The 72,089-nt window shown below is 37.0% G+C and overlaps 1 protein-coding gene and 2 non-coding genes across 3 annotated transcripts; all 3 read left to right on the top strand.

Annotated features, from left to right (window-relative positions):
- Positions 1 to 18,989: 18,989 nt before the first annotated feature.
- On the top strand, positions 18,990 to 19,096 carry LOC112760583 (small nucleolar RNA R71). The gene has a single exon (XR_003181016.1). It is a non-coding gene; the product is annotated as a small nucleolar RNA R71 (small nucleolar RNA).
- An 11,104-nt stretch (positions 19,097 to 30,200) lies between these two features.
- On the top strand, positions 30,201 to 33,610 carry LOC112757075 (uncharacterized). The gene is made up of 4 exons (XM_025805675.1): positions 30,201 to 30,824; positions 30,907 to 32,456; positions 32,545 to 32,689; positions 33,134 to 33,610. The coding sequence occupies exons 1-4, from the start codon at positions 30,201 to 30,203 to the stop codon at positions 33,608 to 33,610; spliced, it is 2,796 nt and encodes a 931-aa protein (XP_025661460.1).
- Positions 33,611 to 67,617: 34,007 nt separating this feature from the next.
- Positions 67,618 to 67,725, top strand: LOC112761433 (small nucleolar RNA R71). The gene has a single exon (XR_003181826.1). It is a non-coding gene; the product is annotated as a small nucleolar RNA R71 (small nucleolar RNA).
- The last annotated feature ends 4,364 nt before the right edge of the window (positions 67,726 to 72,089 follow it).

Raw genomic sequence — 72,089 nt, 5'->3', positions numbered from 1 at the left:
TCCTGAATTCTCTATTGTTTTGTGCTTTATCCGAGGCAAGAAAGCTCTTTTTCCACAGTGATGACCGGTTAAAATTTCTACATCCAACATATTTTGAAAAGTTCCAGGATGATGATCGAAATTCACTATATCACTATAATGAACCCGTCTTTGGCAAGTATACCAACTGTCATCAAGTAATAACTCACTATGAGTGAGGTCGAATCCCACAGAGATTGATTGAACAGTTTTAGTTACTGGGTAATTTAGTCAAGCAAATCAAGAATAATTGTGAGTGCAGAATTCTAAAATGCAAAATAGTAAATGACTTAAAATAAAAGAAAGCAATAACGTGCAGAAATGTAAATGACAAGAATGTAAAGTGCTGAAAATATAAATGACTGAATTGTAAATGGGGAGGGGGTTGATAGCAGAAATTAAAAGAAGCTATAAAAGAACAGGGAAGATAAGAATAGGGAAGATTCATTGGAGTTGGGAGATATTGCTCTCTTTGGATTAAATTCAGATCATCTCATCTTCAATCATACAACTCATTGACCTCTTGGCAGTCATGATTGATTGAACCCCAATTCCTTGGTGATTCAATCTCTCAAATCTTGATAATCAGCCAATTCCTTGGTCTAATTGCTCATGCAGAGAGATAAGCTTGGTCCCTGATTTTACCACACATCTTCATAGATCCAAATATTTGGGTAGATTTCATGTCACCATATCCAATCCCAAAATCTAGATCTACTCGATGTGAGAAGGGATTTCAAGCATGGTTTTATGATTCCTCTTCCAAGGTTCACATAAAACCCAATTTGTATTCAACCTCTTTGCCAAGATGATTGAACACTAAGCATGAAGAATGAAATTTCATCTAGCAAATCAAAGAGAGATGAATAGAAGAAGAAATTCACTATCAATTAATCCATCAAGTACAATAGAGCTCCCTCCCCCAATGAGAGGGAAGTTAGCTGCTCATAGCTTCAAGTGCAAAAATAGAAATTCAAAACTGGAAAATAAAACTAAGTAAAAAAGTAAAAGAAAGGTAAAAGATCCAAAAGTTCCCAAAAAGGACCTCCTTTCTAAATTCAAAGTACCACTTATTTATCCTAATTCACTGGCTTTTCAAGTGTACTTGCTAGTTTCTTAAAGTGGGCCTTTCACACCTTCAGTTGGTATAACTCTTTTGCCTGGAATATTCTGCTCCCAGGCTAGCGTAGCATTTTTCAGAAAGGCGTAGAGTTCGTGCACTCACGCGTACGGATCATCCACGCGTGCGCGTCATTCAGCTTTATGCACTTGTCACGCGTACGCGTCACCCACGCGTGCGCGTCATCTTCAGCGCTTTTGGAAAAAGCGTAGCGTTCGTGCCAAAGGCGCTCTTCCACGCGTACGCCTCGTCCATACGCACGCGTGGTCTTCCAAAGATATCATTATCCCTCGTACGCTTTGTCCATGCGTATGTGGGACCTTGCAAAAATAGCACTTCACGCGTACGCGTCGCCCATGCTTGCGCATGACCCTTCGAAAATGTAACTTTCACGCACACAAGTCAACCACGCGCACGCGTCAACCACGCATATGAGTCTCCAGCCAAATTTTCCCACTCTGCTATCGCAGACGTCTTTTGGTAAACACAGAGCGCCAAAGGCGCTCTTCCTGGGCTTTGGAGCGCTCTTGGACGAGCGTAGCACCAAAGGCGCTCCCCTGTATCCAAGGCTTTCTCTGTTTTTTTTTTCTTTTTCTTTCCTTCTTCATCCTTTGTTACTCTTTTCACCTGAAATTCAAGCAAGACTCATTTCAAAGTAATATCCCATAAATTCATCTTATAGTTCATATTATTGCGTCACTTGAATGAGAGTTTACCAATTCTATGATCCTTTTTGATAAGAGAAAGAGGTAGATGATGTGAGTCATCACAACACCAAACTTAAATTTTGCTTGTCCCCAAGCAAATCAATGTGAATTGTTCTAATTGATTAAGACTTGAACCTTTGTGGGTAGGGTGCCTTTGGTATATAGGGCTTTAAAACTTGTTTTGGTGGGGCTGGAGCATGTACCTCTTCTTCCTCCTTGATTTCTGAGTCATTTGCAGCCTCTTCTTCTTGTAAGTTGTGACTTGAGGATTCCTCTTTTACCACTTTTTCACTTCTTAATGTGATGGCCTTGCATTCCCCTCTTGGGTTAGTCATGGTATCACTTGGGAATGCATTTGTGGACATTGGTATCTTCTTGGATAAGTATCCAAATTATGTTTCTAGATTTGTGATTGCTGCCCATTGGTTCTTTATGTTGGATCTGGCCTCCTCTTGGATTGCATCTATCTTTTTTTCAGCTTGTACTTGTCTTTCTGCAGTTTGTACTTGTCTCTCTGCAATAGTAGTAATATCCACTGCTAACCGTGTCATCATGGCTTCCAATCTTGCAAAATTGCCACTGTCATCATATGGTTGTGGGATTGAGGTTGATACATTTTGAGAATGGTTGCTGTGTGATTGTTAGTTGGATTGGTAGGGGGTATTATGTGAGTTGTAGTAGGGTCTATGATTGTTAGATTGATGGTTGGGGTTGTTGTACTGGTTGGAGTGGTATAGTTTGTGGTCTTGGGTGTGGTTTTGTTGGTTTTTCCACCCAAAATTTGGGTGATTCTTCTAACTTGGGTTGTATATTTTAGCATTGGGGTCATATGGTTGTCTGGATGAATTGTTCATATAGTTGGCCTGCTCCCATTCACATTCAACTTCTGGATTATCTCCTTCTTGCATAGGTGCTTGAGCATTGATGGCTGAAACTTGAATCTTCTCCATTTGCTTGGTTAGGGCTGTCAATTGAGCTGTTATCACCTTGTTTTGAGCTAGCAGAGCATCCATCTGGTTGAGCTCCATTACTCCCCTTCTTGGGTTTCTATCAGAGGCATAGAAGTAGTCATTATTGGCCACAGTTTCTATAATGTCTATGGCCTCTTCAATTATCTTCTTCTTATTGAGAGAGCCTCCAGAAGAGTGATCTAATGCCTTCTTTGATTCTTGTGACAATCCTTCATAGAAAATGTGTAGCTGTACCCACTCATTGAACATGTCCGGAGGGCACCTTCTTGTCAACTCTTTGTACCTCTCCCATGCTTCATAGAGAGTCTCCCCATCTTGTTGTCTGAATGTTTGTACCTTAGCCCTCAATTTGTTAACTCTTTGAGGAGGGTAAAATCTCGCCAAGAACTTATTCACCACCTCTTCCTAAGTCGTCAAACTCTCCTTTAGGAAGGATTTTAGCCACTTTGATGCTTTATCCCTGAGAGAAAAGGGGAACAAAAGTAGTTTATAGGTGTCAGGGTGAACACCATTAGCCTTCACTGTGTCACAAATTCTCAAGAATGTGGTTAGATGTTGGTTTAGATCTTCTTGAGTATTTCCTCTAAATGAACAGTTGTTCTGAACAAGAGTGATTTGCTGTGGTTTGAGCTCAAAATTGTTGGCATGTATGATGGGTCTCAAGATGCTGCTCCCACAATTCCCAGGATTGGGATTGATATAAAACCATAACACTCTCCTTTTTTGTGGGGGAGCATGGTTGCCCACTACTTCATCCGGGTGATTGTGTGCTTCACCTTCCATATTTTAAGTTGGATTCTCTTCTTCTTCTTCTTCACCAACCACCCTTTTGCCTCTTGCTACTGCCTCTCTTTTCAATCTCAAAAATGTCCTCTTAGGTTCAGAATCGTAGGAGGTTACAACTCCTCTCCTCCCTGTCATACACAACACAGAACACAATCTAAAACAAGGATGAACACCCTCTTGGGAGAAGGGTGGGTGAGTCAAGTTAGTTGATGCAGAGCATCAAACAGTTAACGTGCTTCTTGATAGAATGGATATATAAACAATGAACAATTGGAATTTCAGTTGCAAAGAAACTAAAGAAAATAAGGACTAAAATTAAAGTAATTAACAAGTAAAAAATAAAATGCTTAATCTAAGTACCCATCAACTTAATTATTGTCAATTCAAAATCAATCCCCAGCAACGGCGCCATAAACTTGATGACCAAAATTCACTATATCACATAATGAACCCGTCTTTGGCAAGTATACTAACTGTCGTCAAGTAATAACTCAATATGAGTGAGGTCGAATCCCACAGAGATTGATTGATTGAACAATTTTAGTTACTGGATAATTTAGTCAAGCTAATCAAGAATAATTGTGAGTGGAAAATTCTAAACAGCAAAATAGTAAATGACTTAAAATAAAAGAAAGCAATAACGTGCAGGAATGTAAATGACAAGAATGTAAAGTGCTAAAAATATAAATGATTGAATTGTAAATGGGGAGGGGGTTGATAGCAGAAATTAAAGGAAGCTATAAAAGAACAGGGAAGATAAGAATAGGGAAGATTCATTGGAGTTAGGAGATATTGCTCTCTTTGGATTAAATTCAGATCATCTCATCTTCAATCATGCAACTCATTGACCTCTTGGAAATCATGATTGATTAATTCCTTGGTGATTCAATCTCTCAAATCTTGATAATCAGCTAATTCCATAGTCTAATTGCTCATGAAGAGAGATAAGCTTGGTCCCTGATTTTACCACACATCTTCATAGATCCAAATATTTGGGTAGATTTCATGTCACCGTATCCAATCCCAAAATCCAGATCTACTCGATGTGAGAAGGGATTTCAAGCATGGTTTTATGATTCCTCTTCCAAGGTTCACATAAAACCCAATTTGTATTCAACCTCTTTTCTAAGATGATTGAACACTAAGCATGAAGAACAAAATTTCTTCTAGCAAATCAAAGAGAGATGAAGAGAAGAAGAAATTCACTATCAATTAATCAATCAAGTACAATAGAGCTCCCTCCTCCAATGAGAGGGAAGTTAGCTGCTCATAGCTTCAAGTGCAAAAATAGAAATTCAAAACTGGAAAATAAAACTAAGTACAAAAGTAAAAGAAAGGTAAAAGCTCCAAAAGTTCCCAAAAAGGACCTCCTTTCTAGATTCAAAGTACCACCTATTTATACTAATTCACTAGCTTCTCAGGTGTACTTGCTAGTTTCTCAAAGTGGGCCTTTCACACCTTCAGTTGGTACAGCTCTTTTGCTTGGAATATTCTGCGCCCAAGCTGGCATACCGTTTTTTAGAAAGGCGTAGGTTCGTGCACTCACACGTACGCGTCATCAATTCGCGCACGTCATTCAACTTTTTGCCCTTGTCACGCGTACGTGATGAGTTCATATTTTTCGATATATTTTAGCTTGATTTGAATAAATTTCATCACATAAACTCACACTTAAGTACCAAAATAGCATACATTTGTGTTATCTCCCTAAATTTGGACTTAAATGTGAAAACGTACATTTTTGTGTTTAAATTAGTGATTTTAATTCCACTTTCATGCCATTCGATGCCGTGATATGTTTTGTGAAGTGATTTCAGGTCATTTAGGCAAGAATGGATAGCCAAAAGTGGAAGCAAGCATGTACAAGGGAGAACACATGAAGAAAACAAGGAAAAGGACACATAGACAAGTGTGTGTGCATGCGCACAAGTACACGCACAAGAAGGATTTAGCATGTGTGCGTGCGCAGAACCCTCTGTGCGTATGCACAGGTCCTTGCACGTGGTTTCATTAATGAAACACATGATGCGCGATTTCTGAGGGCTTTTGGCCCAATTTTGGAAGGCTCGATGCTGAATTGGAGTGCTATATGAAGGGGATATCAACACATATGCATGATCATTACTTAGTATGAGGTTTTATTAGGTTTTAGTTTTAGTTAGAATTCATCCTTAGGAGTAGGAGTAGTGTAGATAGCAATTGCTCTCCTAGGATTTTTTATTGTAGCATTTTATAGCAAATTTGATCTTGGATTTTGCTTCTTTAATTGTAAGTACTATTTAATTCCTCTTTAATTACATTATCTTTACTTTCAATTTTCTTTGGTTTAAGCACTTTGTTAATATTTGCAATTTTGAGTTCTTGAAGTTTTAATTGATGAATTTAGTGTTTTATGCTTTCTTTATGTTTGTTTGGATGTTTATTGTTAATTTTGTGAATAGTTGGTTATAGTTTTCCATTTTCCTTTACAATTTCTTATGTTTTGATTTTATGCACACAAGGTGTTTGTGAAAATGCCAACCTTAGAATTTGAGTAGATTTTCACACCTTGGCTTGGGATTTGAGTTCCTAGGATACTAGAGTTATGATGTCCGACATTTAGTGGTAATTCTTGGGTAGTTAGTTGACTCTTGTGTCCATTGAAGCTAGCTCTTTATCAATTAGTTTGGTAAGTTAGCTAGGACTTATGGATTAAGGTCAATTATGCTTGGTTGACTTACTCCTCGATGTTAGGGGTTAACTAAGCGAGATTGACAAATCATAATTATCATAGTTGTGGTTATGGCGATAATAGGATTCCTTGGATCTTCTCATTCTCACGTCAAGTCACTCTTTATTGCATTTATAGCATTTTCACTAAGTTTTGATCTTGTTCTCTTCACTTGCATTAATTCCCAATTTTGATAATCTCTTAGTTCTTTTAATCTTTCGTTCTTTGATTTGGAAACCACTCTGTTAGCCTTAACAACCGAAAGTGTAGCACTTCCAATTGCATTCCAAGGGAGAATGACTCGAGGTTTCATTACTCTCGGTTATTTATGATTTGAAAATCTAAACTTTGATTGATGGTCGATTATTGGGTTAGGACTATACTTACAACGCCAATTCTATTTTGAGATAAAAATTCCTAACCCGCTCTAGGCACTCACCAAGTTTTTGGCGCCGTTGCCGGGGATGCAATCGGTGTTATATTTTTTGTTGTTGTGAATATGTTAATAGTGTAAATAGCACTTTTGGTTCATTGTTTGCTTTTGTTAGTAGGTTTTTTTTTATATTTTCTTTATGACTTTTTCACACCATTACCCCAATGCACCCCAATGGAACCCAAACACTTTCCTTTCTAGTCACCAATTCTATACACCATCGCATCACTACATACAAAACCAAGACCCTCACCCCCATGAGTTTGATTGTCAACCTTCATCACCTCAATTTTCATCTTCATATATGGATCAAGCCACACAAGAAGCGCTTTTCATGCTCATTTGAGAACAACAAGAGTTTCGGAAGAAGCAAGAGCAAATTGTGTCTACTTTGGCGGAAACTCTTGACCGGTTAGCTTCATTGTGTTCATGCCACAACCAAGAAATTTTAGTGGATGAATGTGTAGAATCAAGTGTAAAGTGTGGAATGGATGAAGAATTGCAAAATCAAGTAGAAGAAGATGAAGTTTCCTTAATTGAATTTGAAGGATCGATGTTGATGTGGACTTCACTCAACCTCCAATTTTTGACTTGAGTGATGATGAGGAAGATTTAGAGGAGGTTGAGGAAGATTTTAGCTACCACGAAGTAAAGGTACATACACAAGAGCAAAATGAGTGGGTAAAGATTTCTTCAACAAGCTTCTTAGGGCCACATCAATATGCCATCTTGGAGATGGATTATCAACTTCAAACCCTTCTTGGAGTAGTGAATGGTGGAAAGAAGAATGTTAATTGGCAAGGAAATAGAAAGTTTATCAAGGAAGCCAATTCAACATTTGGAGCTCAATTATAGTGCAAGAGTCAATTTAGTGGATTCCAGAGAGTGTACAAGTGTGTTAATGGTAATCCAAGACAAAGTTCATCTAAGTGCAATAATGAAAATCAACAAGAAGATGAACAAGAGGCTAGAGTATGGGATCCAGGCATTGGTTTCAAGAGTCAACACTTATGGATCCTAGTTGTTAAATCAAGAGCAAACTTGGTTGGAGATTCAAGGAGGAGTGGAAACACAAGCCACCCTAATAAGGATCTCCTCAACAAGTCCAACTTAAGGACTTTAAACTAAAGTGCTAGGTGGGAGACACCCCACCATGGTAATATCCTTCCAACCCTCTCTCTCTTAGCTTTTAATTCTTGAATAAATGGTTACGTTGCTTAATGTATCTTAGTTGCATTTTGATGTTTGTTTGGTAATTTTGATGGAATAATGTGTTTTTGGAGTTTTGGCATGTTTTAGGGCCTGAAAACCTGTTTTGGAAATCAAGTTGGTGCCCTTAAGGCACTAAAAATTTTACAGAAACAGAGTTCTGTGTGTACGCACATACTTGTGCATTCGCACACTTCCCCTGTTTTTCACCATCTGTGCGTACGTACAGCACTGTGTGCGCGCACACTCCTAAACACCCAGTCTGTTCGTAGCACTCGCACTACCTGTGCGTGTGCACCCAACCTTCTTTTCTTTCTGTGCGTACGCACAACTTTATATGCGCACGCACACTCACCGCTATACTACCCTTTCACTTCAAAAAAAAAAAAAGAAAAACCTTACTGTGCGTGCGCACGCACAACCTTTGGCAAACCCTTTGTTCGCAGCACACGCACCCCTTGTGCGTGGGAACAAACCCCCTTCTTTCCCCTTTTGTGCGCCCGCACACGAACTGGTGCATGCGCACAGACCTTAATGTCCCTCTATTCGAAGTGCCCGCACGCTGCTGTGCGCGCGCATAACCCCATTTTCTCTAGTGTGCGTCCGCACACTACATTGTGCGCACGCAGAAACCCCTTTTCGAACGTTAATTCGAAAGGAACCATCGCGCCCTATCAGTTTCCCCAACCCTTTTCTTCCCTTCTTCTCTGAAACTTAGCATACCCTTCTCCAACCCTTCAACCCTAACCACCCAAACCGCCACCCAACTTCCCCCGTCCGATGACAACACCACCGGCGATCACCATCGCGCACACTCTCTCTATTCCTTCTTCTCTTTCTTATCCATTTTCCCATTTTCCCTTTCTTTTACCGCGCTGTCACCCTGTCTCCGCGATAGTAGCCCTAGCCCATGCCATTCCTTAATCGGCGTCCTTCAAGCGCCGGCGAATACCACCAATAGAGGCGAACTTCTGTGCCGCTGCAATCCTTCCGTTCCCCCTCCTTCCTGTTTTTTCTCCCCTTCTCCTTCAAAGTGCAGGTTCCACTCCATTTCCCCTCCCTATTTTCTATTTTCACTTTTATTTTTTGCTGTTTTCCTTTAATTCTGCTTTTTAGTGATTAGGAGGCCTTAGGGTAGATGATTTCTGTGTTTTGGATTGAATGTTGACTGCTGATTGAATTTTCTGGGTTGTTTCATGGTTGAAGTTGAATTGATAATGCTGCTTTAATTTCTGCACACAACCTGCTTGATATATTGCCTGAATGAGTATTTTTGATTTGATTCCCTTATCTGATCAACATGGGCTTAAAATTTTGTTTCCATTTGTCACTTTTATTCATACTTGTGCAGTTTAGGAAGTTTTGGATGATGATTGATCATGAATTCTGATTATGTACTAAATGTTGCCCTAGTTTAAACACTAAACTGACCTTGAACTTACATATTTTGTAATCTGTTTGGTGTATTATGAGTGCATATCATGTTGTGTTAGTGGATTGACTGAATTGCTTACTCATATGTTTTTGAACATAAACGATCATATACCACAACTTGTGATGCACAAAAACTTGTCTCTCAACAATTTTCCCTCGGCAAGTATACCAAATTGTCGTCAAGTAAAAACTCACAATAGAGTGAGGTCGAATCCCACAGGAATTGATTGGTCAAGCAACTTTAATTGGAGGAATGTTTTAGTTGAGCTAAGCAGAATTTGATTGGAGAATTGCAGAAAATTAAAAGGCGGAAAGTAAATGGCAGGAAATGTAATTACTGGAAATAAAGGACTGAATGTAAATGACGGAAAGTAAATTGCAGAATCTTAAATGGGGAATGGGGAGGATGAACATAAAAGTAAATGGCAGAAAGTAAAGAGAATGGGTAAAATCAGAAATGGGGAGTTCATTGGGCTCAGGAGATGTTGTATTCTCCAGATCAAGTTTATTTTCATCTCTTCCTCAATCAATGCATTCATTGATCTCCTTGGCAATCTTAAGTGATTGAATTCCAATTCCTTGGTAATTCAATCTCTCAAATCTTGATCAATAGCCAATTCCTTGGTCTGATTGCTCAGGAGAAGAGATGAAGTGTGGTCACTGATTATACCACATGTATTCCCAAATCAAAATGTTGGTAGGATTATATGTCACTATATCCATCCAAACCCCAATTTGGTCCAACATGAGAAAGCATTTCTAGCATGATCTCTTCATTCCTCTTCCAAGGTTCCGAAGAGATCCAAGTATGAATAGTTTCTTTTCCAAGACAACTACCCAATTGGATGAAGATTGAAAGCTTTCTAGTAAGATCAAGAGAAAAGAAAGAAGAAGAATAATGAAAACTATTATTGATCCATCAAATTACAACAGAGCTCCCTAACCCAATGAAAAGGGTTTAGTTGTTCATAGCTCTGGGAATGAAAAACAAAGATGGAAAATACATTCTTAAAGTAAAATTAAAAGTGCAGAAAAAGTAAAATTATACAGAGAGTAGTTCTCCCAATGGCCAAAAGCTCCTCTCCTCTAGTTCAAAACTACTCCTATATATACTACTCTTCTGATCTTCTAGTTGGCTCTTCAAGTCTTTGGATATGGGCCTTTGGATCTTGAGTTGAAGCAGTTTGGAATCTTCAGTGGGCTCAGCTTTACTTGCAGAGAAAGTGTGAAGTAGGCATGGACTTTAGCTAGGACGTTAGTGGCGTTAACGTTAAGTGAAAATGTGGGTTCGAGAACGTTAGTGACAATCACCTTTTTCACTAACGTCCCTAGCCCAAGATGGTTTACGTTAACTTCAACGTTAGTGGCACTAACGTGACCACTAATGTTGCCTCTTGATGCATCGCAAGCGTTATTGGCGTTCACCTTTGCCAATAACATTGCTCTTAGCCCCCATTTTCTCACGTTAGAGTCCACGTTAGTATAACTAACGTGGCTCTTAACGTGGGCATGCCTTAGCCTCGAGAGCGTGAGTCACACTTACCTTTGTCACTAACGCCCCAAACGCCCCTTCTCACGTTAGTGCCTCATGTTAATTGTCTTAACGTGGCCACTAACGTGGTGGTGATTGCCATCTCCAACGTTAGTAACAAAGGTGAGTGTCACTAACGTTGGCTCATCATTTCTTTCCTCCACGTTAGCTTCCACGTTAATGCAATTAACGTGGCAACTAACGTGGCTCATGGTGGCTTGGTCCAACGTTAGTGACAAAGGTGAGTGTCACTAACGTTGGCGATTCCTTGCTCTTCCCACGTTAGAGTTCACGTTAATGTAGTTAACGTGACTCTCAACGTGGCCAATTGGGCTTAGTCCAACATTAGTGACAAAGGTGAGTGTCACTAACGTTGGCATTGTCTTCCCTTTTCCATGTTAGAGTTTACGTTAACTGAGTTAACGTGACTCTTAATGTGGCCAATCGCCAATTTGGAGCGTTAGTGGTATTCACTTTTACCACTAACGCTTGAGCTCCCTTTCTCTCCACGTTAACTACAACGTTAATGTAGTTAACGTGGCAATCAACGTGGGCCATGATGGTTTCGAAGGCGTTATTGGCAATCACTTTTCTCATTAACATTGCAAGTTTATTCCCATTCCACGTTAGTGGTCACGTTAATTAGATTGACGTGGCTGCTAATATGGCTCTTCCTTGCTTCCTTTGTCCTGAAATCACGCAAATAAAGTGCATCAAAGCTCTAATCCAAGTTATGAGACATGCATTATCCAATTTGTCATTCAATTCATGCATAATTCTCAATAAATCACATGAAATTCACAATGTTTGCTTGAATCAAGATGTAAGTAATTATCTACCCAAAACTTGCTTATTAACTAAGAAAATGCATGAAACTACCCTAAAACAGTAAAGAAAAGGTCAGTGAAACTGGCCAAAATGCCCTGGCATCACAACACCAAACTTAAAGCTTGCTTTTCCCTAAGCAAGTATTGAAACATGAGAATGATGAATGAAATGATAAGGAAATGAGTCATTATTGTGGAAGTCATGTCCTTGGTTTTATGGGGTTTCATGCATAGCAACTTAGGTTCATTCCTTCATTGGCTTTCAGACCTTTACCATGCCCTGGAATACTCACTTGATTGCACCCTATGAGACTTTTATTCATTGATCCCTTTGTCTTTTCAGGGTGTGATTGTGTTCTTTAGACTAGGTGCTCTGTAAGGGGGCGACTCTTTAATATAAGCTTTCAGCCAGCACTCCCGAACCAGTTGGTTCAAGGTGCTAGGTGTTAAGACACCCCTAAGGACTTACTCCCTCAAGTCTCTTTCCCCCATACATTCACACCACAGGCACATGGTTTGTTATTTTTCTTCTTGAGACCTTGGTGTCCAGCACCTCTTTGGGTTACTAAGTGCTCTGTAGCAAGGGTTACTCTTGATAGTGGACTTTCAGCTGATAATCCCAGGTTAGTTAACCCAAGTTACCAAGTGATAAGGCACCCCTGAGAGCTTATTCATCCAAGTATATCCTTTGCACAGGAGCACCACAGACACATGCCTTAAGATTCAACCCTTGGTGCCTAGCCTTATTTCTTACTCTTTTTCTTTATTTCTCAACTTTCATTTTTCTTTCCCATTTTCTTATTAGGATCTTGTTATTTAGCTAGTCTCATGGGGTGTGTTTCAAGCATATGATTCAGGACAGATAGTTGCCTTCCTACCTTGTTGGTGAACCAACTTAGCTAAGTAATTACTACACCACAAGCTTAAGAACTTACTCCACAAATTGAACATCACTCTGGTCTTTCATAACATCTTTTTTATTTGACTTAAAGGACAAGCATACAAGTAGGCAAGGTGAAAATGCAATAGTGACATTAGACTAGCAATCATAGACCCAAGCAATGAAAACTTAAAGGCAGAATTTAAAATCCTTAACTACCATGGAAACATGTTCTATTTCATACATGATTTTCCTTATTTAAGACTTGAAAAAGATGGGACAAAGAGGGAACTCCACAACCTTTTACTCATGGGGGTGCTCATGCTCTCCCTCTTGTTTGTCCTCTTCGTGTCTTTCTTGAGTGCTTGAACCCCCACTTCCCTTGCTTTTTCCAATCAATTTTTTCCAGAAGCCAGCATCTTCTATCTTCTTTTTTAATGTTTCCTTCTGCTGTTTCACCTTCCTTTCCTCTTGTTCTGTTAGATCTTTTTGGACTGTATCATACCTAGGGATTGCAGAGTGCAAATTATGCATATGCCCAGACATATAGTTCAACTTGGCTTGAGTGTTTATGTTGAACTCTTCCCTATGTAGTTATTGTCCTTTATTGAGAACGCTGAACTCATTGAATGCTTTTGTTTGAGCTAGCTGGCGTTGGTTGAGTTCTTGAAGGCGTTTATCTTGACGCTCTTGCCTTTCAGTCACTTGATTGATGGCTTGAGTGAGCTGGGAGTATTGCTCCTATTGCTGCTCCATTTGTTGCTTCTGCCACTCCCTCTGCTGACCCATCCAATTAGAGAGCAGTTCTTCTTAATGATCCATCCTTTGGGCTTGAATGTGCAGTTGTTGTTCTTGTCCCTCCATATAACTCCTTGCTAGCTCCTCAATGGCTCCGTGAATGTGATTCAAGTTTATGTTGGTTGGATCATAGTACTCTTCTTGCTGGTATTCTTCTTGATGAGATTCTTCTCGGTGAGGTCCTTCTTGTGATGTTCTTTTCCCTATTTGAGGCCTTCTTTGTTGTTGGGCGGGTGCCACATAAGTTATATGCTGTAGCATAACTAACCTCCCAGGGTTTACCCAATTTGGATTGATGTCCTCGAAGACTACCTTGGCTTTCGTACACAGTCTATGGATGGTGCTGGGGTACCAAAGTCTAGCACCCGGATTATTCTTCTCGGCTGACTCTTGAATCTCCTCAGCTATAATTTCGTGCACATTGATGCCTCCACCCTTTATTAAGCAATGTACCATAGTAGCTCGAGTAGTGTTAACCTCAGAATTGTTCGCGGCTGGGAGGATAGATCTCCTCACGAGCTCAAACCATCCCTTGGCTTCCGGGATGAGGTCTCCTCTCCGGATGAACCGGGGTCTCCTATCCGAATACCTTTCCCAGTCAGATCCTATAACACACATATCATTCACAATTTCTTCAAGTTCATCATTGTTGGGGCCATTACATATTCTTACATGATAACTGGGCTCATCAAAATGTGGCGATTTTAGCTGAAGAGTCCTTGTTATGGCATTGGGGCTGAAGTCCACCTCTGTTCCTCTCACATAACTTTTGAAGGTGGGAGCCTTGGTTTTGTCTTCTCTGACCACATTTGCATAGAACTCTTTGATGAGGTTTGCATTTATCTTTGCTTCTGGGTTCGTGAGCCTTTGCCAACCCCTTTGTTCAATCTTCTCTCAAATCTATGGGCACTCATCCTCGTTGAACTGGAATGTTAACTCAGGCAATATCTTTTTGAGCTTTATCCGTTCAAATTCGAGTTCATGGAATGCAGTTTTGAATCTCCCTTCATTGAAAGGGATGCTCTCCATCGGTTCCTTCCTCTTTTGCCTCTTGGAGCTCGATGATGCCATGAGTAGGAGTTGATATGTGAAGGTGGGGAGTGTGTCTTTGATGGGGTAAAAGGAGTTGGGTGCCAAAAGTGGGAAGTGTAAAGGATGGAAATTGGAATGTGAAAGGGAGTGTGGAATAAGAACCACTTATATAGAGAGGTGGTGAGTGAATGAAAGGTGTGGATTGATGGAGTACGTGTATGATGAACGGATGGGGTTTAGCGTGGGATAAACACAAGGATCATCAACTTTATGATGAGGTTGGTTCGATTTCCAAGCGTGTCATTCTTTCAATGTTGCATGGCAACATTTCCCAATGCATTCCCCTTGAAGACACGTGTATAGTCCTCTTCTTTTGAAGTGGCCGAACCTTTCCTCCTTCAATTGTCCCATTAATTTTTCTACAAAACAAAAGAAATGTGATTAATGAATTTGTGGATAGTAGTGGCAAAATTTAAAAATGGGATAACTACTTTTTAAAGTTTTTGTTTCTAACTAACTAAGTGCTATTCATGAATGCAAACCAACTGACTATTTAATTGTCCATGTTTGCAACATTGGTGACACCAAACTTAGTTTGTGTCCATGTGGTGTACAAAGTTTTGTTCAAGGTTCTAAGAGTGACATGATATGAATTGCGTTCATGTCCTCTTAGTGTGCCTTGAACACCAAACTTGTTCTTCACTATATGTTGCATAAAAGGATTCATTCAAGTATATGTCAGAGTTTAATTGAAATTCATGAACCTTGCATTATTAACTACTTAAAAGCATATAAAACATGGGTTGCCTCTCATGAAGCACTTCTTTAGCATCACTAGCTTGATGTTCTGACTTTGTCAGGGTGGTTGGTAATGCTTCAAATCTTCCCCCCTCGCAGTAAATCTATCTCCATTGGCTTCATCAAGGATCTCCACATGTTCTAAGGAGAGAAGCCTGTTGATGGTGAAAACTTTAGGTAGCTGAGATGGGATGGTGGGGAGATGAGGTGGGATAACTGGAAAATAAGCTGAGATCACTTTATCCCCTGGAGAGAAGTCTTCTGTAGGGATCTTCTTGTTCCTCTACCTCCTTGGTGCCTTCTTCTTTGTTCCTTTTGATGTTGCCCTGCTCTTTGTGACCTCTTTTTCTAAGGAAATTTTGTTGCTGGTCTCATATGACTCTGGTGGTTTAGGTTCCTCCTGGTTTTCCTTTTGTTGTGACAACTGCTGACTGTCTTGTTCATCAACCAAGGGATTCCCAGGTGTACAGCTTGTGCTTCAATGCTTGTTTCTTCCACCAGTGCTTTGTCGTGCTCTCCCCTTGGTTCCTTGCTTTCCTGATCTGCTTCTTATGAGGGTTTGAAGACATTGAATGCAAGTTGTTCGTCATGTATCCTCATTATTAGCTCTCCTCGCTCCACATCTATGAGTGCTCTGGCTGTAGCTAGGAATGGTCTTCCCAATATGATTGGGTGAAGGTGACTCTCTTCCATTTCCAATATGACAAAGTCTGTGGGAAGGAAGTAGTTCCCAACCTTTACCAACACGTTTTCAACCACTCCTACTGCTTGTTTTTGAGTTTTGTCAGCCAGCCTGATGACTACGTCTGTGGGCATTAGCTCATTAATCTGCAGCTTCTTCATAAGAGATAAAGGCATTAAGTTGATGTTTGCTCCCAGGTCACAGAGTCCTTTGTCAAACATTGTTTCTCCTATGGCACAGGGGATGTGAAAACTCCCTGGGTCCTTCCTTTTTGTAGGCAACTCTGGTTGAATGAGAGCACTGCACTCCTTATTCATCACTATTGTTTGCCCTCCTTTGAGTGAGCTTTTCCTGGTCAGCAGCTCTTTCATATACTTAATGTATGAGGGCATTTGTTGGAGAGCCTTGATGAATGGTATGTTTACATGAAGAGATGCAAACATATCAAGGAAAATTGAGTATATTCTCTTTTCCACACCACCCTTGAGTCTTTGGGGAAAAGGTGCATAGAGTTTCAGCATCTCCTTCTGTGTAATTTTGGTTTCTTGGTGACCCTCTTCCTGCTTCTCTGTTGAAGTATCTCCAGAGTGTTCGAAGGGTTTGTTCAGCTCTTCCTCAGTCCCTGAAAGAACTAGAAGATTGATGGTTTAGAGGTTATAGTAAACTCTCGTCGTAAGTATAGTTACTAAACCAAACAATCAACCTTTCTTACAAACATTTTGGTTGTCACAAGTAACAAACCCCTAAATAAATTGATAACCGAAGTATTCAAACCTCGGGTCGTCTTCTCAAGGAACTACAGGGAAGTATGTTCTTATTATTAGTTATGGAGATTGTAAATTGGGGTTTTGAGAATGAGGAGGGAATGATTTAACTAACAAATAAAGTAAATGAAGAACAAGCAATTTAAATGGCAAGTAAAATAAATAAATGACTGTAAATACTTTTGGCAAGGTATGAGAAATTAGAGGTCCTATCCTAGTTACCCTTATCAATGATGATGAGAATTTAATCTTAATTCCACTTTGTTAACCTTTACTAAGATAAAGGAAGGTCAAGGGATTAATTGGTTGATCTTCGAATCCTATTTATTTCCTAAGGAAAGATTGGGATTATTGAAGTTCAATTCAATTAACAAAGATAACAATTACCATTCATGTTTGAGTTTGATAACTCCTGAATTACTGATTTCTTAACCAAGATCAAAAGAGAGGAAAGTAAATCTACTGGAATAAAAATGTCTTCAGATGGGAATAACAATAATGTAAATAAGAGAAAGCAATATTAAACTGAAATACCTCAAATAACTTTAATTCAAAAGAGTAATCTGTAACATGAATGTAGTATAAGCCAAATAGGCAACATAACTAATATAAGCATTAAAGTATCTAAAAGTAAGAGATAAATATAAAGTAAAAGAACATTAAACCTGGGATCGAAAGTCACTCCTAAAACTAAGAGAAATCCTAAATCCTAATCCTAAGAGAGAAGAGAGAGGAGAGAACCTCTCTCTAAACTAAATCTAAATCATGAAAACTAAGCTAAAGCCGTCTCTCTCCTTGAACGGATGCATTCCCTCACTTCATAACCTCTGGTCTATGCCTTCTGGACTTGGATTTGGGCCAAAAAGGGCTTCAGAATTTGCTGGGAGTGTTTTCTGCAATTTCTGGTGCGTAGCCTATGTCACGCGTCCACGTGGGTCACGCGGTCGCGTCATTCGGAGTTTTCCTTGTCACGCAGTCGCGTTAGTCATGCGACCGCGTCATATGTGTTCTGCTTAAGGCGCGCGGTCGCGTCAGTCATGCGGTCGCGTCGCTGCTTCTTTGCTTTTGGCATGCGTCCACGTCGTCCATGCGATCGCGTGGATGCCAGTTTCTTCATAAACTCCGTTTTATGCTTTCCTTCCATTTTTGTATGTTTTCTTTCCATCGTTTGAGTCATTCATGCCTTAGAAGATCTGAAACTACTCAACACACTAATCACGGCATCGAATGGAAATAAAGTTAATTAAAATAATTAATTTTAAAGCATAGGAAACATGTTTTTCACCTACATCACATAATAAGGAAGGGAAAGTAAAACCATGCAATTAATATGAATAAGTGGGTGAAGGATTGAATAAATCACTCAAACTAAGCACAAAATATATCATGAAATATGGGTTTATCAGTCCCCTTATCACTTATAGTGACCATCTTGCAGTCTTCCCATCTTACTTTCTTTACTTCACCTCTCGGGTTTTGCTCTGTGTCACTTGGGAAGCTGTCAGTAGGTTTGAGAATCTTCTCAGAGAGGTATCCCACTTGAAATTCTAGCCTCTTAATGGTGTCTCCCTGGTTTTTGATATTAGCTCGCACCTGCTCCTTGAACACCTTGTTCTCTTGGAGTTCCTTACATATGCCTTCAAGTAGGGTCTCAATCCTTGAGAGTCTATCTTCGAATGATGGTGAGTTGGAGTTTGAGGGATGAGAATGGCCATTTTGGTTTTGATATGGATGTTGAGAGGTGTTGTTAGGTGGATGCTGATATGATCTCTGTGTGAAATGTTGGTGAGCTGCATTGTTGTTGGGGTTGTGACGTCTCTGATCTTGGCCTTGATCTTGTTGATTTCCCCACCCAAAGTTGGGTGGTTCCTCCAACCAGGATTGTAAGTTTTGGAGTATGGATCATGGGCCTGCCTAGGTGAGTTTCCAATGTAGTTGGCTTGTTCCTGCTCACCCTCTGCTTCTGCATTCACTCCTTCTTGGGTTGCTGATGAGGTGGTGATTGCTACTACTTGGTTCCTCTCCATCTTCTTGGTAAGGTCAGCCAACTGCTTGGTAATCAGCTTGTTTTGGACCAGCAATGCATCCACGTTATTTAGCTCCATTACTCCTCTAGTGTTGCCTCTTTCAGAAGCATAGAAGTAGTCATTCTCCGCAACAGTCTCAATGACATCTGTGGCTTCTTCTATAGTCTTCTTGTTCAGAGATCCCCCAGATGAGTGGTCTACTGCCTTCTTTGATTCATAAGAAAGACCTTCATAGAAAATGTGTAACTGCACCCATTCATTGAACATATCTAGCGGGCACCTTCTTGTCAAGTCCTTAAACCTCTCCCATGCTTCATAGAGAGTTTCACCATCTTGTTGCCTGAAGGTTTGTACCTCAGCTCTTAACCTGTTGATTCTTTGAGGAGGATAGAATCTCGCTAAGAATTTGTTCACCACATCTTCCCAGGTTGTTAAACTCTCCTTCGGGAAGGATTCCAGCCATTTAGATGCTTTGTCCTTGAGTGAGAAGGGAAACAGAAGCAGTCTATAGGTGTCAGGATGAACACCATTAGACTTCACAGTATCACATATCCTCAGGAATATGGTTAGATATTGATTGGGGTCTTCTTGGATACTTCCTCTGAATGAACAGTTGTTCTGAACCAGGGTGATGAGCTGTGGCTTTAGTTCAAAGTTATTGGCATGTATGGTTGGCTTTTGGATGCTACTTCCACAGTTTCCTGGGTTTGGATTGATATAAGAGATTAGAACTCTTCTTTCTTGTCCATCATGATACACTGGACCTTATCTGCCATGGTTGTAAGCCTCTTCTTCATGATGGTTCTCCATATTCTCATCCATGTCTGGTTCAAAGTACTCTTCCTCTTCCTCAGCACCAACAACTCTCTTTCTTCTTGCTTCCCTCCTTAATCTAAGGAAGGTCCTCTCAGGTTCAGAATCAACAGAAGTTGAAGCCCCGCTTCTTCTACCTGTCATATAACCAACAAGGCCAAAGTAAAAGGGAGATAGAGAATATTTTTGTTAAAAATACTGTTAGTGTGAGTGATGCAATATATCAAACAGTTAGTGGGTTAGTGAACTGAATTGTAACAAATACGAGAACACCACAAACAGGTAGGGGTAAAGGGAAGAAAATAACTAAAACTGAAAGTAAATTACTCAAACAGAATTTAAATCAAACAAAAGAAAAATGCTCAATCTAGTTATCCACCAATTTAATCATTGTTGATACAAAATCAATCCCCGGCAACAGCGCCACAAACTTAATGCACAGAAACTTGTCTCTCAACAACTTTCCCTCGGCAAGTATACCAAATTGTCGTCAAGTAAAAACTCTTAATAGAGTGAGGTCGAATCCCGCAGGGATTGATTGGTCAAGCAACTTTAATTGGAGGAATTTTCTAGTTGAAGCTAAGCAGAATTTGATTGGAGAATTGCAGAAAATTAAATGGCGGAAAATAAATGGCAGGAAATGTAATTACTGGAAATCAAGGACTGAATGTAAATGACGGAAAGTAAATTGCAGAATCTTAAATGGGGAATGGGGAGGACGAACATAAAAGTAAATGGCAAAAAGTAAAGAGAATGGGTAAGATCAGAAATGGGGAGTTCATTGGGCTCAGGAGATGTTATATTCTCCGGATCAAGTTCATTTTCATCTCTTCCTCAATCAATGCATTCATTGATCTCCTTGGCAATCTTAAGTGATTGAATTCCAATTCCTTGGTAATTCAATCTCTCAAATCTTGATCAATAGCCAATTCCTTGGTCTGATTGCTCATGAGAAGAGATGAAGTGTGGTCACTGATTATACCACATGTATTCCCAAATAAAAATGTTGGTAGGATTATATGTCACTATATCCATCCAAACCCCAATTTTGTCCAACATGAGAAAGCATTTCTAGTATGATCTCTTCATTCCTCTTCCAAGGTTCCGAAGAGATCCAAGTATGAATAGCTTCTTTTCCAAGACAACTACCCAAATGGATGAAGATTGAAAGCTTTCTAGTAAGATCAAGAGAAAAGAAAGAAGAAGAATAATGAAAACTATTATTGATCCATCAAATTATAACAGAGCTCCCTAACCCAATGAAAAGGGTTTAGTTGTTCATAGCTCTGGGAATGGAAAACAAAGATGGAAAATACATTCTTAAAGTAAAATTAAAAGTGCAGAAAAAGTAAAATTATACAGAGAGTAGTTCTCCCAATGGCCAAAAGCTCCTCTCCTCTAGTTCAAAACTACTCCTATATATACTACTCTTCTGATCTTCTATTGGCTCTTCAAGTCTTTGGATATGGGCCTTTGGATCTTGAGTTGAAGCAGTTTGGAATCTTCAGTGGGCTCAGCTTTACTTGCAGAGAAAGTGTGAAGTAGGCATGGACTTTATCTAGGACGTTAGTGGCGTTAACGTTAAGTGAAAATGTGGGTTCGAGAACGTTAGTGACAATCACCTTTTTCACTAACATTCCTAGCCCAAGATGGTTCACGTTAACTTCAACTTTAGTGCACTAACGTGACCACTAACGTTGCCTCTTGATCCATCGCAAGCATTGTTGGCGTTCACCTTTGCCAATAACGTTGCTCTTAGCCCCCCTTTTCTCATGTTAGAGTCCACGTTAGTATAACTAACGTGGCTCTTAACGTGGGCATGCCTTAGCCTCGAGAGCGTTAGTGACACTTACCTTTGTTACTAACGCTCCAAACACCCCTTCTCACGTTAGTGCCTCACGTTAATTGTCTTAACGTGGCCACTAACGTGGTGGTGATTGCCATCTCCAATGTTAGTGAGAAAGGTGAGTGTCACTAACGTTGGTTCATCATTTCTTTCCTCCACGTTAGCTTCCACGTTAATGCAATTAACGTGGCAACTAACGTGGCTCATGGTGGCTTGGTCCAATATTAGTGACAAAGGTGAGTGTTACTAACGTTGGCGATTCCTTGCTCCTCCCACGTTAGAGTTCACGTTAATGTAGTTAACGTGACTCTTAACGTGGCCAATTGGGCTTAGTCCAACGTTAGTGACAATGGTGAATGTCACTAACGTTGGCATTGTCTTCCCTTTCCACGTTAAAGTTTATGTTAACTGAGTTAACGTGACTCTTAACGTGGCCAATTGCCAATTTGGAGTGTTAGTGGTATTCACTTTTACCACTAACGCTGGAGCTCCCTTTCTCTCCACGTTAACTACCACGTTAATGTAGTTAACGTGGCAATTAACGTGGGCCATGATGGTTTCGAAGGCGTTATTGGCAATCACTTTTCTCATTAACTTTGCAAGTTTATTCCCATTCCACGTTAGTGGTCACGTTAATTAGATTAACGTGGTTGCTAATGTGGCTCTTCCTTGCTTCCTTTGTCCTGAAATCAAGCAAATAAAGTGCATCAAAGCTCTAATCCAAGTTATGAGACATACATTATCCAATTTGTCATTCAATTCATGCATAATTCTCATAAAATCACATGAAATTCACAATGTTTGCTTGAATCAAGATGGAAGTGATTATCTACCCAAAACTTGCTTATTAACTAAGAAAATGCATGAAACTACCCTAAAACAGTAAAGAAAAGGTCAGTGAAACTGGCCAAAATGCCCTGGCATCAACTTGTTCTTTGAAATTCTTTTTGAACAATACAATCCAATTTCAATCAATTATTGCTTTGAACAAGAGTTATATGTCTGTGATTATTTTCAATCTTTTTAACATGAGTAAGTACATGCTTTCATTGTTGACTTGATTATTGCCTTTGTGCCAATTCTTGCTAAGTCTTTCAACTTCAAGACAAAATTTGCAATAACCAAGTTTTTGATTCAATTCACTTTCATTGATTATACCTAAGTTGTTTATACTTAGATTTTCAATTATTCCTTTTATTGCTACTTAGGTTGCTTGATTGTGGAAAACTACATTTTCCTTTGTGCATTTCACCTCTTTTGATTATGTTTTCTTCAATTAAGTATATGTTTACTTTATTGGTCCAATTTATATTGTTTGACTATTTCCTCTTGTGATTATTAATTGTTTCTCCTAAGCTGTATTTTGTTTTTGTCTTTTTCAGGATGCCTCACAAAGGAAAGGAGAAAGCCAACCCTTTGGCTCCTCCTCCTGCACGTCTAAGCACTCATCCGGACACTTTCGTCAATGAAACGGCCCAAGAGCAATACAGAAAATTAGAAAAGAAAGCCTTCCACTATAAAAGGAAGCTCAATGTACCGGATAAACATGCGAAACTCATTCATAACAGACTCGCTTTCTACCAGTGAAAATTCGTAGAATTCGACCCGGTGGAAATTGATGAACACCAGGTCAAAGAATTCTACGAAAATCTACTGAAGAGGGAGGCCACCACTATTTTTCTGAGAGGTGTCATGCTAGACACCTCTGACCATGCTTTAGAGGCCCTCCTGCAGATTCTGCATATTTCTCCGGCCAATGATGCTTATCCTAAAATAGTGAAGGACTTGACATCGAGCAAGCTTTCATTGGACGTTGTTCTGAAGAAGATTGGCCTACCAGAGGCCCGATGGGAATACAGCAGCGGTGAGAATGCAGTTCCACTAAGCATTGCATGCTCCGACTTAACTCCAGAAGCAAGGATCTGGCAGCAGATCATTGCCGACTACATCTTGCCGAGCACACATGCTACTCATATTCGCGTCCGTGTGGCCGTTCTTCTTTGGGCTATTCTGGAGGGGAAGAGGATCTCTGTTCTTCCCCTTATCAAAAACTTGATGTGGAAGGTGACCCAACAACAGAAGTACAAAATTCCATTCCCTTCGATGATCACCAGATTAGCTACTTTGTTTGGGGTGGAGAGACGTCCGACAGATCGGACGTCTGTCTACATCAGCAAACACCCATTCATACCATACGGAGAATATGATAGGCCACCTCAAAAGAAGAGGAAGACCACAGAGCTGCCATCATCATCTGAGCCCTCAACACCTCCTGTACTTTCCGTGCCTACACCTCGACTTCAGACACCTTATGAGCTGGGTCGGGAGATTTTTCGGACCCTCCACTGCTATGAGCGCCACAATGCGCGCCGCTTTCAGTGGATTGTGGTGAAGTTTGAGGGTAGAGACCCTGGACCACCTCCTCTGGATACACCAGAGCCCAAGCTTGAGGCTAAGACCGAGGAGGCAACAGTGGAGGAGCCAGTAGTTGGCAAAGCTGAGGAGAGAGCAGAGACGGCATCAGAGCCAGCTGAACCGACCATCCAAGAGCTGGCAGCTATAGCTGAGCCGAGAGTGGAGACCACCACAGAGCCTTCCTGAGCTATCATTGTTTATCAGTGACATCAGCACCCACCACCGCCAGACGGTGGAGCTTCTCACAGTTGACCCCCCGGTTTAATTCTTTTGGCACGGAAGGCCGTGCATAATTTATGTGTGGGGGAGGATCTACGATATTTTGAGTGTAAACATTCTCTCCTGAACACTCTTTATTTAGTTTATTTTTGACTTTATTATGATATTGTAGATATTTTTAGTACTTTGTCTTATGCTACATACTAGTATTTTGATCATTTGTATATATGTTAGTCGTTTCTGGTTTATCTCTAGTATTTCATTTTTAGTAGAAGTATATATATATATATAGTGCTTTATATTAATTGGTATATAGTATAGATTTTGGTTGTGAATGGATGATGTGAATAGCATATGCCTAGTTCAATTTTGATCCTAATTGTTCATGTTAATTTTTGCTTGTTGAAAATTAGGAAAGAACTAGGAAATTTTGAAAATTGCATCCATCACATACATACATACATACATATAGGAAATAATTTTGGTGAAAAACAATGAAAATTTTCAAGAATTTTGTTTCAAGGGCATTCTATTGAATTGATTTGGAAAATTGTTTTTGAAACTTGCTTGAATGCCTTTTATAGAACATAGAAGAGGAAAGAACAAATACCTTGTGAGTTTTTTAGCTTGAATGAGTGGTTACACCTTTTAACCACTATTTTTATTCACTGTGTGCTATATCTCTTCTATGATTGTGATCTAGGTTTTGCTTAATTCTTTATTTCCAATGATTGATGTTTTGAATACATTGAGCATGATTGAGGCCATCTTTGTATAGCTCACTAACCCATAGAGACTTACCCTTTGCATCTACCTTTGTTAACCCCCTTTGAGCCTTAATTGACTCCATTGTTTGTAATATCACCACATTACAACCTTAAGTAGAAAATCATGAATTTACCTTGGATTGTATCCTTGATTAGCTTAGGTTGAGAAATGTGTTTCATTTAAGTGTGGGAGAAATTTGGGGAACATTGGTAGTGATTGGAAAATGTTTGTTTTGGGTACTTCAATGAAAAATTTTGGAAAATGGGTGCATTCATGTATGGACTATAGAACCATATGCATTTATTTTGAATGAAAAAAAAATTAATCCAAAAGGGGACAAAAGTCACCCCAAAGAGAAAAGAAATGAATAATGAATGCATATGTGATGCAAATGAAAGAGCATACATGAAATAAATCACATGTATAAGGTGCTTGTTACAAAAAATGACAAGTCTTGATAAGAATCACACTACAAAAAAAGGCTATATTGTAGGAGTTTGTTAACGAAAGTTTTAAAAAAATCCTACAAATTTAATTTTTAAAACAAAAAGTTATCTTTTATTTTGTTAAGAGTTTTATTAACAGTAGTTTTTATTTTGAATAGTAGGATTTTTGAAACTCCCCCAAAACTAAATCAATTCCCCAAACAATTTGGCAATGCAAAAAGCTCTTTCTTCCCGCGAAATCCATTTTCCCACCTCGCTAACACCCTTTTCTACTCCCACTCTCCTGATATAGTAACTGCTTCATTCTCCATTGTTCACATTTCTTCATTGATTACTGCTGCTATTCGCGATTATGCCCTTGCAAGTCCCGTTCGTAATCCTGCTGCAATTAGCGTTCCGATTACTGTTATTGTTGGCGTTCCGGTTCCTGCTACTATTCGTGTTTGCGTTTGTGTTGCTACTGATGTTCGTGTTCCATTGCTGCTGATGTTCACGTTCTTAGTTGCAGCTGTTCTTCCATAAAAAAGGTATGTATATGAACTAATTAGGGTTTATAAACTATTTATCCCCTTTCTGATTTGTGCTTTGTATGACAATATCATGAATTTACGGCTCTAAATTTAAGTTTAATTGTGTTTCTATAATCTTTAATTCCATTTCAGTGGGTAATTGATATTCCAATTTTTTTGTCTTCTATGTAATGGGCACATTATTATTATTATTATTATTATTATTATTATCATAGTGAATTGCTGATTTCTTTTTTGGCTTTTGATTGTTGAAAAGGAACGAAAAAAGAAATCTACAAGCATCTTAATCAATTTTCCAGTTCGAGCTCCTTAACGAGATTTCTTCAAATTTTGCCATTTCACATTTTCTCATTTGGCTTTTATTTTCATAGTATTGATACTAACACAAAATCAGTTACCACTATTGATTGAAAATTGTTTCTTATGGTTACCGTTTTATGAATTTTGGATTTTTTCTTAGTAATAACTACTGGTTTTTCTTATAGTTCATTCCTGTTTCTTTTTTTTTTCTTCTGAATTTTGATGTATTATATGTTGCAGGTCATCATTGATAAATATACAAGGGCAGATTCCTTACATTGGACAAGAAAAAGTAAGCTCTACCTATATGCATGGTTGATTTATTTTTTAAGATTATTTGTGTACAACAATAATGATCGGAAGAAATAAAACCTGTGCACTTTGAATAGCTAATTAATTACTAGCTAGTTTCAAATTTTGAAAAATAGCTATAGAATATATTGTTGGTAATGTATATTTCTTCAAAAGGTGTTTCTTCTGCATTACTTTCATAATATATATATATAATCCAAATTAGAGGAAGTTTACTAAGGAGAACCAGCTGCCTGAGCCAATAACTATTAATAATACTATAACTATTAATAAGGACGTAACTAGTTTTTCTTTGTAACTTTATTAACATATAAGGACGTAACTTGATTGATACTATAACTATTAATAATACTAGAACAGGGTAAACTTAATACATGAAGTATATATATATAATTGGAATTCTTATAATGTGATTAGTAATGGAAATTGGTACTATAATAATTGGGCATAGCTTTAAAAAAAACTTAGTAGAATATAATCAAATATATATGGCTTTTATTTTCTTTTTTTTTCTGCATCCACTTTACTGGTATTTAGCTAATTGAAGTTGACAAGAGTGGTTGAAGGGTCTTGATAATTTAGTTAATTCAATCTATTTGAAATCAAAGTATTTAAAAGCACTATATATAGAAGCATTGTTTAGTTTCATGCATGACTTGGTGTCCCGTTTCAAAGTAACTGTGTTTGGTTTGTATCCTATGTTCTGGTCTAGTTGTTTTGTATCACAATACTATGATTTTTTGTTTTTTCTTACACCTAGAACTATCCTTGTTGAAGAAAAGACTTCCCCACTAAATTATCTCAGCGATAGATCTCCTCCCTATATATTTTTAAACTAAAACTCTTCTTCAGCAACATCTTCACAAGCATAACTCCACTTGTAGCTATTATGCCCCGTGTAGTACTAGAAGGTCTTCTTTTTTCTTTCTTTTATTTTAGATTTGGTTTTGAACCATAGGATATAATTCATGCATTATGCTCATACTTCCTTTTTGATATACAAGGTCATTAGTAGTTTTTTTTTTCTTATAAGGTAAAAAGATAAAGCTTAATTGTATGCATTTTTTTAGGGTCTTTCGTAGTTTATAAAATTTGTTTTTTGTTTAGTTTATTGTTTGCATGAAGTTAAGAGTAATAGTATCAAGTTTCTTAGAAATTGGCTTTTGTTCCTGTTGGTGCATTTCTGAATTATCATCAGATGCTGCTGTATTTTTTTTGTTATTGTTCTGCATATAGCATTCAACAGCAGAAACTGTATGTATGTATACAGGTCAAGAAATTAATGTTAGGTGTAACTGCAACTTGATTAAAAGAACAGTATTTCTAATTGTACTGAGAAATTAACAAATGAATAGTGGTTGGAGAAAACTGGGCGTAAGAAATCCTCTTTTGAAAAACTTTTAATTGTATGAACGTTTTGTTCTATGGAGTAATAGTAACTTCTTTCTTCTTTAATTTGGTCCACAAGGTTGGCTTATTCATATATAGCCGCTAGCAGGTGAAATTTATAAGAGTTGATATAAAATTAATTTAGTGACTTAGATTAACTTTATGGGCTTCAATTTCAAAGCTTACGTTTCATCATATCCATATAAGATGAAAATAACACATGATAATATTATGTGCTTTTATGGACTAAGCTAATTAATATAGCCATATATATAGGTCTGATATGATAAAATTTTAAACTAATTTTCAATTATAGCTTATCAAAAGTCATAACAATTATGTTAGATAACGAGTAGTTTCTAATATTAATTATTGCCTCTTGCTTTGTGTGTAGACAACTCCTAAAATTGATCACACATATTGATTGATTGCTGCTGCTAATCGCGGTTGTGCCCCTGCTACTCGCGTTCGTGTTGCTGCTGCTGTTCGTGTTCGCATTCGGGTTCAGATTTGTGTTGCTGCTACTGTTCGCGTTCCATTGCTGCTGCTATTGGCTTTCATAGTTGCAGCTGTGCTTCTATGCAAAGGTAAAAATTTGATCGCATATAATTGAGTTTAGTAATTTGTTAGTGTTATTGAATTTTTCCAATTTGATATTTGGCTTCTTGAAAGATGAAACTATATTTAGTGATTCCAAGTTCATTTGAAATAGAGAATGCTTCATGCTTCATTAACTTCGACCTTCCTCAGTTCCTAATTAAAATCTTATGAGAAAATTTGAAGCAAATCTAATCTTCAGGAATTAAAAGCTTTCAATTTTAAAAATTTTTTTTTCTTTTTTCCTCCTCTAGACCTATCATGATGTTCTAGATTGGTAGCAGTGATTTTTCTTACTATTCTTATACCAACAGATGAATTTTGCCATGACCTATGAGGTAGAATTCGGTGTTGCAGATTTGATTTGTGGGAATAGATTAGGGAAAATTAGATGCTAAATTCCTTTATAGAATAAAAAATGTAAAGAGTTAAATTGTGAATATAAAAAAAAAATAGAGATAGTCAATTTTAAATTATTTTGACAAGTCCATATGATGGAACTCTTCTTAAAAGCTGCATAGAATACCTTGCCATCTATATATACACGAGTCAGTGCCACAACCACTTACAATTATAATTATTAGCGGTAAGAATCATATTATAATTCCTTACTAATTAAAAACAAAATATTAGTTACATGCTTAAGACGCAGTCTTTTTTATTTAACTAATAAGCATATTGTATATAGATAATAATAGCAACCATTGATATTTATTTTCTCCTGTGATGCCTAAGATGTAACTTTTGTCTCGCTGTCACAGCTTTGTAATTAAATTGAGTTCAACCTCTCTTTGATAGTTGAAGTTAAAATAAAGAGAACATTTTTATTTGTGATAATTGTGCCTTTTGTTGCATTTTGTTATTTAAAATTAAAGTTTTCATTTGCTGATGTTCATACTAAACTATTTTTATCATTTTTTTTAAAATTGTTTTTGCAATATATAAGTAGTTGATTTGGCATACCTGTTGCTCCTATTTCACTGATACATTCAAATCTAATCCAAACTATTCAGTTGATTCCTTTTACAAGGTTATTCTCTGCCTCAATAAAGTAGTTACATGTTCTTTATTCTGAATAAAATAGTTATAGTTTTGAAATTCTATGTATATCATTTTTGGGATTTTATTTTTGAAATATCTATCCTCCTTTTTATGTTCTAGTCATTTTTTTTCTTTTTCTAGTTTTCAATTTATTTAGTTGATTGGCAATGACTGAGCTTCAAAAATATTTTTGAACAGCAAAAACTTTAACATAAAAAATATATAATAATATTCACATGAAAACAAAATGTATAAAATATAACTCATTTTAGAATAGTATTTTTCGAGTCTTGAATCGTTTAAAATATACAATAACTTAATTATAACTTAACTTTTTATAGCTAGAATGCTTGTCATAAAATATTATAATATTTAATTTATTGAATATTGAATATAGCTATGACTAAAAATTTAATTAAAAAACTAACCAAGTATAAAATAATACCCAATTAATTACATATAAAATAATTATTCAAATCCTTAAATGTGATATGAAAAACTATATTTGTTTAGAATTTAATTTAGAAGATTAAAACTTAAATAGTTGTAATCTGTTAAAATTTTCTATCACTTTACACCAATAAAACGACACCAATACTTAAAGAATAATTTAGTATTTCTGTGTAAAAAATTAAAAAAAATCAATGTGACATAAAATAGTATAAAAAAAATTAACAACTTATTATAATGATTACGATGACAAGATTTAATGTATTAATTACTTTACAAAAATAAATTACTTATTCCTTCTTTATGTTACAACTTTTTATATTTTTGGTTGAATAAATTAGTTACCAATGGATAGAACTTGGATTGAAAAACCTCGAACAACAAAGGAATACATGGATGGCATAATTGGATTCCTTGATTTTGCTTTTGCGAGAGCGACCATTTCGGATAGAATATGTTGTCCATGTCCACGATGTGTATTTGGAAAATGGCATAAAAGAGACACAGTTCAGGATCACCTGCTCTTAAAGCCATTTCCCAGAAACTATGTGATCTGGAATCGTCATGGTGAGATACAACCTGTTGAGCCAAGTAGTATAGAAGTGCAAGCGCCACCATCTCAAGAGAATCCGCTAAATACATTACTGCATGATGTATTCGGCCACCATGGGGATGAAGGTATAATGGGATTGAATGATGCAGTTATACCCGATGGAGATGAAGACATCGCAGATGGAAGATTACATGAGGGCTCCTTTGATGATGGTAGTGAGTTCAATGAATTTTTAAAAGACGGAAATGAAAAGTTGCACGAGGGCAGTAAATGCACAAAGTTGGAGTTTATAATCAAATTGTATCACATAAAGGTCTTGTGTAGAATAAGCGATAAGGCCATGACTATGATATTGACTTTGTTGAGAGATACTTTCGATGGAATACAGCTGCCTTCTAGTTTTTATAAGGCCAAGCAAGTAATTTGCAAACTCGGCCTAGAATATACTAAGATTGATGCTTGCCCAAATGACTGTATGTTATATCTAGATGACACTCCAGATAACATACAAGATACATGCAAGTATTGCGGTATATCTAGATGGATCCCTAAGAAAAAAAAAGAAAAAGCAAGCTGCAAAAGTTTTGCGATACTTTCCACTGAAGCCAAGGTTGAAAAGGTTATATATGTGTAGCAAGACGGCTGAGCACATGCAATGGCATAATTCTGCACCTGCAAGAGATGGATTACTGAGACATCCAAGGGACGGTGAAGCATGGAAGAATTTTAATGCGATGCACACACTATTTGCCGAAGAGCCACGAAATGTTCGCCTAGGTCTTGCAACTGATGGTTTTAATCCCTTCGGAGCCTTGAGTTCTACTAATAGCGTTTGGCCTGTGTTCTTGATTCCATACAATCTTCCACCTTGGATGTGTATGAATCACACTTCTTTCATCTTATCAATGGTTATTCCAGGAAAGAAGTCCCCGGGAAATAAGATAGATGTGTACTTGCAGCCCCTTATAAATGAATTGAAAGATTTATGGATTGATGGTGTGGAGACATTTGACTCATCATCCGGAAACACATTTAGAATGCATGCAGCTCTTATGTGGACAATAAGTGATTTTCCTGGGTTAGGTATGCTATCTGGTTGGAACACACACACCGGTTTAGCTTGTCCCACTTGTAACTTTGATTCTTTTCCTTGTTATCTCCGTCATAGTTCTAAATGGTGCTTCATGGGTCATAGACGTTTTTTGGGAAGAAATCATAGATTTAGACTGAATCGTGTTCGTTTTGATGGAAGCACAGAGGAGCGTGGTCCACCTAAGAAGTTATTAGGTTCTGACATTCTTGAACAACAACAGGATGTTGAAACACGAGATCAGCAACGAGAAGAATCTCGTAGTGGTGGGAAAAGACCTCGACGAGAAGTTAAGCAGTGGAACAAGCGAAGCATTTTCTTTGATCTTCCGTACTGGAAAACCAATTTGTTGCGTCACAATCTGGACTTTATGCACATTGAGAAGAATGTGTGTGATAACATTTTGTACACTTTGCTTAATGACAAAGCAAAATCAAAGGACAATCTCAAGGCACAGAAAGATTTGAAAGAAATGGGCATAAGGCGTGATCTCTGGCCAAGTGACAATGGATCATATCATTTATCTTTATTTTCACTAACACGTGACACCAAGAAGCTATTTCTTTCGGCATTGAAGAATGTTGTGCTACCAGATGGATACTCAAGTAATATTTCGAGATATGTGGATGAAGGACAGAAAAAAATTTTTGGATTAAAAAGTCATGACTGTCATATTCTTTTGGAGGAATTGTTACCAATAGCAGTTCGTCATTTGCTGCCAGATCATGTTACCGCAGTATTGGCTGAGTTTGGCTCATTCTTTAAGATCCTTTGTGGGAAAAGCTTAAGTAACTCTGAACTTGACAAGCTCCAACAACGCATAGTGGTCGTCCTTTGCCAGTTGGAAATGTTATTCCCTCCATCATTCTTTACCGTCATGGTTCACTTGACGGTCCATCTAGTAGATGAAGCAAAGCTCGGAGGTCCAGTGCATTATCAATACATGTATCCAATTGAGAGGTAAAATATTTTGTATGATGAACTAAAGATCGTTAGAATTGCATCTCTAGTCATGTCATTTTTACTTGATTTTTTTATATTATTTTAGGGAGTTAGGCCATCTAAAATCCCATGTGCGGAATAGAGCACAAGCAGAAGCATCTATAGCCGAAGGATATTTAGCTGAGGAATGTCTCACTTTTTGTTCTCGCTATTTTGAAGATATAGAGACAAGGTTCAATAGAGCTAGACGTGTATGTGATGACCCGCTTGACAAGGGATGCTCAGAATCTTGTCTCTTTCCGCCGGTGGGTAAAGCAGGGAGTTCTGGTACAATTTTTACGTTGAATGAAAAGCAAAAGCTACAAGCCCATAGATATGTGTTACTAAATTGTCAAGCCGTCAAGGATTATGTGAAGTAAGTAAAGATAGAGGTTATTTGCAGTAATATATTCAGAATCTATATTCGTGAGTGACGTACTCTGAATCCAAATTAATTCCTAATGCAGTGAATTTAGAGAATACATAAGAAGAAGCTCAAAGGGAAGAAGACCGAACCCCACAGACATAGAGAAGAGAGTATTTAAGGAATTTGTTTCGTGGTTTGAAAAACAAGTTACTTAATTATTAGAGTTTATGAAATGGAAAAGGTGTTAAGATATAAACGTTTTAACTCTCATAACTTATCCCAATTTCAGATAATGAACCCAGATACCATAGAACAGTTGTCTACTGACATAAAATTTTTAGCACGAGGCCCCTTATCAAATGCAACGAGATATAGTGCTTATAAAATAAATGGTTGCACATTTCGAACTGTTGCTCGTGAAGAAGGTTTGAGGACACAGAATAGTGGAGTATATTTAACCTCTAGCACACCATGTGTTGCAAGTCGAGTTGACAAAAATTTAAGACAAGGTGATGTACCCTATTATGGCAAGTTGGAGGATATAATTGAGGTTAGCTATTATGGGCGATTCACTGTTGTTCTCTTCAAATGTAAATGGGCTGATTCCACTCGACATAGAGGATATAGAAGAGATCAATGGCATTTTCATTGTGTTAACTTTGAAAGACCAATTCATACCGGTGAACATGAAGAAGATGAGCCTTATATTCTAGCGTCACAAGCATCAATGGTATACTACGTAGATGATGTCGTTAACAAAGGATAGAGTATTGTTGTTCATTTAAAACCAAGAGATTTGTATGAAATGGGTGATGAAATTGAAGAGGCTGCAGATGAGGACGAGCCACATCAAGAGCAAGCTCTTGATCAATATTTTGGTAACAGTGATGAATACATTCAATTGGCAACAAACCACTTGATCGATGACGTAGTTGACTCATAATGAGAAATCTAAGGTTAAAGCTTATTTATATATTTGTTAATTTTAAGGTTATGGTTAATCCGTTGGCTTGTTCATAAATTTTATCTCTGGCCTAATTTTGTGTGAAATATAACATGCTTTTTGAGTTATTTTCTCTAACTATTTGTTGTTAAATTCATTTACAGCAATGCCGAAGTGTAAACGGTTTACTAATCCCCTGAGATCAGCTCCTCTACCTGAAAATGGTTTTGATCAGTCTAACGACGAGGTATTTCACAATTCACCTACGGATATCTCACCACCTAATCATGATTCACCACCTAATCATGATTCAGCAATACAAAGCAATCCGGATAGTAATATGGATCATTCACTGCCTAACCAAGGATCCCAAGAACATACTAGGCCCTTTGGTGGACGTCAATCTTCTAAATATTGGACCGTGGAGACAGTAGGTATGGTGCATAATAAACTTAATTTCTCATGCTGAGTTGCTAAATAAGTGCTTTCTATATAAATGCAAATTTTTATATTTTAATCTTTATATATAATATATTTTTTTTGTGCAATCTCTTGTATAAAAGTAGAAAAGTGATGCATTGATAGCTGAACATGTACCATGCCAATTTTTACAGGTCTAATGCTGATTATTTAGCTTTCTATGTGGCTATGGTTGAATAATATTAAAGTTTACTTATTTTGAGGCATATGATAAAGACTTCAATTGTACGGAAATGTTGCCCAAAATATTTTTAATAAAAATCTTAAAATATTTACCCAACTCCCGAGGCATAAAATGAAAATACGAAATAGTACTACTCCTATAATATTACTAGATGACAAAGTGATATGCATATGCATAGTTCTGGCTTTTGTGAAATCACATTATTTATCATCAAATCATCATGATCTTTTCCCTTTCAAATCCCCTTTTCTTTTTGTCCAAATTGTTATTTATTTATCTTCTCCTTGTAGTAATAATGAAAACTCGGTAGAAAAATAATGAGTGTTTGTCTGGTCAATATTGTAAATTGCTCTCTCTCTCTCTCTCTCTCTCTCTCTCTCTCTCTCAATTAGATGTCCATTTAATTAACTTTTTCGTTAGTTACTTTATAATTTAAATAATATAATGATCATATCCAATAATTAAGGTGGCTAAATTGCATTCTTAATTAAGTGATATCTCAATCCAATTAGGCCATTCGTAAGTAAGACTAACTTAATACAAGATTGTATTCCACTACTAAATCTTTTATGTTTTTCGGTCCACACTATATATATATATATATATATATATGTACTTACCATTTCGATACACCGAAGGAGAAGGAGCGCCATTTCGATATCAGGAAGTTATTCCCATTTTGCTCCTTTTCCCTCTATAATATAGCTTATCATCGCTGCCACCCACAGAGTCGTTTTGTTTCCTTTTGTGGAATGCGAATGTAGTATTGCTCTACCACCTAGTGGGATCAATCGGCAGTGGCTCAATTTGTTTCATTGATCTGCAATTTTGAATTTGGATTCTGAATGTTTGTTTCTCTTCTTTTCATGGTATTCTTCTTTCTGTGATTATATCTAGATGCACCGTGCTTTCTAACATTTTTGTCTCTTTTAAAACTGGTGGTGTACATAGATCAGATTCCTTGTTTTCTTATTTATCAAGTTTTGCCTTTATTCTTTATTAATTGAGATTTTGATTGAGGGTTTTCTAGATTCTGACGAGTTGCATTTGTCGTTGTCCATGGTTCCATTTTTTCCTTGATGTAAAGATGATTTTTTAAATAATTTATTTATGTATTTTTATTCAGTGATATATAGTTTTCAATTTGTTTATTTTTAGGATCTAATCCACAGCTGAACAGTGGTGCCCATATGATTTACACGAGTTGTTGATGAATTTGAAAATTTTCATTTTTTCTTAAGGTGTACTCATATGAACTGCGAAATATTCTTGATTCTTGGAGAGTTCGTTTTTATTTTTTTTAGGGGTACCTAACAAATGTTCTGTTGCAAACTTAGTCTTCTTTTACTCAAGTGATCTGTTTCTTTCTTGATCCTAGTGTCTAGGAGTGAAATTTTATTCTGTGATTTGTGTTGTCCTTTGTGTTACATGTGAATTCTTCATAATTGTTTAAAATTTAAAAGCTTTTAATTGTAAAATGTTTAAAAATTCTATTTTAAAAGTAAATATGTACTTACATATAATTAATTTTATATGCAAATACTTTGTGTTTAAATTTTTAATTTAGTTTAAAACTTTGGAAATAAAGGCACAGATGGAACTATTAAGACTAGAAGGCTAAAAGTTAAAGAAATGGATAACTTATCTAGAGATGAGCAAGTTGTTGTGAACTTTGAAGATCAACAAGCTATTGGAGAAGCCCAAGGTTTGCTTGCTGGATATCTAGGGACATTGGCAGTTGATTGTAAGTTATTTCCAATCAATTTCTCAAAGTGGTCAGGACCTTTAGGCATACCTCGATCTAGATTTGAAGAGTGTTTTAGTAACTTGCTGAAGGTATATATTTGAAATAATTAGTTTTACTAAATTCCTATTAAAATTTTCTATTGTTAATGATATCTTGTTATTTATGTATGATTCTTTTTTATAGCCAAAATTTCATTTCAAAATTTCTGAGGGCATTGCAAAGCGATATTGCAAATTGAGCCTTGCAAAAAAGTGGTCACAACATAGAATTAAGTTATGGAAAGAGTTCTATGATCCATGCATGAATAGACAAGCACTCATTGATAATGTCCCAGTCGGCATCGACAGAGATCAATGGGCATCCTTTCTTCAGTATCGGTTTCTACCTTCTACAATGGTAACATGCTAAAATTTTCAAAATATAATATTAATACGTAATCACTTTTCTAATCTTCATTTTTCTTTTTTTATAGGAGATGTGTAGGAGAAATAAGGAAGCCCGCAAGAAGCAAACAATTCCCCATACTGGTGGCTCGAAACCCATCTCAAGGAAAAGACATGAAATAGTATGAAGCATCAATCATTTTTTGTTTTTACTACGTTAAGATATGCTCTTTAACTTTTTTTTTTATATTCTTTTGTATAGTTTTTAGAAACTGGTCGAAAAATTAGCCGTGGAGAAATGTACATAGAAACTCATAAGAAGAGAGATGGGTCGTTTGTGACTGATGAAGCAAGGGATATAGCAGTAAGTTGTACTTTTTGGTCTATTTTAGTACAAAGTGTTACTTCAAAATCTGCCAAACCTTAATGTTATTTTGTTATATTTTTGTTGCTTAAATCTCAAATGCAGGAACAAATTGAAGTACTTATGACTCAAAATGAGAAAGATGAATCTGGACCATCTACAAATGATGCTATTGGCAAAGTGTTTGAGGAGGAGCATTCTGGTAGGGTGCGATGCATGGGAATGGGAGCAACACCTACTAATACTTTCAGAAATGGCAATCATCCTAGCTAGTTAGCTAATTCTTCAACTTCAATGTCATCTACTACCAATTACTCCCAAGCTGATTTTAAGCGTTTGGAGTCTAAATTTGATGGGACATTAGCTGCATTCAAGGCTTATTTTCTTGCTAAAGAAGGAAGAATTCCTGTTGAACTTACTAGTATATTTAACCATAGAACTCAGGTAAATTGCCATCTCTTGTCAAATCTATGTTGTACTAATATTTTTAAAAATTATGATAAATGATAACCGTTATATTATGCTAATGTTCTAGCATGGTATTAGTCTCGTATATTCTAACTTTTACATGCCTACTCTTACTAATTTGTTGTTCAAGTTTTTCACACAAGAAAAGGTTAATGCCTTTTTAACATTTTTTGTCTTTAAATTGTCGTTATAGTGTCATAGATGTGGAAATTTTTATGTTGACATTTCTATTTTTAATTTATTTTAGGCTAATGATGTTGAGAACGAACCTATTACACCGACAACAGGAAGAACATCATCAGGAGGAAGCAATGAAAATCGTGAAGACATTGTTTAGTATTACTTTAAAGATTGATTAGTTGTTTATTGTTGCACCTTTGTTAGGGTATTATGTTGCATTTTTTTATTAAACAAACTTATTCAAGTAGAGAACTCATTAGTGGTAGTTGTGAGTTTATATTATTTTAGCTTATTTAATTTTTAGGATTAGATATATAAAGACAGTGATGATTCAGATATTATACATTTTATTATAATATTAAAAAGTTATTATTTATTTTAATGGGTTATATTTTAGATTTATACTTTAAAGAATTTTATCTTATTAAATTTTGCATTCTAATAAATATTATATAAAATAAGAAAAAACTATATATATCATAGTGAAAATATTTTGGCATTACATTTCAAATTGTGGGAGTTTACAACTCCAACAAAAAAAATCTTGTTTTAAGTTTACCATATTTGCGGGGGTTTAAAACCCCCACAACATGAATAAAAAATGCTGCAACACAAAACTGTTGGAAGTCTTCGGAAACCGACGCGATTTAGTTGAAACCCCCGCAAACAGCGGGGGGCAAAAACCGCCGCAATTTGGATTTCAAAATTGCGTCGGTTCTGATAAAACCCCCGTAAAATATTGCAGCACACCTAACTGCGGGAGTTTATTAAACCGCTGTAATGCAATCTGCGGGGGTTAAAAACCGCCGCAAATTAGATAAAAAACCCCTGCAAATTAGCGTGTTTTTTGTAGTGTCAAGTCAAGTCGACTAAAAAAAATGCAAGGCATTAACAAGGAACAAATACCTTGTTATGTGATTATATTCACTAAAAACCATGATGAATAAATAGTTCAATTCAATTCACTAAATTCATTATGCACTTATAAAAATTTCACCTAATACGCAACATGTAAATGTGCAAATCCAATTAGGTGTTAGTAATTTAAGGCAAAGTATAAGTGCATTGATCAAATTCAATCAAGAAGCAACCCAATCAACATCAAGCAAACACTTGCAAATTATTTAATTAACAAACAACTAAAGCAAAATTAATATAATTGCTAAAGTAGAAATGAAATGAAAATAAAACAAAGCAAAGCAAGTAGAGAAGAGGGTGAAAGTAAGAGAAGAGAGAGGTGGAAGAAAAAAGAAGAGAAGAAGTAGAGAGAAGAGAAGAAAAAGAGGTGAAGTGGTGAGAAAACAGGGTCGTGCGTATGCACAAGTACGTGTGCATATGCACACTAGGTGGAAAATGCAGTTGTGCGCACGCACAACAATGTGTGAGTGCTGCAAACAAAAGGGGCATAAGGGTCTGTGCACACGCACAGAAGGGAAAAGAGGGGGTATTCCCATGCACAAGGGGTGCGTGTGCTGCTAGCAGAGGGGGTGTTGAAGGTTGTGCGTGCGCACAAGTCTATGTGCATGCACAGGTGGTTTTTTTTTTTTTGAAAAAAATGAAACGTCAAAATGGCCAGCTTTCACGCCTTCTGTGCATACGCACATAGGTCCATGCGCACGCACATAGGCAAAATAAGGGAGGTTGTGGACACACAAGGAGTGCGAACGCTCCCAACAGAAAAGGCATAAGCTGGTGTGTGCACGCACAAAAGGGTGCGCGCGCACAGAATGCAAAAATTGGGGTAGTGTGCATACGCACAGGTGTGTGCGCACGCACATGCTCTGTTTTTCTCAAAAAAAATTTTAGTTCTCTAAGGCACCAAACTTGAAATCCAAAATAGCTTTTTAACCCCAAAATATATTATTCATCGAAAACACATGATCTAAACTAAAATCTAATCAAATTAAGCTTGAAATTAAACTAACCCAAACTATTTACATGAGACAAAATGCAATAAATTGAAACTATGTACAAAGAGATGGTTAGAAAGGTGTTACCAAACACTTTTATTTAATGTCTTTAAGTTAGACTTATGGAGAGCTTTAATCTTGTGCTTGTATTCATCATGGAGCTTCCAACAATGCTAGAATCTCCACAATTCCCAATTGATTGCACCAAGCTTAGATGGAGTGTCCAACAGGCTATGAGCTCCCAACAAGAAAAATAAAAAGCAAACAAGAAAAACATATTCACAATAACCAAAGATAAGCAAGCAACATATGTACAATCAACCAAAAATAAGCTATACACAATATTCACAATATGTACAATAGCCAATAACATAGACCATTGCACTCCCCGACAACGACGCCAAATTTGATGAGAGGAATTTTTGCCGGTTTGGAATCAATCAAAACAAGAATTGATTCATTGGTAGCATAGTCCAAACCAACAATAAATTATCAAGATCAAATAATAAATTCAATACAAAATAACCGAGAATAATTAAACCTCGGGTCGTCTTCCCTAGGAGTTGTAATGAAATGTACAATTATTGGCTATGAGAGAGCATGGGGAATTGGGGATGAAAGCAAGAGAGCAAGGGAATGTAAATAGCAAGGAATTAAATGATCATGCAAGGAATTAAGAGGAAAGCAACTAAAGCAATTCAAATAGAAATCAAATAGAAAAAGGGCTCTTAGCAAGAAGTGGGTAATCTAGGTTTCCTATCCTAGTTATGGACCACAAACATGGCAATTGTGTGGAATCAATCTAGATTAGTCAATCCTCCTTGAGAATTAGTCAAAAGAGCATAATTAATCTCAATCCATAAGTCCTAGTCAACTCACTAATTACTTAGTAAAAGACTAGCTTCAATGGAAACTAAACCACTTAACTATTCTCACACAATGCGGAATGGACATCCACAACTCAATTCCACCCAAACACCCAATTTCTCAACCAAGAGTGTGAAAACTAAACATGTAAGAAAGTAAACATCAAAGCAATAAAAGTCAAAGTAATTAAAATGCAAGGAAATGAAACTTCAAATGCAAGAAACCTCTTGGCATGTAATTGAGAGCTAAGGTTACCTATCCTAGACATTGACCACAAACATATGATGATTATGAAGAGTTAATCCTACTTAGTCAACCTTACATCGAAGATAAGTCAAATAGGCATAGTTAATTTCAATCCATAAGTCCTATGTCAACACTAAGGGTCACATAGAGTCAATGGAGACCAAATCAACTAACTACTCTAATGTATCAAACAAGAATGGACATCAATGACTCAAGGATCACCAAAGTCATCAATTCCAAGCCAAGAGTGTGGAAAAACTAAGTGAAAACTAAGCCAAGCATTTTATCAAACACTTGGTGTGCATGAAAATAAAATAATATTAAATTGCATTAAAAATAAAAGCTAACTACCAAAAGCAAGAAAATGATAATACAATTAAAGAAAGCATTAAATGAACATAAAACATAAATTGCATTAATTGAAAATTAAAATTAACAAGAGTATCCATGAACATAAAAATGACAAAATAAAGGAAATAACAAGAGAGAAAGAAGAACAAAGATGCAATAACAATAAATGACAAGGAAAAGTAAATGAAAACAAGAATTAAACATAGAAATTATAAGAAATTAAACTAAGAAATCCTAGTTCTAGAGAGAAGGGGGAGCTTCTCTCTCTAGAAAAACTAAACAAAAACATGTAAAAACCTAAACCTAAGTTCTCCCCCTTCATTCCTATTTGCCTTGGTCTCAAATAGCTTCAGAAAATGAGTTGGATTGGGTTTTGGAGGCCTAAAAATCGACCCCAGTGATTTGCATTAATGACCTCACGTGCATGCATGCGTGCGTACGCACGACCTACTGTGCATACGCATCCTTCCACGAAGTCATCGTTGTGTGTGCGTACGCATCCTTGCACGAAGTCACCGTTGTGCATACGCACGTATCACTGTGCGTACACATCTTTGCAGCAGCTTCCAAATCTCATTTTTTCATGATTTCTCCCCCTTTTTAATGCTCTTTCTTCACTTCTTCAATCCAAACTTGCCTTGAAAACCTGAAATCACTTAACAAATACATCAAGGCACCAAATGGGATTAAAGTGAATTAAAATTGACCAAATTAAGCACAAAAGAGCATGTTTTCACTTTCAAGCACAATTTAGGGAGAAATTTCAAAAGCATGCTATTTAGATGAATAAATGTGGGTTTATGTGATGAAATTCACTCAAATCAAACCAAAATATATCGTAAAATATGGACTCATCACACACCTAGTGAGGGTTCGATTACTCAATTCTATGTTTCCACCTCTCTTATCATGCATTCTTGCAAGTTGCTTTATTTTGATGAGTTGAATTAATTCTTTAGATTTTGATTGCATTGGATTATTCCCTTTTCTTAGCCCTAAATGTCTATATACTTGCTTGGAATTTGATTGTTTGTTTTCACCAAATCAATAGGAAACTATAGATAGATATATATAGATAGTATATAATATACTTGCATGCATATAGATAGTTGCATTCAATAAGTTGGTGACCCCTTTGATTATTCTCCTTGTTTGGTTTAGCATGAGGACATGCTATTGTTTAAGTGTGGGGAAATTGATGAGTCCATATTTTCCAATATATTTTAGCTTGATTTGAATGGATTTCATCACATAAACTCACACTTAAGCACCAAAATAGCATACTTTTGTGTTATCTCGCTAAATTTGGACTGAAATGTGAAAACGTGGGGAAACAGCAAAGTGTGCGTACACACACATCTATGCATACGGACAGGTCCCTGCACGTGGTTTCATTAATGAAACACGTGATGCGCGATTTCTGAGGGCTTTTGGCCCAATTTTAGAAAGCTCGATGCTGAATTGGAGTGCTATATGAAGGGGATATCAACACATATGCTTGATCATTAGTTAGTATGAAGTTTTATTAGGTTTTAGTTTTAGTTAGAATTCATCCTTAGGAGTAGGAGTAGTGTAGATAGCAATTGCTCTCCTAGGGTTTTTTATTGTAGCATTTTATAGCAAGTTTGATCTTGGATTTTACTTCTTTAATTGTAAGTACTCTTTAATTCCTCTTTAATTACATTATCTTTACTTTCAATTTCCTTTGGTTCAAGCACTTTGTTAATATTTGCAATTTTGAGTTCTTGAAGTTTTGATTGATGAATTTAGTGTTTTATGCTTGCTTTATGTTTGTTTGGATGTTTATTGTTAATTTTGTGAATAGTTGGTTATAGTTTTCTATTTTCCTTTACAATTTCTTATGTTTTGATTTTATGAACACAAGGTGTTTGTGAAAATGCCAACCTTTGAATTTGAGTAGATTTTCACACTTTGGCTTGGGATTTGAGTTCCTAGGATACACGAGTCATGATGTTCGGCATTTAGTGGTAATTCTTGGGTAGTTAGTTGACTCTTGTGTCCGTTGAAGCTAGCTCTTTATCAACTAGTTTGGTAAGTTAGCTAGGACTTATGGATTAAGGTCAATTATGCTTGCTTGACTTACTCGTCGATGTTAGGGGTTAACTAAGCGAGATTGACACATCATAATTATCATAGTTGTGGTTATGGCGATGATAGGATTCCTTGGATCTTCTCATTCCCAAGTCAAGGCTCTCTTTATTGCATTTATAGCATTTTCACTAAGTTTTGATCTTGTTCTCTTCACTTGCATTAATTCCTAATTTTGATAATCTCTTAGTTCTTTCATTCCTTTAGTTTTTTTAATCTTTCGTTCTTTAATTTGGAAACCACCCTATTGGCTCTTGATAAACCACTATTTTATGGTTTATCTTGTGCTCAATTAAGTGGATTTTATCAATCTTTCATACACTTATTCATACTAATTGCATGGTTTTACAATTTCCTTTCTAATTTTGTGCTATGATTGAAAACATGCTTCTTTGGCCTTATATTTGCTAATATTAATCCTCTCTTATTACCATTCGATGCCTTGATATGTGTGTTAAGTGTTTTCAAAGACTACAGGACAGGAACGGCTTAGAGGATGGAAAGGAAGCATGCAAAAGTGAAAGGAATACAAGAAATTGAAGGAACTGCAAAGCTGTTAGCCCGACCCTCTCGGACTAAATCGATCATAACTTGAGCTACAGAGGTCCAAATGATGTGGTTCTAGTTGAGTTAGAAAGCTAACGTCTGAGGCTTTGATTTCATATATAATTTTCCATAGTGGCTGTACAGCTAGGTGACGAGAACGCGTGCTCCACGCGGACGTGTCGCAGTGACGAAAATCAGCGTGGCAGATTTCGCCCCCAGCGATTTCTGGGCTGTTTCTAGCCCAGTTTTCGACACAGAAAACACATATTAGAGGCTATAAAGTAGGGAAACCCATTCATTCATCAATCAAGCTTTAAAATACACAATTTTAGGTTTTTAGATGTAGTTTTAGAGAGAGAGAGGCTCTCTCCTCTCTCTTAGGATTTAGGATTTAGGATTTAGATATTTAGGATTAGGATTCCTCTCAGTTTATGGTTATTTCTTCATTCCAGGTTCAATGTTCCTTAATTTATGTTTCTCTTCTACTTTCAAATACTCTAATGCTTTTACTTGTTAATTACTTATATTTCCAAATTGGCTTATGAACTTTTCCATGTTATGATTTGAATGTTCTATTTAATATAATTTGAGGTATTTCAGAATTAAGATTGCTTTGATTTATTTATGTTATAGATATTTTCAATTTAATTTAAGATTTATTCCTCTTTTGCTTTGGTTAATTAATTGGAGACACTTGAGTTATCAAATTCCTTGTTGATTGAAAATTGGAATTCTTTGCTGAAAAATTTGAATTCCAATAACTCTAGTCTTTTCTTAGGAATTGACTAGGACCTGAGGAATCAAATTGATTCATCCACTTAACTTACCTTCATAGTTAGAGGTTAACTAAAGTGAGAGCAGAATCCAATTCTCATCACACCTGATAAGGATAGCTAGGATAGGACCTCAATTTCTCATACCTTGCCAAGAGATTTTATTAATTATTAATTTCTTTTTCTTGTTATTTAAATTACTTGTTCGCTATTTCAAAAACCCAAAAATATATCTTTTTATATAACCAATAATAAATCATACCTCCCTGCAATTCCTTGAGAGACGACTCGAGGTTTAAATACTTCGGTTATAAATTTTATTGGGTTTTGTTACTTGTGACAACCAAACTTTTGTACGAAAGGAATTCTTGTCGGTCTAGAAGCTATACTTACAACGCGATTATATTTGTGAATTTCTTTACTAGCAGAAATCAGTTTGTCAAAATGGCGCCGTTGCCGGGGAATTGCAAACGTGTGCCTTATTATTGGTTATTGTAAATATCTACTTTTAAATTAATTTTTTCGAAAAAAAAAATTTTCAGATTTTTATTTTAAAATTTTTATCTTATCTTAGTTTTAAATTTCAAAATTCAAATCTTTTTCAAAAATCATATCTTTTTCAAAATCTTATCTTATCTTATTTCAAAATCAAATTTCAAATTTCAATATTTAAATTCCAAAATTCAAAATTCAAAATTCAAATTTCAAAATTTAAATTTAAAATTTTAAAAATCAAACCTTTTTAAAATGTAAACCTTTTTCAAATTTTTATCTTATATTGTTGTTAGTGTTTCTAGTTTTAAGAGTTTATTTTCATTAATTTTTATTTTTAATTACTACTATGAATTCTCACCCATCTGGTTTCAAGTTTGGTTCTAATGTTGTTAGAAGGAATGGAAGCTATAACAGGAACATACATCAAGGTCAGAACAATCAAAGTTGGAAGGAGCCACGAGGATCTGATCAACCCTTTAGGCAACAACACCCTCCAAGATACCATGGACCACGACCATTCCACAATGCATGTCAAGACAATAGTTATGGTGGACCCTTTCGTGACAACCAACCTCTACCAAATTACTATAGTCAAGAACCATTCCAGGGAGCGTACCAAGATGATGGATATGGTGGACCCCCTTGTAGTTACCAACAAGGCCCACCATATGATTATGAACCGCCTCCTCAACACAACTCTGGACCACCATACTCACAAACCCCCTACTACCAAACATCATCACATGATTCTAAACTTTATCCACCATATCAACCACCCTATGAGCCATATGAGCCATACATAGATCCACCCCAATTCTGACCCAGTTACTCCCAAGGACCACCACCTCCATATACACCACATCCATATCCATCAATCCAAGAGCCTTATGATCATACTTATGATATCCGAGCAGAACAAGAGTCAAGGGATCGTCTCAAGGAAACAATGGATCAATTTCAAGCAACCCTGCATCAATTGGACCGAGCGATAAACCAAACAGCACCCGAAGCTTTCATGGCTAAGGAATCTCAATTTGACAGCAAGGAATTGAAGTGTGCTGTGCAACAAGTGGAAAAGATGGAGAGTGATGAACCACCCTCTTATCATGAACCTTTCCTCCCAAATAATGAGCCCTCACATCCACCTCAACCTTCAATACATGATACTATTGGTGTTCTTCTTCAAGGGCAAAGAGAGATGAAATGGGGAGTACTAGAATTCGCGACTGCCTTTACCGAGGTAGTAAATCGATTAGCTTCCCAACATCTGAGCACTCAAAGTACTCCCATGGCTACATGTGGAGAATCAAAAGAAGAGCGTAGCATGAAAGAGACACTAGAAACTCCGGTGGACAACGAGGAACATGGCTTTGTATTGGAACAAGTGGAGGAAGCCATAACAGTTGTAGAGGAAGAAGTGGTTGAAGATTTAGGAGATGCTGAACCTCCATGGGAATCTAGGATTGTAGAGTACCCCTCCAATAAGATTGAAATTGATGTCAAGAAGGCCAGTGCACAACCTCCATGGCATATTCCTTATGAAGACTTGGATGGGATAGATCAAGAAGTAAGTTCCCTTGGTGATGAGAATCATGCATCTAGTCCTCCTAGTGATAAATCTACATCCGCAAACAAACTCCTTGAGTATGAAGACTCTTCTCTGATTGAGTCTGCAAATGATGTGGAAGTAGAAGCCCTTCGAAAAGGATGGACGGGAGTTGAGTACGCTTTGTCAAGAACGTTGGAGACTTCTCCACCTAGGTTGTCGTCTACTCCTTCACTTGAGTGGGTAAAACTTATCTCTGTTCGTCTTCCTATCCCACTTGAGTACGATATTCTTGAAACGGATGGCCAACTTAGGAACCTTTGTGGCATTAAGCGTAAGAGAAGAATTTTTAGTGGTTGGAGATGCAAATCAAGGTTTATCAAGGTTGATACTTCAAGAGAAAGATGTAAGGACTCAACTGGTGATAATTTCATTAGATCTAAAAGAAGAGTTTGGTACTCCGTAGAGAATTTAGAATGCTTGCCACCCGAATGGAATCATCATGATCAACTTGAAGACGGGTGCAGAAACAAGATTTGGGATCTAGGCATATATAAGGATCAAATTTGGGAGCTCAAAACTTGTGACAAACTCCATCAAAGCTTGAGAAATTTACTTGGTATTGATAGAGCTTATTGGAAGTCCAAGCATTGGTGGAAGTTTCAGGATGAGTTCAAGCACAAGCCGCCATGACAAGGAGCTCACCAAATGTCCAACTTAAGGACTTTAACTAAAAATGCTAGGTGGGAGACAGCCCACCATGGTATAATCGTTCCTTTTTTATTCCTAATCTTATTTTATTTTATTTTTACTAGTGTTCATTCATAATTTTTGCATATTCACCTGCATTCTGCATTTGCATATGCATATTGCATAAAAAAAAGCACGTGGTCGTGTCGCTAACACGTCCGCGTCACCAGTGCGTTTTGAAGAAAAGAGAATTGGACAGCGAGTCACGCGAAAGCGTGGCTGGAGGCGCGCCTAGGGCACAACTATGCCCACGCGACCGCATCAATGACGCGGCCGCGTCATTTGGAAAATAGCCTCCCACGCATCCGCGTCACCCACGCGAACGCGTGGCCCTGCGAATTTGACGTAAATGAGTGTATGGCAGCAAGTTATGATGGAGTGAGGCTGGAATGGTGCTGGAAGCACCAGCCTTACCACACGACCGTGTGCCCCACGCGGCCGCATCATCCTCCAAAAATGGCCATCCACGCGATCGCATCAACCACGCGATTGCGTCACCCAAAAAAATTTTGGCAAAATGAGTTTGAGACAGAGAGTTACACGAACGCGTCGCTGCCCTCGTGCCATTTGCACAAATCAAGTCACGCGACCGCGTGACCCACGCGTTCGCGTCACTTGAAAAATATCACACTCCACGCGACCACGTGACTCACGCGTCCGCGTCACATGCGGCGCACAGAATATCCAGATTAGCCAAAATATCTTATCTTTTCTTTCCCAAATCCTAATTTTTCTTTTCCTTTATTATTTCTTTCTTTCCCCTTCTCCTTTCTCTACTCATTCTCACTTTTTACTTTCTCCTCCCTTATTTTTCACAACCATTATCAAGGTTCTTTTCTTTCTTTCTTTACTTTTCCTTTATTATTTTTATTTATGTTTTAATTTTTTTTCTTTTCACCTTCATCATCTATATTTTCTCTTCTTTTCTTTTCTTTTTATTCCTTTAATTGGTGTTAGATATTTAACTAGGTGATTCTTATCTTTTATATTTTGCTTGTGAATTATTGTGGAATTATTTGACAATTATATATCACTTTTCATAAGGGTTGCTTGTATGTTCAAATTTACTACTTTCCATGACATATTCAACATGCATGCCAAGTGTTTGTGAAAAAATCCGTATGGCATTGTGCATTATTTAATTTATTCTATTTTACTACTTTAATGCCTGTTTTTCACAAAAACCCGTGTATATTTTATTAATTAAATATAATTGTCAATACAAACAGGTTATTAGTTTGAATGACTTGGTAATCTAACTTGGACATTGAATGCTTGATCTATGCTACTCATGCCTTTGCCGGCATGCCAATAAACATCTTGCATTCAATTGCCATCACATGCACTTGCTATATTACCTTTGATGAACTTTTCACATGTAGTCTAGACCATGTATTAACGTATCCTTCTTTACCGTGCATTGATTATCACTTATCCCATCCCCTTCCTTGCTCTAACCTTTAAATTTTTAAAGTTACTTACTTTTTCTCTTTTCAGGATGGCCACCAAGAAGGGTAAAGAGAAAGCTACTCCCAAACCACCGGCAAGGAAAGGAACAAAAAAGAGCACTAACTGCGGAGCCACCCGTCCACTTGCACATCTTAGCATACACCGAGGATGGTGCAATCTTTAAGTGTGGGGAGGTCGATACCGATCTCCATGGGTTAGCTATTTTCTTCTCAACACCAATGTTTTATTTTCTTTGTTTGTTCATTGTTGCATTTGCATCTTTGATTGCATATTTGTTTGATTTTGTGCATTTAGTTACTACTTGGTTGAAGTAATATTTTCTTTTTCAAGAAATTTTTATAGTATTTCACTAATTTAAATTGAAAAATTTTTGTTAAATTTGTTTGAAGTTGTATTTGGAACATAGTTTAAAAAGCTAAGAATACACAACCCGTGAGATTTTGAGCCTAATTACATGGTTACATTATTTAACCATAAATATTTTATTCTTGTGTGTTTGCTTCTCTATGATTGTAATCTTTATTTTGTTTCATCCTATATGTCAAATATTTAGTGTATTTACATGCTTGCATATGATTGAGGCCATTATTTGTTATTAGCTCACTAATCCCAAATAAGCCTACCTTTTATATCACCCTTGTTAGCCACCTTGAGCCTTTTTATCCCCATTTATTCTGTTCTATAACCACATCACTAGCCTTAAGCAGAAAAATAATTAAATATCCCAATTGAATCTTTGGTTAGCTTAAGATAGGGATTGTGTAACAATTAAGTGTGGGGAAACTATGGGAACATGGGTTAATAAGGGAATGTGTTATGTTTTTACTTTGATAAAATATTGGGAATTTGGGTACCTACTCATGTGAAACTAGAAAAAAATTGAAAATCCATGTGCATTGATAATGTTATGTTTACTTTTACTTTTACTTAAGAAAAATAAAAAAAAAGAGAAAAAAATATTCAATAAATATTTAAATAAATAAGGGGACAAAATCACCCCAATGCTAAGTTAAGTTTAATAAAGATCAATGCATATGTGATACAAATTGAAAGAAAAGTTTATACATGAGTATGATATGAAAAAATGGGAATTTTGGGTAGCTAGGCATGAATTAGAATTATATAGAATATATGTATGTTAGGTGAAAGCTTAGGTTAATTAAAGATTCAATTTATAGCTCACTTAGCCATATATATACCCTCACCCTTATCTTAGCCCCATTACAACCTTGAAAAGACCTCATGATGTTTGCATTGGTATACTAAATATTTGTTGATTGGTTAGATGAAGAACAAAGTTTAGAAACATGATTAGAGAAGAGTAGAATGAATTACCCTATACACTTGAGAGATTAGAGTGCACATACACTACCAGTGAGGGTTCAATGCTTGATTCTATGTTCCCTGCTTTCATGAGCTATCTTCTTACAAGTTTACTTGTCTTTTATTGTATAATTTGAATTAGTGAAATCTGATTTATGTTTGTCTTGAAGAGCTTATTTACTTTTAACCAAGTAGGTAGAAATATTTTGCATGTAGTTGCATTCATATAGATAGGTTGCATTTCATACATTCTACCGTTCCTCTTCATTCTTTATAGCTTCTCTTGAACTTAGCATGAGGACATGCTAATGTTTAAGTGTGGAGAGGTTGATAAACCACTATTTTATGGTTTATCTTGTACTTAATTGAGTGGATTTTATCAATATTTCATACACTTATTCATACTAATTGCATGGTTTTACATTTTCCTTTCTAATTTTGTGCTATGATTGAAAACATGCTTCTTTGGCCTTATATTTGCTAATATTAATCCTCTCTTATTACCATTCGATGCCTTGATATGTGTGTTAAGTGTTTCCAAAGACTACAGGACAGGAATGGCTTAGAGGATGGAAAGGAAGCATGCAAAAGTGAAAGGAATACAAGAAATTGAAGGAACTGCAAAGCTGTTAGCCCGACCCTCTCGCACTAAATCGATCATAACTTGAGCTACAGAGGTCCAAATGATGTGGTTCTAGTTGAGTTAGAAAGCTAACGTCTGAAGCTTCGATTTCATATATAATTTGCCATAGTGGCCGTACAGCTAGGTGACGAGAATGCGTGCTCCACGTGGACGTGTCGCAGTGACGAAAATCAGCGTGGCAGATTTCACCCCCAGCAATTTCTGGGCTGTTTCTAGCCCAGTTTTCGGCACAGAAAACACATATTAGAGGCTATAAAGTAGGAGAACCCATTCATTCATCAATCAAGCTTTAAAATACACAATTTTAGGTTTTTAGATGTAGTTTTAGAGAGAGAGAGGCTCTCTCCTCTCTCTTAGGATTTAGGATTTAGGATTTAGATTTTTAGGATTAGGATTCCTCTCAGTTTATGGTTATTTCTTCATTCCAGGTTCAATGTTCCTTAATTTATGTTTCTCTTCTACTTTCAGATACTCTAATGCTTTTACTTGTTAATTACTTATGTTTCCAAATTGGCTTATGAACTTTTTCATGTTAAGATTTGAATGTTCTATTTAATATAATTTGAGGTATTTCAGAATTAAGATTGCTTTGATTTATTTATGTTATAGATATTTTCAATTTAATTTAAGATTTATTCCTCTTTTGCTTTGGTTAATTAATTGGAGACACTTGAGTTATCAAACTCCTTGTTGATTGAAAATTGGAATTCTTTGCTGAAAAATTTGAATTCCAATAACTCTAGTCTTTTCTTAGGAATTGACTAGGACCTGAGGAATCAAATTGATTCATCCACTTAACTTACCTTCATAGTTAGAGGTTAACTAAAGTGGGAGCAGAATCCAATTCTCATCACACCTGATAAGGATAGCTAGGATAGGACCTCAATTTCTCATACCTTGCCAAGAGATTTTATTAATTATTAATTTATTTTTTTTTGTTATTTAAATTACTTGTTCCCTATTTCAAAAACCCAAAAATATATCTTTTTACATAACCAATAATAAATCATACCTCCCTACAATTCCTTGAGAGACGACCCGAGGTTTAAATACTTCGGTTATAAATTTTATTGGGTTTGTTACTTGTGACAACCAAACTTTTGTACGAAAGGAATTCTTGTCGGTCTAGAAGCTATACTTACAACGCAAATTTATTTCTGAAAATTCTTGATCGCGCGAGAGTTTTGTTCGTCAGCCCTAACAACCGAAAGCGTAGCACTTCTAATTGCATTCCAAGGGAGAACGATCCGAGGTTTCATTACTCTCGGTTATTTATGATTTGAAAATCTAAACTTTGATTGATGGTCGATTGTTGGTTTGGGACTATACTTAAAACGCCAATTCTATTTTGAGATAAAAATTCTTAACCCGCTCTAGGCACTCACCAGTACACATCACCCACGCGTGCGCGTCATCTTCAGCGCTCTTCCACGCGTACACCTCGTCCATGCGCACGCGTCGTCTTCCAAAAATATCATCATCCCGTATTCGCTTTGTCCATGTCCATGCGTACGCGGGACCTTGCAAAAATAGCACTTCACACGTTCGCGTCGCCCACGCGTGCGCATGACCCTTCGGAAATGTCACTTTCATGCGCCCACTTCAACCACACGTATGCGTCGCCAGCCAAATTTTCCCACTCCGCTATCGCAGACGCCTTTTGGTAAAGATGGAGTGCCAATGGCGCTCTTCCTGGAGGTGCATAGCGCCTTTTGAGAGGAACGTAGCGCCAAATGCGATCTTCTGGAGATGAAGAACGTTCTTGAGAGAATGGAGCGCCAAAGGCGCTTTCCTGGGCTTTGGAGCGCTCTTGGATGAGCGTAGTGCCAAAGGCGCTCCCCTGTATCCAAGGTTTTCTCTGTTTTTCTTCTTTTTCTTGCCTTCTTCATCCTTTATTGCTCTTTTCACCTGAAATTCAAGCAAGACTCATTTCAAAGCAATATCCCATGAATTCATCATATAGTTCATATAATTGCATCACTTGAATGAGATTTTACCAAATTTATGATCCTTTTTGATAAGAGAAAGAGGTAGATGATGTGAGTCATTGATGTGAAGAAATTTTGTTGATCTAGAATTTCTCAATGAAATTTCATTGCAAGTATAGTTCTAAACCAACAACAAATCCTCACATCGAAATTTAATATGGTTGTCACTAGTTCAACCCCAATAAAATAATCGAGAGTATTAATCTCGGGTCGTTCTCCCTAGGAATTACAATGAAGTGCTTTGTTATTGGTTATGAAGGAATGTTTTGGGGTTTTTGCAATAATTAAGGAACAAGAAATGTAAATAGCAAAAGAAGTAAACTAATAACTAAGAAAGCTCTTGGTAAGGAATGAGAACTAGAAGTTCTATCCTCATTATCATCATCAATTGTGACAAGAATTGTCCATTGCTCCCACTTAGTTAACCTCTGGCTATGAAGGAAAGTCAAGTGGATACAATCAACTTGAGTCCACAAGTCCTAATCAAATCCTAAGGAAAGACTAGCTTTAGTGGCATTCAAGTCAATGAGCAACTTCCAATTATCAATCAACAAAGGAGTTTGATAACTCAAGAGTCTCCAATTACTCAACTCAAGCCAAGAGGAGAAAAATCTAACTCATAACTAAAAGAGACATTTCATCAAACACATAGAGGACAATAAAAGTAAACATCATAAATTGCAAGAATTAAAGGAAGCTATAACTAATCAAAGTAAGAACTTAACAATAGAAATTAAGGCAAACATCAAAAGACATGGAAATCATAAATTGCATTAAAAAGAAATGAAAATCAACAAGAGAGTTCATAAACTAAAATTGACAAAATAAAGAAATTAACAAGAGAATTAAAATACTAGAACAAATAAAGGATGAAGGAAAATTAAAGCAAAGGAAGAATGAGATCTATATCTAAAAGGAAGGAAACTAAGAACCCTAAATCTAGAGAGAGGAGAGAGCCTCTCTCTATAATTCTACATCTCCAACATGATAAAACCCAACTATGACTCTTTGGTTCATCCCCTTCAATTCTTGAGTTCAATAGCATCAGAAACGAGTTGGATTGGGTCCAAAATGCTTCAGAAAATGCTGGCCACGAGTTGCTAAAAATGGCCCACGCTGATCCTGCAATGCGTACGCATAGCCGACGCATGCGCGCTGCTTAACTGCATAGAAACTATGGCAAAATGCATATCATTTTAAAGTCCTAGATTTTAGCTTTCCAACGCAACTGGAACCGCTTCATTTGGAATTCTGTAGCTCAAGTTATGATTGATTTAGTACGAAGAGGTCAGGATTGACAACTTAGCGATTCCTTCATTTCTTCATGAGTTCTCCATTTTTGCATACTTTTTTTTCATTCCTTCAACCCATTCTTTGCCTTCTAATCCTGAAATCACTTAAACAAATATATCAAGGAATCGAATGGGAGGAAGGCGAATTAAATTTAGCAATTTAAGGGCCTAAAAAGCATGTTTTCACTCTTAAGCACAATTTAAGGAGAATTTGCAAAACCATGCTATTTTAGTGAATAAATGTGGGAAAAGTTGATAAAATCCCCTAAATTCAACACAACATAAACCACAAAATTGGAGTTTATCAGTCATCACACGACATACTAACCTTTTTTTACCTTCAACACATGAGGTGGCAACCCGCCTGTAGAAATTGAGTTAAGGTATTCTTGTTGATATAAATTATTAGCATATCCTTCTACCTTATCAAATGATACTAAACTTCGTTCTTCTCCTGGAAATTGGTTGATAATTATATCATTAAGCTGTTTCACATCATGATTTTTTGGCATCAATATTGCCCTTTCTACCATGTAAGAAGCATCCCACCCATGAGATTGTAAGTTTGGAAATATTTCTTCTATTAACTTGTGTAATGATGTTTCACCTTCCCACAGAATTGCCATATTGCTTGTATCTGTACAAAGTCTTCATGTATGATAGGCTCAATTCCATCACCACTACGCATAAGATACTCAGCAAAAATATGATCATTAGAAGATCGCATATTTGTCGCAAATGGAGAATTTGAGTGGAAGCCCATAAATGAGACTTAACTATAGAAGCTGAAATCATTTGTGACTTACTACCTTTCGGTACGACAGGCAGTACTTGGCAAAAATCTCCTCACATCACCATCACTTTTCCTCCAAATGGCATATCATTTGCTAATATGTCTCTCATAGTGCGGTTGGTGTGGGAAATTGTGATTCACACTTTTCACAACTCCGCACAACTAACCAGCAAGTGCACTGGGTCGTCCAAGTAATACCTTACGTGAGTAAGGGTCGATCCCACAGAGATTGTCGGCTTGAAGCAAGCTATGGTCATCTTATAAATCTCAGTTAGGCAGATTCAAATGGTTATAAGTTTTGATAATTAAAAGATAAATAAAACATAAAATAAAATAGAGATACTTATGTAATTCATTGGTGGGAATTTCAGATAAGCGTTTTGGAGATGCTTTGTTGATTTTGAACCTCTGCTTTCCTATTTCCTTCTTCCAACCATGCGTGCTCCCTTCCATGGCAAGCTGTAGGATCCTCTCAGTGAAAATGCTCCTGTACGGTTTCTGCACGGCTAATCAACTGTCGAATTTCTCGTCTCGGATGAAAAATACCAAGCACAGCTACCGCATGGCTAATCATCTGTCGGTTCCCGCTAGCGTCGGAATAGAATCCATTGATCCTTTTGAACACTGTCACTGTGCCTAACATTCGCAGGTTTGAAGCTCGTCACAGTCATCCCCTCCCAGATCCTACTCGGAATACTACAGACAAGGTTTAGACTTTCCGAATCTCAGGAATGGCTGCCAATTGGTTCTAGCCTCTACCACGAAGATACTAATCTCACGAACTCGGTCTGTGTATTAGATACCCAAGAGATATGCACTCAAGCTGTCACGTAATGACTATGTTGAGCTCAGATAGAATGGAAGTGGTTGTCAGGCACGCGTTCATAGAATTGAGAATAATGATGAGTGTCACGGATCATATCATTCTCCAGATTGAAGTACGAGTGAGTATCTTAGAGAAAAAGTAGGCGTGAATTGAAGGAAAAATAATAGTACTTGCATTAATTCATGAAGAACAGCAGAGCTCCACACCTTAATCTATGGGGTGTAGAAACTCCACCATTGAAAATACATAAGTGAAAAAGGTCTAGGCATGGCCGTGAGGCCAGCCTCCATTCCAAAGGTCTAAGGATTAAACGTCCAGAGACGTAAAGATTGATAGGAATACAATAGTAAAAAGTGCTATTTATACTAAACTAGTAACTTAGGTTTACAGAAAATCAGTAACTAAGTGCAGATAGTGCAGAAATCCACTTCCGGGGCCCACTTTGTGTGTGCTTGGGCTGAGCATTGAGCTTTACACGTGCATAGGCTGTTTCTGGAGTTAAACGCCAACTTGGGTGCCAGTTTGGGCGTTTAACTCCAATGCTGGTGCCAGTTTGGGCATTTTATGCCAGAAAGTTTTAGGCTGACTTTGAGCGCCAGTTTGAGCCATCAAATCTCGGGCAAAGTATGGACTATTATATATTTCTGGAAAGCCCAAGATCTCTGACGTTAGGATTTTTGCCAGTAAAGAAGTTCATAAAAACAGTCGCGTTGTAGATATAGTCTCTAAACCGACAGAAATCTCTTCGTACAAACGTTTTGGTTGTCACAAGTAACAAACCCCTTTAAAATTGATAACCGAGTATTTAAACCTCGGGTCGTCTTCTCAAGGAATTGTAGGGAAGTATGTTCTTATTATTGGTTATAGAGATTGTAAATTTGGGGTTTTGAGAATAGGGAGCAAGTAATTTAAATTGCAATTAAAATAAATAAATAACTGTAAAATAAACTTTTGGCAAGGTATGAGAAATTGGAAGTCCTAGCCCAGTTATCCTTATCAACAATAATGAAAATTGACTCTTGATTCCACTTAGTTAACCTTTACTAGAGCAAGGGAAGGTCAAGTGACTAATTAGTTTGATCTTCAAATCCTAGTTAATCCCTAAGGAAAGATTGGGATTATCGAAGTTCAGTTCAATTAGCAAAGATAACAATTATCACTTATGTTGAGTTAAGATAACTCCTGAGTTACTAATTTCTTAACCAAAGTCAAGAATGTAGAAAGCTAAATTAAAATCATAAATATCTGGAATACCTCAAATAAAATACATTCAAAGCAGTAAAATCTAACATGGAAAAGTTCATAAGCCAATTGGGCAACATAAATCAAATACAAATAAAAGCATTAGAGTCAATAAAAATAGAAGCAAAAGTAAATAGAAAGAGACATTGAACCTGGGATCGAGAGTCACTCCTAAAACTAAGAGAAGTCCTAAATCCTAATCCTAAGAGAGAGAGAGGTTTCCTCTCTCTCTAAAACTACATCTAAAACATGAAAAGTGAATTATGAGAGCCTGATGATAAATGGATGCATTCTCCCACTTTATAGCCTCTAATCTATGTTTTCTGGGCCGCAAACTGGGTCGAACACAGCCCGGAAATCGCTGGAGAAGAATTCAAACACGCTGATTTTCGTCACTGCGATGTGACCGCATGGAGCACGCGATCGCGTCGCCTAGCATCAGAGAAACTATGAGATATTATATATCAAATCGAAGCCCCGGATGTTAGCTTTCCAACGCAACTGAAACCATATCGTTTGGACCTCTGTAGCTAATGTTATAGCCGTTTGAGTGCGAAGAGGTCAGGCTGGACAGCTTAGCAATTTCTCCAACTTCTTGTATTCCTTCCACTTTTGCATGCTTCCTTTCTACCCTCTGAGCCATTCCTGCCCTATAATCTCTGAAATTACTTAACACACATATCAAGGCATCTAATGGTGATAAGATAGGATTTAATATTAGCAAATATAAGGCCAAAGAAACATGTTTTCAATTAAAGCACATAATTAGGAAGGCAAATGTAAAACCATGCAAATAGTATGAATAAGTGGGTAAAGAGTAGATAAAAACCACTCAATTAAGCACAAGATAAACCATAAAATAGTGGTTTATCAACCTCCCCACACTTAAACATTAGCATGTCCTCATGCTAAGCTCAAGAGAAGCTTATAAAGATGAAGAGGAATGATAGAAAGTATGCAATGCAACCTATCTATATGAATGCAACTACATGCAAAAATGATTCTACCTACTTCGTTTAAAAGTAAATAAATTCTCCAAGAATAAATATGAACTGGATTTCACTAATTCAAATCATGAAAATGAAGTACAAATAGACTTGCAAGAAGAAAATAGCTCATGAAAGCAGGGAACAAGGAATTGAGCATCGAACTCTCACTGGTAGTGTATACACTCTAATCACTCAAGTGTTTTAGGTTCGATTCTCTCAATTCTCTACTAACCTTGCTTTCTAAGGCTTGCTCTTCATCTAACAATCAACATAAATTTAATGCACAGATACACATATCAAGAGGTCTTTTAAGGGTTGTAATGGGGTTAGGGTGAAGGTAGGATTGTATTTGGTCAAGTGGACTAAAATCTGAATCCTTAATTAACTTAAACTTTCCACCTAATTTTAGACAATCCATGTAATCACAATAAAAATTCTAACTATCCATCAACCATGTTTTCCACATTATTCATGCATTCTAATTCTAAGTACCGTACATATGCATTGCTTTCACCACTTACTTTGGGGCATTTTGTCCCCTTTCTCTTATTTGCACTTTTTCTTTTTTTTTTCTCTCTTTTTTTTTATATATATATTTTTTTCTTTTTTTTTTGTTTTTCTCAATGCATATGATTAATTTATTGAATGCATGAACATGTCCTAAACATTTCTTTCACATTTTTAGAAAATTCTAACATACTCAATTCTCAAACCAAATATTTCCAAACCCAATTTCCCACACTTAAATCATAAGCACTCTCACTAGTCTAAGCTAACTAAGGATTCAAATTAAGGACATTATTGTTTTCCGCTTAGAGTTAATGATGTGCTAAAGTAAGGAACAAAGGGGTAAAATAGGCTCAAATTGGTTTGCAAAGGATAATGAAAGGTAAGGCCATATGGGTATGTAAGCTCAGTGAAACAAAGGCCTCAATCATGTAAGTGTATGCATACATCAAATTATGGAAATATAGAATTAAGTAAGACAAAGATCACAATTTTAGAGAGAAAAATACACACTAAAAATAAAATATTGGTTGATAAAATGCAACCAATTCAAATAGGCTCAAAATCTCATAGGTTTTGTGTGTTCAAGCTCTAAACCATGTTCCAGTATAATATCTCTTCAAACAAATTTAACACATAAAAATTTTTAAAATTTTTTTTATTTAAATTAGTGAAAAAAATTTTTCAAAAATAGGATCTTAAAAAGAGATTTATTATTTTAACCAAGTAGTAACTAAATGCACAAAATCAAATAAACATGCAATTAAATATGCAAATGCAACAATGAACAAACAAAGAAAATAAAACAATGGTGTTGAAAAGAAAATACTAACCCATGGAGATCGGTATCGACCTCCCCACACTTAAAGATTGCACCGTCCTCGGTGCATGCTAAGATGTGCAGGTGGACGGGTCTTCTCCAACTGATGCTTTTATCTAAGGATTGTGCTGATGGACTTGTTTGTCTCCCCATGTAAACGTCTTCCGGTTCCCTTTCGGGTGGCCATCCTGAAAGAAAAAGGGAAGAAGAGTAACCCAATAATAGAGATAAGAAAATAAATGAAGCATGGTTGGGTTAATGCCAAATGATAAGGGTCTTATTTACATGGAAGCTTCAACATGTACGTGAGAAAACAATAGAAGCCATGGCATGCCAGTGGTACAAAATGTACAACAATGGGAAAGAGAGTGGGGAAGGAGAGATAATATAAATTCATGTCAATGCAAAAGTAATACAGATATAAAAGATTGGCATTGATTTAAATAATATTACTCAACCAGAATTAAACAAGTCATTAAGCACCAAGAAAATACCAGAAAAGATGTAACAGTTGAATAAGAACATTTGAACACCAATGGTAAAATAAATAAATAAATAAATGTAGAAAAATAAAAATATGCAATGAATGAAAGTATGCAAATAAATAAAAAAAATAAAAGATAAGAAGAATGAGAAGGGAAAGAAACAAGGTAAGAAAGAAAGAAGAAAGAAGAAAAGATAGAAGAAATTAGGATTAGAGAAGAAAAGATAAGAAAATTGGTTGATCTGGATATTCTGTGCGCCGCTTGTGACGCGGACGCGTGAGTGATGCGGTCGCGTGGTGCGTGATAAGGTCAGATGACGCGGACGCGTGGGTCACGCGATCGCGTGGCCTATTTTGTGCGATTGGCGCGAGTGCAGCCTCGCGGTCGCGCAACTCTCTATTCGAAACTCTTTTGCCAAAAATCTGGGTGACGCGATCGCGTGGGGCATGCGATCGCGTGAATGGCCATCTTTTAAAAACGACGCGGACGCGTGGGACACGCGTTCGCGTGGTGAGGCTTGGGCTTCCAGCACGAGTTCAGCCCAACTCCAGCTCAACTTTCTGCCATACACCCTTTTTACGCCGATTTCAAGTCACGCGGCCGCGTGGGTGACGCGGTCGCGTGGGAGGCCATTATTCCCATATGACGCGGTCGCGTCAGCGACGCGGTCGCGTGGGGTGATTTGTGCTAGTAGCGCGAGTGCAGCCTCGCGGTCGCACAACTCTCTGTTCGAAACTTGGTATTGCCAATATCCAGGGTGACGCGGTCGCGTAGGGCATGCGATCGCGTAAGTGGCCATTATGAGGATATGACGCGGACGCGTGGTGAGGCTTGGGCTACCAGCACGAGTCCAACCCAACTCCAGCTCAACTTTCGGCCATGCACCTGGTTGACGTCGATTTTCAGGTCACGCGGCCGCGTGGGGCACGCGATTTTGACATTAGGATTTTTGCCAGTAAAGAAGTTCATAAAAACAGTCGCGTTGTATATATAGTCTCTAAAGCGACATAAATCCCTTCGTACAAACGTTTTGGTTGTCACAAGTAACAAACCCCTTTAAAATTGATAACCGAGTATTTAAACCTCGGGTCGTCTTCTCAAGGAATTGTAGGGAAGTATGTTCTTATTATTGGTTATGGAGATTGTAAATTTGGGGTTTTGAGAATAGGGAGCAAGTAATTTAAATTGCAATTAAAATAAATAAATAACTGTAAAATAAACTTTTGGCAAGGTATGAGAAATTGGAAGTCCTAGCCCAGTTATCCTTATCAACAATAATGAAAATTGACTCTTGATTCCACTTAGTTAACCTTTACTAGAGCAAGGGAATGTCAAGTGACTAATTAGTTTGATCTTCAAATCCTAGTTAATCCCTAAGGAAAGATTGGGATTATCGAAGTTCAGTTCAATTAGCAAAGATAACAATTATCACTTATGTTGAGTTAAGATAACTGCTGAGTTACTAATTTCTTAACCAAAGCCAAGAATGTAGAAAGCTAAATTAAAATCATAAATATCTGGAATACCTCAAATAAAATACATTCAAAGCAGTAAAATCTAACATGGAAAAGTTCATAAGCCAATTGGGCAACATAAATCAAATACAAATAAAAGCATTAGAGTCAATAAAAATAGAAGCAAAAGTAAATAGAAAGGGACATTGAACCTGGGATCGAGAGTCACTCCTAAAACTAAGAGAAGTCCTAAATCCTAATCCTAAGAGAGAGGACTCCTCTCTCTCTAAAACTACATCTAAAACATGAAAAGTGAATTATGAGAGCCTGATGATGAATGGATGCATTCCCCCACTTTATAGCCTCTAATCTATGTTTTCTGGGCCGCAAACTGGGTCGAAAACAGCCCGGAAATCGCTGGAGAAGAATTCAAACACGCTGATTTTCGTCACTGCGACGCGACCGCATGGAGCACGCGATCGCGTCGCCTAGCGTCAGAGAAACTATGACATATTATATATCAAATCGAAGCCCCGGATGTTAGCTTTCCAACGCAACTGGAACCGTATCGTTTGGACCTCTATAGCTAACGTTATAGCCGTTTGAGTGCGAAGAGGTCAGGCTGGACAGCTTAGCAATTTCTCCAACTTCTTGTATTCCTTCCACTTTTGCATGCTTCCTTTCTACCCTCTGAGCCATTCCTGCCCTATAATCTCTGAAATTACTTAACACACATATCAAGGCATCTAATGGTGATAAGAGAGGATTTAATATTAGCAAATATAAGGCCAAAGAAACATGTTTTCAATTAAAGCACATAATTAGGAAGGCAAATGTAAAACCATGCAAATAGTATGAATAAGTGGGTAAAGAGTAGATAAAAACCACTCAATTAAGCACAAGATAAACCATAAAATAGTGGTTTATCAATGTCTACTTTCCAACGCAATTGAGAGCGTGCCAATTGGGCTTTTGTAGCTCCGGAAAATTCACTTCGAGTGCAGGAGGGTCAGAATCCAACAGCATCTGCATTCCTTTTTCAGCCTCAGAATCAGATATTTGCTCAGGTCCCTCAATTTTAGCCAGAAAATACCTGAAATCACAGAAAAACACACAAACTCATAGTAAAGTCAAGAAATTGAGATTCCAACAGAATCTTTATTCTTTTTTCTGCTTCAGAATCAGATTTTTGCTCAGGTCCCTCAATTTCAGCCAGAAAATACTTGAAATCACAGAAAAACACACAATTCTGGTGCCAGTTTGGGCATTTTACGGCAGAAAGTTTTAGGCTGGCTTTGAGCGCCAGTTTGAGCCATCAAATCTTGGGCAAAGTATGGACTATTAGGCGTTGGAAAGCCCAGGATGTCTACTTTCCAACGCAATTGAGAGCGCGCCAATTGGACTTCTGCAGCTCCGGAAAATTCACTTTGAGTGAAGGAGGGTCAGAATCCAACAACATCTACATTCCTTTTTCAGCCTCAGAATCAGATTTTTGCTCAGGTCCCTCAATTTCAGCCAGAAAATACCTGAAATCACAGAAAAACACACAAACTCATAGTAAATTCAAGAAATGTGATTTTTGAATAAAAACTAATAAAAATATAATAAAAAGTAACTAAATCATACTTAAAACTATGTAAAAACAATGCCAAAAAGGGTATAAATTATCCGCTCATCACAACACCAAACTTAAATTGTTGCTTGTCCCCAAGCAACTAAAAACAAAATAGGATAAAAAGAAGAGAAAATACAATAAATTCCAAACTTATCAATGAACTTAGTTCTAATTAGATGAGCGGGGCTAGTATCCTTTTTGCTTCTGAACAGTTTTGGCATCTCACTTTATCCTTGGAAGTTCAGAATGATTGGCATCCATAGGAACTCAGAATTCAGATAGTGTTATTGATTCTCTTAGTTCAGTATGTTGATTCTTGAACACAGCTACTTTATGAGTCTTGGCCGTGACCCTAAGCATTTTGTTTTCCAATATTACCACCGGATACATAAATGCCACAGACACATAACTGGGTGAACCTTTTCAGATTGTGACTCAGCTTTGCTAGAGTCCCCAGTTAGAGGTACCCAGAGCTCTTAAGCACACTCTTTTTGCTTTGGACCACGACTTTAACCACTCAGTCTCAAGCTTTTCACTTGACACCTTCATGCCACAAGCACATGGTTAGGGACAGCTTGATTTAGCCGCTTAGGCCAGGATTTTATTCCTTTGGGCCCTCCTATCCATTAATGCTCAAAGCCTTGGATCCTCTTTACCCTTGCCTTTTGGTTTAAAGGGTTACTAGCTTTTTCTGCTTGCTTTTTTTCTTTTTCTTTCTCTTTTTTTCTTTATTTTTTTTATTTTTTTTTTGCATTTTTTCGCAAGCTTTTGCTATTCACTACTTTTTCTTGCTTCAAGAATCAATTTCATGATTTTTCAGATTATCAATAACATTTCTCTTTTTCATTATTCTTTCAAGAGCCAACAATTTTAACATTCATAAACAACAAATTCAAAAATATGCATTGTTCAAGCATTCATTCAGAAAACAAAAAGTATTGCCACCACATCAAAATAATTAAGCTAATTTCAAGATAAAATTCAAAATCCATGTACCTCTTATTCTTTTGCAATTAAAAACATTTTTCATTTAAGAAAGGTGAAGGATTCATAGGACATTCATAGCTTTAAGACATAGACACTAGACACTAATGATCATGTAATAAAGACACAAACATAGACAAAACATAAAGCATAGAATTCGAAAAATAGAAAAATAAGAACAAGGAAATTAAAGAACGGGTCCACCTTAGTGATGGCGACTAGTTCTTCCTCTTGAAGATCTTATGGAGTGCTTGAGCTCCTTTATGTCTCTTCCTTGCCTTTGTTGCTCCTCCCTTATGGCTCTTTGGTCCTCTCTGATTTTATTGAGGATAATGGAGTGCTCTTGGTGCTCCTTCCTTAGTTGCCCCATGTTAGAACTCAGTTCTCCTAAGGAGGTGTTAATTTGCTCCCAATAGTTGTGTGGAGGAAAATGCATCCCTTGAAGTATCTCAGGGATATCTTGATGAGGAATTTCCTCATGCTCTTGTTGAGGTCCATGAGTGGGCTCTCTTGTTTGCTCCATCCTTTTCTTAGTGATGGGCTTGTCTCCTTCAATGAGGATGTCTTTCTCTATGACAATTCTAGCTGAATTGCATAGGTTACAGATGAGATGAGGGAAGGCTAACCTTGCCAAAGTGGAGGGCTTGTCCGCCGCCTTGTAGAGTTCTAGAGGTACGATCTCATGAACTTCTACTTCCTCTCCATTCATGATACTATGGATCATGATAGCCCGGTCTATTGTAACTTCAGACCGGTTGCTAGTAGGAATGATAGAGCATTGGATGAACTCCAACCATCTTCTAGCCACGGGTTTGAGGTCAAGCCTTCTTAGTTGAACCGGCTTGCCTCTTGAGTCTCTCTTCCATTGAGCTCCTTCCACACAAATGTCCCTAAGGACTTGGTCCAACCTTTGATCAAAGTTGACCCTTCTAGTGAAAGGATGAGGATCTCCTCTTATCATTGGCAAGTTAAATTCCAACCTCATATTTTCCGGACTGAAATCCAAGTAATTCCCCCGAACCATTGTGAGCCAATTTTTTGGGTTCGGGTTCATACTTTGATCATGGTTCTTGGTGATCCATGCATAGAACTCTTGAACCATTAAAGATTCTGACTTGTTGGATTGGGTTGGTGAGAGCTTCCCAACCTCTTCTTCGAATCTCACGTCGGATCTCCGGATATTCACTCTTTTTGAGCAAGAAGGGGACCTCGGGGATCACCTTTTTCTTGGCCACAACTTCATAGAAGTGGTCTTGATGGACTTTTGAGATAAATCTCTCCATCTCCCATGACTCGGAGGTGGAAGCAATTGTCTTCCCTTTCCTCTTTCTAGAGGTTTCTCCGGCCTTAGGTGCCATTGATGGTTATGGAAAAATAAAAAAAAGAAGAGCTTTTCCCACACCAAACTTAGAAGTTTTGCTCGTCCTCGAGCAAAAGAAGAAAGAAAGGAGTAGAAGAATAAGAAATGGAGGAGATGGAGGGTAGTGTGGGTTTTGGCCAAAGGGGAAAGAATTGTTTGTGATGTGTGAAATTGAAGGTAGTGAGGAGGGGTATTTATAGGGTAGAAGAGAGAGGGAATTTGGTCATGAAGGTGGTGGGTTTGGGAGGGAAATGGTTTGAATTTGAATGGTGAGGTAGGTGGGGTTTATGATGAATGGATGTGAGTGGTGAAGAGAATATGGGGAAGAGGGTAGGATTTGATAGGTGAATCGTATTTGGGGAAGAGTGTTATGGAAAGGTGTGAAGAGGAGAGAAGAAGAGGTGGGGTAGGTGGGGATCCTGTGGGGTCCACAGATCCTGAGGTGTCAAGGAATTCTGCTCCCTGCACCATTCTGGCATGTAAACGCCCTCTGTGTGCCAATTTTGGCATTAAAATGCCCTCTATGTGCCAATTCTGGCATTAAATGCCAGCTCTACTACCTTTCCTGGCGTTAAACGCCAGTCTGCTGCCCCTTTCTGGCATTTAACGCCAGTCAGACACCCTTTTCTGGCGTTAAACGCCAGTCTGTCTACCATTTCTGGCGTTTAACACCAGCCAGACGCCAGACACCCTTTTCTGGGTGTTAAATGCCCAGAATGCTGCCCATTCTGGAATTTAACACCCAGAATGCTACCATGCTAGGCGTTAAACACCCATTCTGCTATCCTTACTGGCGTTTAGTCTGTTCTCCAAGGTGTGCTATTTTTGATGCTGTTTTTTCATTTTGCTTTAATTCAGCAGTTATTTTTATGACTTCACATGATCATCAACCTAAAGAAAACATAAAATTACAAGGGAATATAAATAAATATAATGACATAATATTGGATTGCCTCCTAACAAGCGCTTCTTTAATGTCAATAGCTTGACAGTGAGCTCTTAGAGAGCTTCACAGAGATTCAGAGCTTAATGGTGGCCTCCCAACACCAAACTTAGAAGTTGAGTGTAGGGGCTCTGTTTGACTCTGTACTGAGAGAAGCTTTTCATGCTTCTTCTCCATGGTTATAGAAGAAGATCCTTGAGCCTTAAACACAAGGTAGTCCTCACTCAATTGAAGGACTAACTTTCTTCTGTCCACATCAATCACAGCTCTTGCTATGGCTAGGAAGGGTCTTCCAAGGATGATGGATTCATCCTCTTCATTCCCAGTGTCAAGGATTATGAAGTCAGTAGGGATGTAAAAGCCTTCAACCTTCACTAAGACATCCTCTACAAGTCCATAAGCCTGTTTCCTTGAATTGTCTGCCATCTCTAGTGAGATTCTTGCAGCTTGTACCTCTAAGATCCCTAGTTTCTCCATTACAGAAAGTGGCATGAGGTTTATACTTGAACCAAGGTCAAACAGAGCTTTCTTAAAGGTCATGGTGCCTATGATGCAAGGTATTACGAACTTTCTGGGATCCGGTTTCTTCTGAGATAATTTCTGTTGAACCAAGGTGTTTAGTTCATCAATGAGCAATGGAGGTTCATCCTCCCAAGTCTCATTACCAAATAACTTGGCATTCAGCTTTATGATTGCTCCTAGATACTGAGCAACTTGCTATTTAATAATATCTTCATCTTCTTCAGAGAAAGAATACTCATCAGCGCTCATGAATGGCAACAATAAGTTCAGTGGAATCTCTATGGTCTCTATATGAGCCTCAGATTCCTCTGGTTCCTCAATGGGAAACTCCTTATTGGCTAGTGGACGTCCATTGAGGTCTTCCTCATTGGAAATCACTGCCTTTTGACTCTCTCCAGGTTTGGCCATGTTGGTTATATTGATGGCCTTGCACTCTCTTTTTGGATTCTCTTCTGTATTACTTAGGAGAGTACTAGGAGGAGTTTCAGTCACTCTTTTACTCAGTTGACCTACTTGTGCCTTCAAATTTCTGATGGAGGACCTTGTTTCAATCATGAAACCGAGAGTGGTCTTAGATAGATCAGAGACTATGGTTGTTAAGTCAGAAAGACTCTGCTTAGAATTCTCTGTCTATTGCTCAGAAGATGATGGAAAAGGCTTGCTATTGCCAAACCTATTTCTCCCAACATTATTATTATTGAAGCCTTGATTAGGCTTCTGCTGATCCTTCCATGAGAAATTAGGATGATTTCTCCATGAAGGATTATAGGTGTTTCCATAGGATTCTCCCATGTAATTCACCTATTCCTTGCAGGATTCTCAGGGTCATAAGCTTCTTCTTCAGAGGAAGCTTCCTTAGTATTGCCGGATGCAGCTTGCATTCCAGTCAGACTCTGAGAAATCATATTGACTTGTTGAGTCAATATTTTGTTCTGAGCCAATATGACATTCAAAGTATCAATCTCAAGAACTCCTTTCTTCTGAGTCATCCCATTATTCACAGGATTTCTTCCAGAAGTGTACATGAACTGGTTATTTACAACCATTTTAATGATTTCCTGGGCTTTTGTAGGCGTCTTCTTCAGATGAAGAGATCCACCAGCAGAGTGGTCCAATGACATCTTGGACAATTCAGACAGACCATCATAGAATATCCATAGGATGCTCCATTCTGAAAGCATGTCAGAAGGACACCTTCTGATCAATTGCTTGTATCTTTCCCAAGCTTCATAGAGGGATTCACCTTCCTTCTGTCTGAAGGTTTGGACTTCCACTCTAAGCTTGCTCAACTTTTGAGGTGGAAAGAATTTGGCCAAGAAAGTATTGACGAACTTTTCCCAAGAGTTCAGGCTTTCTTTAGGTTGTGAGTCTAACCATGTTCTAGCTCTGTCTCTTACAGCAAAGGGGAAAAGCATAAGTCTGTAGACCTCAAGATTAACCCCATTGGTCTTAGTAGTGTCACAGATTTGCAAGAATTCAGCTAAGAACTTATGAGGATCTTCCAATGGAAGTCCATGAAACTTGCAATTCTGTTGTATTAGAGAAACTAATTGAGGCTTAAGCTCAAAGTTGTTTACTCCAATTGCAGGAATTGAGATGCTTCTTCCATAGAAGTTAGAAGTTGGTGCAGTAAAGTCACCAATCATCTTCCTTGCATCTCCACCATTGTTGTTATTTTCGGCTGCCATCTCTACTTCTTTTTCAAAAATTTGTGTAAGGTCCTCTCCAGAGTGTTGTGCGTTAGCTTCTCTTAGCTTCCTCTTCAGAGTCCTTTCAGGTTCAGGATCAGCTTCAACAAGAATGTTCTTATCCTTGTTCCTGCTCATTTGAAAAAGAAGAGAACAGAAAAGAAGAGAAATCCTCTATGTCATAGTATAGAGATTCCTTTATGTGAGTAGAAGAATAGAATGAAGAAGGGAGAAGAGGAAGAATTCAAACACAGAGAGAGGGGGAGGGTTCGAATTTTAAGAAGAAGAGTGTTAGTAAATAAATAAATAAATAGAAAGAGATGAGAGAGAGAATGTACTCGAATATTTAATTAAAAATAAAAGAAAAATATTTTTGTTTTTATTTTAATTATTAGTTAGAATTCGAATTTGTTAGAAGAAATAAAATAAAATTAGAATCTAAAACAATTAGTTAATTAAAAAGAATTTTAAAAAAGTTGTTAGTGGTTTTCGAAAATTAGAGAGAGAAAAGTAGTTAGGTGGTTTTGAAAAAGATAAGAAATAGTAAACTTTTAAAATTAAAACAAAAAGTCAAGTAGTTAATTGAAAAAGATTTGAAAATCAATTTTGAAGAAATAAGAAGTTAGAAAAAGATTTTGAAATTAAATTTTGAAAAAGATATGATTGAAATTTATTTTGAAAAAGATTTGAAAAAGAAATTAAAAAGATTTGATTTTTGAAATTAAAGTTGATTACTTGACTAACAAGAAACTAAAAGATATGATTCTAGAATTTAAAGATTGAACATTTCTTAATAGGCAAGTAACAACTTGAAATATTTGAATCAAAACATCAAATGTTAGCAATAATTTCGAAAATATGAAATAAAAATAAAAAAAGATTTTGAAAATCAATTTTTAAAAATTTTGAAAATATTAAGAAGAAAAATGAAAAAGATTTGATTTTTTTGAAAAAGTTTTGAAAAGATAGAATTTTTAAATTGAAATTTTGACATGACTAATAAGAAACAACCAAATTTTGAAAATTTTTTACTAAGTCAATCCAAAATTTCGAAATTGAAGAGTAAAATAAGGGAAAGTTATTTTTTTTTATTTTTTGAATTTTTAATAAAACGAGAGAAAAATAAAACAATGACACAAAATATAAGAAATTAAGATCAAAACAAATAATGCATGCAAGAACACTTTGAATGTCAAAATGAACACCAAGAACACTTTGAAGATCATGATGAACATCAAGAACATATTTTTGAAAAATTTTAAGAAAAGAAACACATGCAAGACACCAAACATAAAAAATTTTAATGTTTAGACACTATAAATTCGAAAATGCATATGAAAAACAACAAAAGACACACAACAAGAAAATCACAAGATTAAACAAAGAAAATCATCAAGAACAACTTGAAGATAAAGAAGAACACAATGCATATATTTTCGAAAATTTTAGAAAAGTTAAAACATACAATTGACACCAAACTTAAAATTTGACACTAGACTCAAACAAGAAACACAAAATTTTTGGTTTTATGATTTTATTAAATTTTTTTTTGTTGTATTTTTCTAAAATTATTTTGGGAAAAGAAAATAAAGAAATTCAAAATTTTTTATAAGAATTCCAGGATTCGTGCAATGTTAGTCTAAAGCTTCGGTCCAATAGAATTAGACATGGCCAATGGCCAGCCAAGCTTTAGCAGAGCATTACATACAACAGCCAAATTGATGGGAACCAAAAGGCTCTTGCAAAGATAAGTGAAAACGTCGGTCTAAAAGATTAGACATGGCTTAACAGCTAGCCAGGATTCAACATATCTCATGAAACTCTAGAATTCATTCTTAAAAACTCTGAAGAACAAACTTTTTTTTTAGAAAATAAGAATTAAAAAACTTAAACATAAAATAAAATTACCTAATCTAAGCAACAGGATGAACCGTCAGTTGTCCAAACTCGAACAATCCCCGGCAACAACGCAAAAAACTTGGTGTGGGAAATTGTGATTCACACTTTTCATAACTCCGCACAACTAACCAGCAAGTGCACTGGGTCGTCCAAGTAATACTTTACGCGAGTAAGGGTCGATCCCACGGAGATTGTCGGCTTGAAGCAACCTATGGCCATCTTGTAAATCTCAGTCAGGTGGATTCAAATGGTTATGAGTTTTGATAATTAAAAGATAAATAAAAAAATAAAATAGAGATACTTATGTAATTCATTGGTGGGAATTTCAGATAAGCGTTTTGGAGATGCTTTGTTGCTTCTGAACCTCTACATTCCTATTGCCTTCTTCCAACCATGCGTGTTCCCTTCCATGGCAAGCTGTAGGATCCTCTCAGTGAAAATGGTCCTCTACGGTTTCTGCATGGCTAATCAACTGTCAGATTTCTCATCTCAGATAAAAAATACCAGGCATAGCTACCGCATGGCTAATCATCTGTCGATTCCTGCTAGCGTCGGAATAGAATCCATTGATCCTTTTGCGCACTGTCACTGCGCCCAACATTCGTAGGTTTGAAGCTCTTTACAGTCATCCCTTCCTAGATCCTACTCGAAATACCACAGACAAGGTTTAGACTTTCTGGATCTCAAGAATGGCTGCCAATTGGTTCTAGCCTATGGCACGAAGATACTCATCTCACAGACTCGGTCCGTGTATTAGATACCCAAGAGATATGCACTCAAGCTGTCGCGCAATGACTACGTTGAGCTCAGATAGAACGGAAGTGGTTGTCAGGTACGCGTTCATAGAATTGAGAATAATGATGAGTGTCACAGATCATATCATTCTCTAGATTGAAGTACGAGTGAGTATCTTAGAGAAGAAGTAGGCGTGAATTGAAGGAAAAACAATAGTACTTGCATTAATTCATGAAGAATAACAGAGCTCCACACCTTAATCTATGGGGTGTAGAAACTCCACCGTTGAAAATACATAAGTGAAAAAGGTCTAGGCATGGCCATGAGGCCAGCCTCCATTCCAAAGGTCTAAGGACTAAACATCCAGAGCTGTAAAGATTGATAGGAATACAATAGTAAAAAGTGCTATTTATACTAAACTAGTAACTTATGTTTACAGAAAATCAGTAACTAAGTGCAGATAGTGCAGAAATCCACTTCCAGGGCCCACTTGGTGTGTGCTTGGGCTGAGCATTAAGCTTTACACGTGCATAGGCTATTCCTGGAGTTAAACGCCAGCTTGGGTGCCATTTTGGGCGTTTTACGCAAGAAAGTTTTAGGCTGGATTTGAGCGCCAGTTTGGGCCATCAAATCTCGGGAAAAGTATGGACTATTATATATTTCTGGAAAGCTCAGGATGTCTACTTTCCAACATAATTGAGAGCGCACCAATTAGGCTTCTGTAGCTCCAGAAAATCTACTTCGAGTTCAGGAGGGTCAGAATCCAACAACATCTGCAGTCCTTTTTCAGCCTCTGAATCAGATTTTTGCTCAGGTCCCTCAATTTCAGCCAGAAAATACATGAAATCACAGAAAAACACACAAACTCATAGTAAAGTCCAGAAATGTGATTTTTGAATAAAAACTAATAAAAATATAATAAAAAGTAACTAAATCATACTAAAAATTATGTAAAAACAATGCCAACACTACAAGAAAACAAGCTTTTTGCTACGCTTTTAAAGTGTGGCAAAAAGTCCAAAAAAGCGTAGTGATAGCTTTTTGCCACGCTTTTTGAGTTACCGGCACGCTTTTGAAAGGGTCACAACTGCAAGGGTGCCGGTTGCTCTATCGCTACGCTTTTGGTGACCTATCGTCACGCTTTTTTTTTTGCCACGTTTTTAAAGATCGCAACGCTTTTAAAGCGTGCCAATAGCTGTGAGAAACAGCCATGCAAAGCGTAGCTGTTGATGCTATTGTACATTATGGCTACGCTTTTAAAGCGTGCCAATAGAGATTTATATGGCTACGCTGAGTGAGAGAGAGAGAGAGAGAGAGAGAGAGAG

This window comes from Arachis hypogaea, chromosome 16 (assembly GCF_003086295.3).
Source record: "Arachis hypogaea cultivar Tifrunner chromosome 16, arahy.Tifrunner.gnm2.J5K5, whole genome shotgun sequence".
Lineage (NCBI taxonomy): Eukaryota > Viridiplantae > Streptophyta > Magnoliopsida > Fabales > Fabaceae > Arachis > Arachis hypogaea.
Note: the sequence above shows the minus strand (reverse complement) of the source record. Positions and strands in the feature narration are given on the sequence as shown.

Coding starts and splice junctions, on each gene's coding strand:
- LOC112757075 (XM_025805675.1), top strand. CDS start 30,201: ATGGATAGAACTTGGATTGAAAAACCTCGAACAACAAAGGAATACATG. Junction 32,457..32,544: donor TACATGTATCCAATTGAGAG/GTAAAATATTTT, acceptor ATATTATTTTAG/GGAGTTAGGCCATCTAAAAT. Junction 32,690..33,133: donor GGTTCAATAGAGCTAGACGT/GTATGTGATGAC, acceptor TCCCAATTTCAG/ATAATGAACCCAGATACCAT.